Source organism: Danio rerio, chromosome 3 (assembly GCF_049306965.1).
Source record: "Danio rerio strain Tuebingen ecotype United States chromosome 3, GRCz12tu, whole genome shotgun sequence".
Taxonomy (NCBI): domain Eukaryota; kingdom Metazoa; phylum Chordata; class Actinopteri; order Cypriniformes; family Danionidae; genus Danio; species Danio rerio.
The window spans coordinates 47,720,585-47,790,742 of NC_133178.1; positions in this window are offsets into that span (position 1 = coordinate 47,720,585).

A 70,158-nucleotide genomic window follows, 5' to 3' on the forward strand; every position below is an offset into this window, starting at 1 on the left:
TGGACTTGCAGTATAGGCCCCAGGGGACCTTTTGGCCCTCCACATAGGGGTCTCTGACCTCAGCAATCTACACAGGGGTCCACTGATCTCCCTGGGCTTGCAGTTTAGGCCTCAGGGTGCCCCCTGGCCTTTCACCTAGGGGCGCCTGACTTCAGCAAGCTACCCAGGGGTCAACCTCTCTTCCTGGACTTGCAGTATAGCCCACAGGCTGCCACCTGGCCCTCCACCTAGGGGCCCCTGACCCCAGCAAGCTACCCAGGGGTCCACCTCTCTTCCTGGACTTGCAGTATAGGCCCCAGTGTGCCCCCTCTCCCTCCACCTAGGGGATCCTGACCCCAGCAAGCTACCCAGGGGTCCATTTCTTTTCCTGGACTTGCAGTATAGGCCCCAGGGTGCCCCCAGGCCCTCCACCTAAGGGCCCCTGACCCCAGCAAGCTACCCAGTGGTCCACCGATGTCCCTGGACTTGCTGTATAGGCACCAGGGTGCACCCTGGCCCTCCACCTAGGGGCCTCTGACCCCAGCAAGCTACCCAGGAGTCCACCTCACTCCCTGGACTTGCAGTGTAGGCCACAGGGTGCCCCCTGGCCCTCCACCTAGGAGCCTATGACCCCAGCAAGCTACCCAGGAGTAAACCTCTCTTCCTGGACTTGCAGTATAGCCCACAGGGTGCCCCTTGGCCCTCCACCTAGGGTACCCTGACCCCAGCAAGCTACCCAGGGGTCCACCTCTCTTCCTGGACTTGCAGTATAGGCCCAGGGTGCCCCCTGGCCCTCCACCTAGGGGCCTCTGACCCCAGCAAGCTACCCAGGAGTCCACCTCACTCCCTGGACTTGAAGTATAGGCCCCAGGGAGTCTTCTGGCCCTCCACATAGGAGTCTCTGACCTCAGCAAGCTACCCAGGGGTCCACTGATCTCCCTGGACTTGCAGTATAGGCCTCAGGGTGCCCCATGGACCTCCACCTAGGGGCCCCTGACCCCAGCAAGCTACCCAGGTGTCCAAATCTCTCCCTGGACTTGCAGTGTAGGCCCCAGGGTGCCCCCTGGCCCTCCACCTAAGAGCCTCTGACCCCAGCAAGCTACCCAGAAGTCCACCTCACTCCCTGGACTTGCAGTATAGGCCCCAGGGGAATCCCTGGCCCTCCACCTAGGGGCCTCTGACCCCAGCAAGCTACCCAGGGGTCCACCGTTGTCCCTGGACTTGCAGTATAGGCCCCACGGTACCCCTTGGCCCTCCACCTAGGGGCCTCTGACCCCAGCAAGCTACCCAGGGGTCCACCTACCTCCATGGACTTGCAGTATAGGCCCCAGGGTGTCCCTTGGCCTTCCACCTAGGGGCCTCTGACCCCAGCAAGCTACCCAGGGGTCCACCTCTCTCCCTGGACTTGCAGTGTAGGCCCCAGGGTGCCCCCTGGCCCTCCACCTAGGAGCCTATGACCCCAGCATGCTACCCAGGAGTCCACCTCTCTTCCTGGACTTCCTGGACTTGCAGTATAGCCCACAGGGTGCCCCCTGGCCTTCCACCTAGGGGACCCAGACCCCAGCAAGCTACCCAGGGGTCCACCTCCCTCCCTGGGCTTGCAGTATAGGCCTCAGGGTGCCCCCTGGCCTTTCACCTAGGGGCGCCTGACCCCAGCAAGATACCCAGGGGTCCACCTCTCTTCCTGGACTTCCTGGACTTGCAGTATAGCCCACAAGGTGCCCCCTGGCCTTCCACCTAGGGGACCCAGACCCCAGCAAGCTACCCAGCGGTCCACCTCCCTCCCTGGGCTTGCAGTATAGGCCTCAGGGTGCCCCCTGGCCTTTCACCTAGGGGCGCCTGACCCCAGCAAGATACCCAGGGGTCCACCTCTCTTCCTGGACTTGCACTATAGGCACCAGGGTGCCCCCTGGCCATCCACCTAGGGGCCCCTGACCCCACCAAGCTACCCAGGGGTCCACCTCTCTTCCTGGACTTGCAGTATAGCCCACAGGGTGACCCCTGGCCCTCCACCTAGGGGACCCTGACCCCAGCAAGCTACCCAGGGGTCAAACTCCCTCACTGGGCTTGCAGTATAGGCCCCAGGGTGCCCCCTGGCCCTCCATTTAGGGGCCTCTGACCCCCGCAAGCTATCCAGCGGTCCACCCATGTCCTTGGACTTGCAGTATAGGCCCCAGGGTGACCCCTGGCCCTTCACCTAGGGGCCTCTGACCCCAGCAAGCTACCCAGAGGTCCACCTCTCTTCCTGGACTTGCTGTATAGGCCCCTGTGTGCCCCCTGGCCCTCCACCTTGGGGCTCCAGACTTCAGCAAGCTACCCAGGGATCAACCTCTCTTCCTGGACTTGCAGTATAGGCCCCAGGGTGCCCCCTGGCCCTCCACCTAGGGGCCTCTGACCCCAGCAAGCTACCCAGGGGTCCACCGATGTCCCTGGACTTGCAGTATAGGCCCCAGGGTACCCCCTGGCCCTCCACCTAGGGGACCCTGACCCCAGCAAGCTACCCAGGGGTCCACCTCCCTCCCTGGGCTTGCAGTATAGGCCTCAGGGTGCCCCCTGGCCTTTCACCTACGGGCGCCTGACCCCAGCAAGATACCCAGGGGTCCACCTCTCTTCCAGGACTTGCAATATAGGCCCCAGGGTGCCCCCTGGCCATCCACCTAGGGGCCCCTGACCCCACCAAGCTACCCAGGGGTCCACCTCTCTTCCTGGACTTGCAGTATAGCCCACAGGGTGACCCCTGGCTCTCCACTTAGGGGACCCTGACCCCAGCAAGCTACCCAGGGGTCCAACTCCCTCCCTGGGCTTGCATTATAGGCCCCAGGGTGCCCCCTGGTCCTCCACTTAGGGGCCTCTGACCCCCGCAAGCTACCCAGCGGTCCACCGATGTCATTGGACTTGCAGTATAGGCCCCAGGGTGCCCCCTGGCCCTTCACCTAGGGGCCTCTGACTTCAGCAAGCTACCCAGGGGTCCACCTCTCTTCCTGGACTTGCAGTATAGGCCCCAGGGTGCCCCCTGGCCCTCCACCTAGGGAAGCCTGACCCCAGCAAGCTACCCAGGGGTCCACCGATGTCCCTGGACTTGCAGTATAGGCCCCAGGGTACCCCCTGGCCCTCCACCTAGGGGACCCTGACCCCAGCAAGCTACCCAGGGGTCCACCTCTCTTCCTGGACTTGCAGTATAGCCCACAGGGTGCCCCCTGGCCATCCACCTAGGGGACCCTGACCCCAGCAAGCTACCCAGGGGTCCACCTCCCTCCCTGGGCTTACAGTATAGGCCTCAGGGTGCCCCCTGGCCCTTCACCTAGGGATGCCTGACCCCAGCAAGCTACTCAGGGTTCCACCAATCTCCCTGGACTTGCAGTATAGGCCCCAGGGTGCCCTCCACCTAGGGAAGCCTGACCCCAGCAAGCTACCCAGTGGTCCACCTCTCTTCCTGGACTTGCAATATAGCCCACAGGGTGCCCCCTGGCCATCCACCTAGGGGACCCTGACCCCAGCAAGCTACCCAGGGGTCCACCTCTCTTCCTAGACTTGCAGTATAGGCCCCAGTGTGCCCCCTGGCCCTCCACCTAGTGGCTCCTGACTTCAGCAAGCTACCCAGGGGTACACCTCTCTTCCTGGACTTGCAGTATAGCCCACAGGCCCTCCACCTAGGGGCCTCTGACCCCAGCAAGCTACCCAGGGGTCCACCGATGTCCCTGAACTTGCAGTGTTGTCCCCAGGGTGCCCCCTAGCCCTCCACCTAGGAGCCTATGACCCCAGCAAGCTACCCAGGGGTCCACCGATGTCCCTGGACTTGCAGTATAGGTCCCAGGGTGCCCCCTGGCCCTCCACCTAGGGGCCTCTGACCCCAGCAAGCTACCCAGGGGTCCACCTACCTCCCTGGACTTGCAGTATAGGCCCCAGGGTGCCCCCTGGCCTTCCACCTAGGGGCCTCTGACCCCAGCAAGTTATCCAGCGGTCCACCTCTCTCCCCGGACTTGCAGTGTAGGCCCCAGGGTGCCCCCTGGCCCTCCACCTAGGAGCCTATGACCCCAGCAAGCTACCCAGGGGTCCACCGATGTCCCTGGACTTGCAGTATAGGCCCCAGGGTGCCCCCTGGCCCTCCACATAGAACCTCTGACCCCAGCAAGCTACCCAGGAGTCCATCTCACTACCTGGACTTGCAGTATAGGCCCCAGGGGACCTTCTGGCCCTCCACATAGGGGTCTCTGACCTCAGCAATCTACACAGGGGTCCACTGATCTCCCTGGGCTTGCAGTTTAGGCCTCAGGGTGCCCCCTGGCCTTTCACCTAGTAGCGCCTGACTTCAGCAAGCTACCCAGGGGTCAACCTCTCTTCCTGGACTTGCAGTATAGCCCACAGGCTGCCACCTGGCCCTCCACCTAGGGGCCCCTGACCCCAGCAAGCTACCCAGGGGTCCACCTCTCTTCCTGGACTTGCAGTATAGGCCCCAGTGTGCCCCCTCTCCCTCCACCTAGGGGATCCTGACCCCAGCAAGCTACCCAGGGGTCCATTTCTTTTCCTGGACTTGCAGTATAGGCCCCAGGGTGCCCCCAGGCCCTCCACCTAAGGGCCCCTGACCCCAGCAAGCTACCCAGTGGTCCACCGATGTCCCTGGACTTGCTGTATAGGCACCAGGGTGCACCCTGGCCCTCCACCTAGGGGCCTCTGACCCCAGCAAGCTACCCAGGAGTCCACCTCACTCCCTGGACTTGCAGTGTAGGCCACAGGGTGCCCCCTGGCCCTCCACCTAGGAGCCTATGACCCCAGCAAGCTACCCAGGAGTAAACCTCTCTTCCTGGACTTGCAGTATAGCCCACAGGGTGCCCCTTGGCCCTCCACCTAGGGTACCCTGACCCCAGCAAGCTACCCAGGGGTCCACCTCTCTTCCTGGACTTGCAGTATAGGCCCAGGGTGCCCCCTGGCCCTCCACCTAGGGGCCTCTGACCCCAGCAAGCTACCCAGGGGTCCACCGATGTCCCTGGACTTGCAGTATAGGCCCCAGGGTGCCCCCTGGCCCTCCACCTAGGGGCCTCTGACCCCAGAAAGCTACCCAGGGGTCCACCAATGTCCCTGGACTTGCAGTATAGGCCCCAGGGTGCCCCTTGGCCCTCCACCTAGGGGCCTCTGACTCCAGCAAGCTACCCAGGGGTCCACCTACCTCCCTGGAATTGCAGTATAGGCCCCAGGGTGACCCTGGCCTTCCACCTAGGGACCTCTGACCCCAGCAAGCTACCCAGGGGTCCACCTCTCTCCCTAGACTTGCAGTGTAGGCCCCAGGGTGCCCCCTGGACCTCCACCTAGGAGCCTATGACCCCAGCAAGCTACCCAGGGGTCCACCTCTCTTCCTGGACTTGCAGTATAGCCCAGAGGGTGCCCCCTGGCCCTCCACCTAGGGGACCCTGACCCCAGCAAGCTACCCAGGGGTCCACCTCCCTCCCTGTTCTTGCAGTATAGGCCCCAGGGTGCCCCCTGGCCATTCACCTATGGGGCCTCTGACCCCAGCAAGCTACGCAGGGGTCAACCTCTCTTCCTTGACTTGCAGTATAGGCCCCAGGGGAACCCCTGGCCCTCCACCTAGGGGCCTCTGACTCCAGCAAGCTACCCAGGGGTCCACCTACCTCCCTGGACTTGCAGTATAGGCCCCAGGGTGCCCCTGGCCTTCCACCTAGGGGCCTCTGACCCCAGCAAGCTACCCAGGGGTCCACCTCTCTCCCTGGACTTGCAGTGTAGCCCACAGGGTGCCCCCTGGCCCTCCGCCTAGGGGACCCTGACCCCAGCAAGCTACCCAGGGGTCCATCTCCCTCCCTGTTCTTGCAGTATAGGCCTCAGGGTGCCCCCTGGCCTTTCCCCTAGGGGCGCCTGACCCCAGCAAGCTACCCAGGGGTCCACCTCTCTTCCTGGACATGCAACATAGGCCCCAGGGTGCCCCCTGGCCATCAAACTAGGGGCCCCTGACCCCACCAAGCTACCCAGGGGTCCACCTCTCTTCCTGGACTTGCAGTATAGCCCACAGGGTGACCCCTGGCCCTCCACCTAGGGGACCCTGACCCCAGCAAGCTACCCAGGGGTCCACCTCCCTCCCTGGGCTTGCAGTATAGGCCCCAGGGTGCCCCCTGGCCCTCCACTTAGGGGCCTCTGACCCCCGCAAGCTACCCAGCGGTCCACCGATCTCCTTGGACTTGTAGTATAGGCCCCAGGGTGCCCCCTGGCACTTCACCTAGGGGCCTCTGACCCCAGCAAGCTACCCAGGGGTCCACCTCTCTTCCTGGACTTGCAGTATAGGCCCCAGTGTGCCCCCTGGCCCTCCACCTAGGGGCTCCAGACTTCAGCAAGCTACCCAGGGGTCAACCTCTCTTCCTGGTTTTGCAGTATAGACCCCAGGGTGCCCCCTGGCCCTCCACCTAAGGGCCCCTTACCCCAGCAAGCTACCCAGTGGTCCACGGATGTCCCTGGACTTGCAGTATAGGCCCCAGGGTGCCCCCTGGCCCTCCACCTAGGGGCCTCTGACCCCAGCAAGCTACCCAGGGGTCCACAGATGTCCCTGCACTTACAGTATAGGCCCCAGGGTGCGCCTTGGCCTTCCACCTAAGGGCCCCTGACCAAAGCAAGTCACCCAGGTGTCCACCGATGTCACTGGACTTGCAGTATAGGCCCCAGGGTGCCCCTTGGCCGTCCACCTAGATGCCCCTGACCCCGAAAAGCTACCCAGGGATCCACCTCCTTCCCTGAACTTGCAGTATAGTCCCCAGGGTGCCCCCTGGCCCTCCATCTAGGGGCCTCTGACCCCAGCAAGCTACCCAGGGGTCCACCGATGTCCCTGGACTTGCAGTATAGGCCCCAGGATGCCCCTTTTCCCTCCACCTAGGGGCCTCTGACCTCAGCAAGCTAACCAGGGGTCCACCTCCTTCCCTGGACATGCAGTGTTGGCCCCAGGGTGCCCCCTTTGCCCTCCACCTAGGCGCCTCTGACCCCAGCAAGCTACCCAGGGGTCAACCTCTCTCCCTGGACTTGCATTGTAGGCCCCAGGGTGTCCCCTGGCCCTCCACCCAGGAGCCTATGACCACAACAAGCTACCCAGGAGTCCACCTCACTCCCTGGACTTGCAGGATAGGCCCCAGGGTGCCCCCTGGCCCTCCACTTAGGGGCCTCTGACCCCAGCAAGCTACCCAGGAGTCCACCTCTCTTCCTGGACTTGCAGTATAGGCCCCAGGGTGCCCCCTGGCCATCCACCTGGGGGCGTCTGACCCAAGCAAGCTATCCTTGGGTCCACCTCACTCCCTTTACTTGCAGTGTAGGCCCCAGGGTGCCCCCTGGCCCTCCACCTTTGAGCCTATGACCCCAGCAAGCTACCCAGGAGTCCACATTACTCCCTGGACTTGCAGTATAGGCCCAAGGGTGCCCCCTGGCTCTCCCCCTAGGGGCCTCTGACCCAAGCAAGCTACCCAGGGGTCCACCTCTCTCCCTGGACTTGCATTAGAGAACCCAGGTTGCCCCCTGGACCTCCAACTAGGGGCCCCTGACCCCAGCAAGCTACCCAGGGGTCCACTTCTCTTCCTGGACTTGCAGTATAGCCCAAAGGGTGCCCCTGGCCCTCCACCAAGGGGCCCCAGATCCCAACAAGCTACCCAGGGATCCACCTCCCTCCCTGGACTTGCAGTATAGGCCCCAGGGTGCCCCCTGGCCCTCCATCTATGGGCCTCTGACCCCAGCAAGCTACCCAGGGGTCCAACGATGTCCCTGGACTTGCAGTGTAGGCCCCAGGGTGCCCCTTTGCCCTCCACATAGGGGCCTCTGACCCCAGCAAGCTACCCAGGGGTCCACCGATGTCCCTGGACTTGCAGTTTAGGCCCCAGGTTGCCCCCTGAACCTCCAACTAGGGGCCCCTGACCCCAGCAAGCTACCCAGGGGTCCACATCTCTTCCTGGACTTGCAATAAACGCCCCAGGGTGCCCCCTGGCCCTCCACCTAGTGGCCTGTGACCCCAGCAAGCTAACCAGGGGTCCACAGATGTCCCTGCACTTACAGTATAGGCCCCAGGGTGCCCCTTGGCCTTCCACCTAAGGGCCCCTGACCAAAGCAAGTCACCCAGGTGTCCACCGATGTCACTGGACTTGCAGTATAGGCCCCAGGGTGCCCCCTGGCCGTCCACCTAGATGCCCCTGACCCCGAAAAGCTACCCAGGGATCCACCTCCTTCCCTGAACTTGCAGTATAGGCCCCAGGGTGCCCCCTGGCCCTCCATCTAGGGGCCTCTGACCCCAGCAAGCTACCCAGCGGTCCACCGATCTCCTTGGACTTGTAGTATAGGCCCCAGGGTGCCCCCTGGCACTTCACCTAGGGGCCTCTGACCCCAGCAAGCTACCCAGGGGTCCACCTCTCTTCCTGGACTTGCAGTATAGGCCCCAGTGTGCCCCCTGGCCCTCCACCTAGGGGCTCCAGACTTCAGCAAGCTACCCAGGGGTCAACCTCTCTTCCTGGTTTTGCAGTATAGACCCCAGGGTGCCCCCTGGCCCTCCACCTAAGGGCCCCTTACCCCAGCAAGCTACCCAGTGGTCCACGGATGTCCCTGGACTTGCAGTATAGGCCCCAGGGTGCCCCCTGGCCCTCCACCTAGGGGCCTCTGACCCCAGCAAGCTACCCAGGGGTCCACAGATGTCCCTGCACTTACAGTATAGGCCCCAGGGTGCGCCTTGGCCTTCCACCTAAGGGCCCCTGACCAAAGCAAGTCACCCAGGTGTCCACCGATGTCACTGGACTTGCAGTATAGGCCCCAGGGTGCCCCTTGGCCGTCCACCTAGATGCCCCTGACCCCGAAAAGCTACCCAGGGATCCACCTCCTTCCCTGAACTTGCAGTATAGTCCCCAGGGTGCCCCCTGGCCCTCCATCTAGGGGCCTCTGACCCCAGCAAGCTACCCAGGGGTCCATCGATGTCCCTGGACTTGCAGTATAGGCCCCAGGATGCCCCTTTTCCCTCCACCTAGGGGCCTCTGACCTCAGCAAGCTAACCAGGGGTCCACCTCCTTCCCTGGACATGCAGTGTTGGCCCCAGGGTGCCCCCTTTGTCCTCCACCTAGGCGCCTCTGACCCCAGCAAGCTACCCAGGGGTCAACCTCTCTCCCTGGACTTGCATTGTAGGCCCCAGGGTGTCCCCTGGCCCTCCACCCAGGAGCCTATGACCACAACAAGCTACCCAGGAGTCCACCTCACTCCCTGGACTTGCAGGATAGGCCCCAGGGTGCCCCCTGGCCCTCCACTTAGGGGCCTCTGACCCCAGCAAGCTACCCAGGAGTCCACCTCTCTTCCTGGACTTGCAGTATAGGCCCCAGGGTGCCCCCTGGCCATCCACCTGGGGGCGTCTGACCCAAGCAAGCTATCCTTGGGTCCACCTCACTCCCTTTACTTGCAGTGTAGGCCCCAGGGTGCCCCCTGGCCCTCCACCTTTGAGCCTATGACCCCAGCAAGCTACCCAGGAGTCCACATTACTCCCTGGACTTGCAGTATAGGCCCAAGGGTGCCCCCTGGCTCTCCCCCTAGGGGCCTCTGACCCAAGCAAGCTACCCAGGAGTCCACCTCTCTCCCTGGACTTGCATTAGAGAACCCAGGTTGCCCCCTGGACCTCCAACTAGGGGCCCCTGACCCCAGCAAGCTACCCAGGGGTCCACTTCTCTTCCTGGACTTGCAGTATAGCCCAAAGGGTGCCCCTGGCCCTCCACCAAGGGGCCCCAGATCCCAACAAGCTACCCAGGGATCCACCTCCCTCCCTGGACTTGCAGTATAGGCCCCAGGGTGCCCCCTGGCCCTCCATCTATGGGCCTCTGACCCCAGCAAGCTACCCAGGGGTCCAACGATGTCCCTGGACTTGCAGTGTAGGCCCCAGGGTGCCCCTTTGCCCTCCACATAGGGGCCTCTGACCCCAGCAAGCTACCCAGGGGTCCACCGATGTCCCTGGACTTGCAGTTTAGGCCCCAGGTTGCCCCCTGAACCTCCAACTAGGGGCCCCTGACCCCAGCAAGCTACCCAGGGGTCCACATCTCTTCCTGGACTTGCAATAAACGCCCCAGGGTGCCCCCTGGCCCTCCACCTAGTGGCCTGTGACCCCAGCAAGCTAACCAGGGGTCCACAGATGTCCCTGCACTTACAGTATAGGCCCCAGGGTGCCCCTTGGCCTTCCACCTAAGGGCCCCTGACCAAAGCAAGTCACCCAGGTGTCCACCGATGTCACTGGACTTGCAGTATAGGCCCCAGGGTGCCCCCTGGCCGTCCACCTAGATGCCCCTGACCCCGAAAAGCTACCCAGGGATCCACCTCCTTCCCTGAACTTGCAGTATAGGCCCCAGGGTGCCCCCTGGCCCTCCATCTAGGGGCCTCTGACCCCAGCAAGCTACCCAGGGGTCCACCGATGTCCCTGGACTTGCAGTATAGGCCCCAGGATGCCCCTTGGCCCTCCACCTAGGGGCCTCTGACCTCAGCAAGCTAACCAGGGGTCCATCTCCCTCCCTGGACATGCAGTGTTGGCCCCAGGGTGCCCCCTTTGCCCTCCACCTAGGCGCCTCTGACCCCAGCAAGCTACCCAGGGGTCAACCTCTCTCCCTGGACTTGCATTGTAGGCCCCAGGGTGTCCCCTGGCCCTCCACCCAGGAGCCTATGACCACAACAAGCTACCCAGGAGTCCACCTCACTCCCTGGACTTGCAGGATAGGCCCCAGGGTGCCCCCTGGCCCTCCACTTAGGGGCCTCTGACCCCAGCAAGCTACCCAGGGGTCCACCTCTCTTCCTGGACTTGCAGTATAGGCCCCAGGGTGCCCCCTGGCCATCCACCTGGGGGCGTCTGACCCAAGCAAGCTATCCTTGGGTCCACCTCACTCCCTTTACTTGCAGTGTAGGCCCCAGGGTGCCCCCTGGCCCTCCACCTTTGAGCCTATGACCCCAGCAAGCTACCCAGGAGTCCACATTACTCCCTGGACTTGCAGTATAGGCCCAAGGGTGCCCCCTGGCTCTCCCCCTAGGGGCCTCTGACCCAAGCAAGCTACCCAGGGGTCCACCTCTCTCCCTGGACTTGCAGTAGAGAACCAAGGTTGCCCCCTGTACCTCCAACTAGGGGCCCCTGACCCCAGCAAGCTACCCAGGGGTCCACTTCTCTTCCTGGACTTGCAGTATAGCCCAAAGGGTGCCCCTGGCCCTCCACCAAGGGGCCCCAGATCCCAACAAGCTACCCAGGGATCCACCTCCCTCCCTGGACTTGCAGTATAGGCCCCAGGGTGCCCCCTGGCCCTCCATCTATGGGCCTCTGACCCCAGCAAGCTACCCAGGGGTCCAACGATGTCCCTGGACTTGCAGTGTAGGCCCCAGGGTGCCCCTTTGCCCTCCACATAGGGGCCTCTGACCCCAGCAAGCTACCCAGGGGTCCACCGATGTCCCTGGACTTGCAGTATAGGCCCCAGGGTGCCCCCTGGCCCTCCCCCTAGGGGCCTCTGACCCAAGCAAGCTACCCAGGGGTCCACCTCTCTCCCTGGACTTGCAGTATAGAACCCAGGTTGCCCCCTGGACCTCCAACTAGGGGCCCCTGACCCCAGCAAGCTACCCAGGGGTCCACTTCTCTTCCTGGACTTGCAGTATAGCACAAAGGGTGCCCCTGGCCCTCCACCAAGGGGCCCCAGATCCCAACAAGCTACCCAGGGGTCCACCTCCCCTCCTGGGCTTGCAGTATAGGCCTCAGGGTGCCCCCTGGCCCTTCACCTAGGGAAGCCTGACCCCAGCAAGCTACCCAGGGGTCCACCGATCTCCCTGGACTTGCAGTATAGGCCCCAGGGTGCCCCCTGGCCCTTCACCTAGGGGCCTATGACCCCAGCAAGCTACCCAGGGGTCCACCTCTCTTCCTAGACTTGCAGTGTAGGCCCCAGGGTGCCCCCTGGCCCTCCGCCTAGTGGCTCCTGACTTCAGCAAGCTACCCAGGGGTCAACCTCTCTTCCTGGACTTGCATTATAGCCCACAGGCTGCCACCTGGCCCTCCACCTAGGTGCCCCTAACCCCAGCAAGCTACCCAGGGGTCCACCTCTCTTCCTGGACTTGCAGTATAGGCCCCAGTGTGCCCCCTGGCCCTCCACCTAGGGGCTCCAGACTTCAGCAAGCTACCCAGTGGTTAACCTCTCTTCCTGGACTTGCAGTATAGGCCCCAGGGTTCCGCCTGGCCCTCCACCTAAGGGCCCCTGACCCCAGCAAGCTACCCAGTGGTCCACCGATGTTCCTGGACTTGCAGTATAGGCCCCAGGGTGCCCCCTGGCCCTTCACCTAGGGAAGCCTGACCCCAGCAAGCTACCCAGGGGTCCACCGATGTCCCTGGACATGCAGTTTAGGCCCCAGGGTGCCCCCTGGCCTTCCACCTAGGGGCCTCTGACCTCAGCAAGCTACCCAGGGTTATACCTCTCTCCCTTGACTTGTAGTGTAGGCCCCAGGGTGCCCCCTGGCCCTCCACCTAGGAGCCTGTGACCCCAGCAAGCTACCCAGGGGTCCACCTCTCTTCCTGGACTTGCAGTATAGCCCACAGGGTGCCCCCTGGCCCTCCACCTAGGGGACCCTGACCCCAGCAAGCTACCCAGGGGTAAACCTCCCTCCCTGGACTTGCAGTATAGGCCTCAGGGTGCCCCCTGGCCTTTCAACTAGGGGCGCCTGACCCCAGCAAGCTACCCAGGGGTCCATCTCTCTTCCTGGACTTGCAAAATAGGCCCCAGGGTGCCCCCTGGCCATCCACCTAGGGGCCCCTGACGCCACCAAGCTACCCAGGGGTTCACCTCTCTTCCTGGACTTGCAGTATAGACCACAGGGTGACCCCTGGCCCTCCACCTAAGGGACCCTTACCCCAGCAAGCTACCCAGGGGTCCACCTCCCTCCCTGGGCTTCCAGTATAGGCCCCAGGGTGCCCCCTGGCCCTCCACTTAGGGGCCTCTGACCCCCGCAAGCTACCCAGTGGTCCACCGATGTCCCTGGACTTGCAGTATAGGCCCCAGGGTGCCCCCTGGCCCTTCACCTAGGGGCCTCTGTCCCCAGCAAGCTACCCAGGGGTCCACCTCTCTTCCTGGACTTGCAGTATAGGCCCCAGTGTGCCCCCTGGCCCTCCACTTAGGGGCTCCAGACTTCAGCAAGCTACCCAGGGGTCAACCTCTCTTCCTGGACTTGCTGTATACGCCCCAGGGTGCCCCCTGGCCCTCCACCTAAGGCCCCCTGACCCCAGCAAGCTACCCAGTGGTCCACCGATGTTCCTGGACTTGCAGTATAGGCCCCAGGGTACCCCCTGGCCCTCCACCTAGTGTATTCTGACCCCAGCAAGCTACCCAGGGGTCCACCGATGTCCCCGGACTTGCAGTATAGGCCCCAGGGTGCCCCCTGGCCCTCAACCTAGGGGCCTATTACCCCAGCAAGCTACCCAGGAGTCCACCTCACTCCCTGGACTTGCAGTATAGGCCCAAGGGTGCCCCCTGGCCCTCCACCTAAGGGCCCCTGACCCCAGCAAGCTACCCAGGGGTCCACCGATGTCCCTGGACTTGCAGTATAGGCCCCAGGGTGCCCCCTGGCCCTCCACCTAGGAGCCTATGACCCCAGCAAGCTACCCAGAAGTCCACCTCACTCCCTGGACTTGCAGTATAGGCTCCAGGGGAACCCCTGGCCCTCCACCTAGGGGCCTCTGACCCCAGCAAGCTACCCAGGGGTCCACCGATGTCCCTGGACTTGCAGTATAGGCCCCAGGGTGCCCCTTGGCCCTCCACCAAGGGGCCTTTGACCCCAGCAAGCTACCCAGGGGTCCACCTACCTCCCTGGACTTGCAGTATAGCCCACAGGGTGCCGCCTGGCCCTCCACCTAGGGGACCCTGACCCCAGCAAGCCACCCAGGGGTCCACCTCCCTCCCTGGGCATGCAGTATAGGCCTCAGGGTGCCCCCTGGCCTTTCGCCTAGGGGCGCCTGATCCCAGCAAGCTACCCAGGGGTCCACCTCTCTCCCTGGACTTGCAGTGTAGGCCCCAGGGTTCCCCCTGGCCCTCCACCTAGGGGACCCTGACCCCAGCAAGCTACCCAGTTGTCCACCTCCCTCCATGGGCTTGCATTATAGGGTGCCCCCTGGCCCTTCACATAGGGGCCTCTGACCCCAGCAAGCTACCCAGGGGTCCACCTCTGTTCCTGGACATGCAGTACAGGCCCCAGGGTGCCCCCTGGCCCTCCACCTAATGGCCCCTGACCCCAGCAAGCTACCCAGTGGTCCACCGATGTCCCTGGACTTGCAGTATAGGCCCCAGGGTGCCCCCTGGCCCTCCTTCTAGGGGCCTCTGACCCGAGCAAGCTACCCAGAGGTCCACCGATGTCCCTGGACTTGCAGTATAGGCCCCAGGGTGCCCCCTGGCCCTCCACCTAGGTGCCTCTGACCCCAGCAAGCTACCCAGGAGTCCACCTCACTCCCTGGACTTGCAATATAGGCCCCAGGGTGCCCCCTGGCCCTCAAACTAGGGGCCCCTGACCCCAGCAAGCTACCCAGGGGTCCACATCTCTCCCTGGACTTGCAGTATTGGCCCCAGGGTGCCCCCTGGCCCTCCACTTAGGGGCCTCTGACCCCCGCAAGCCACCCAGCGTTCCACCGATGTCATTGGACTTGCAGTATAGGCTCCAGGGTGCCCCCTGGCCCTTCACCTAGGGGCCTCTGACCCCAGCAAGCTACCCAGGGGTCCACCTCTCTTCCTGGACTTGCAGTATAGGCCCCAGTGTGCCCCCTGGCCCTCCACCAAGGGGCTCCAGACTTCAGCAAGCTACCCAGGGGTCAACCTCTCTTCCTGGACTTGCAGTATAGGCCCCAGGGTGCCCCCTGGCCCTCCACCTAAGGGCCCCTGACCCCAGCAAGCTACCCATTGGTCCATCGATGTCCCTGGACTTGCAGTATAGGCCCAAGGGTGCCCCCTGGCCCTCCACCTAGGGGCCTCTGACCCCAGCAAGCTACCCAGGGGTCCACCGATGTCCCTGAACTTGCTTTATAGGCCCCAGGGTGCCCCCTGGCCCTCCACCTAGGTTCCTCTGACCCCAGCAAGCTACCCAGGGGTCCACCGATGTCCCTGGACTTGCAGTATAGGCCCCAAGGTGCCCCCTGGCCCTCCACCTAGGGGCCTCTGACCCCAGCAAGCTACCCAGGGGTCCCCTTCTCTTCCTGGACTTGCAGTATAGGCCCCAGTGTGCCCCCTGGCCCTCCACCTAGGGGACCCTGGCCCCAGCAAGCTACCCTGGGGTCCACCTCCCTCCCTGGGCTTGCAGTATAGGCCTCAGGGTGCTCCCTGGCCCTTCACCTATGGGCGCCTGACCCCAGCAAGCTACCCAGGGGTCCACCTCTCTTCCTGGACTTGCAGTATAGGCCCCAGGTTGCTCCCTGGCCCTCCACCTAAGGGCCCCTGACCCCAGCAAGCTACACAGTGGTCCACCGATGTCCCTGGACTTGTAGTATAGGCCCCAGAGTGCCCCCTGGCCCTCCACCCAGGGGCCTCTGACCCCAGCAAGCTACCCAGGGGACCACCGATGTCCCAGGACTTGCAGTATAGGCCCCAGGGTGCCCCCTGGCCCTCCACCTAGGGGCCTCTGACCCCAGCAAGCTACCCAGGAGTAAACCTCACTTCCTGGACTTGCAGTATAGGCCCCAGGGGACCTTCTGGTCCTCCACATAGGGGTCTCTGACCTCAGCAAGCTACCCAGGGGTCCACTGATCTCCCTGGACTTGCAGTTTAGGCATCAGGGTGCCCCCTGGCCCTCCACCTAAGGGCCCCTGACACCAGCAAGCTACCCAGGGGTCCACCGATGTCCCTGGACTTGCAGTATAGGCCCCAGGGTGCCCCCTGGCCATCCACCTAGGGGCCCCTGACCCCACCAAGCTACCCAGGGGTCCACCTCTATTCCTGGACTTGCAGTATAGCCCACAGGGTGACCCCTGGCCCTCCACCTAGGGGACAATGACCCCAGCAAGCTACCCAGGGGTCCACCTCCCTACCTGGGCTTGCAGTATAGGCCCCAGGGTGCCCCCTGGCCCTCCACTTAGGGACCTATGACCCCTGCAAGCTACCCAGGGGTCCATCTCTCTCCCTGGACTTGCAGTGTAGGCCCCAGGGTGCCCCTTGGAGCTCCACCTAGGAGCCTATGAGCCCAGCAAGCTACCCAGGGGACCACCGATGTCCCAGGACTTGCAGTATAGGCCCCAGGGAACCTTCTGGCCCTCCACATAGGGGTCTCTGACCCCAGCAAGCTACCCAGCGGTCCACCGATCACCTTGGACTTGCAGTATAGGCCCCAGGGTGCCCACTGGCCCTTCACCTAGGGGCCTCTGACCCCAGCAAGCTACCCAGGGGTCCACCTCTCTTCCTGGACTTGCAGTATAGGCCCCAGTGTGCCCCCTGGCCCTCCACCTAGGGGCTCCTGACTTCAGCAAGCTACCCAGGGGTCAACCTCTCTTCCTGGACTTGCAGTATAGGCCCCAGTGTGCCCCCTCTCCCTCCACCTATGGGACCCTGACCCCAGCAAGCTACCCAGGGGTCCACTTCTCTTCCTGGACTTGCAGTATAGGCCCCAGGGGACCTTCTGGCCCTCCACATAGGGGTCTCTGACCTTAGCAAGCTACCCAGGGGTCCACTGCTCTCCCTGGACTTGAAGTATAGGCCTCAGGGTGCCCCCTGGCCCTCCACCTAAGGGCCTCTGACCCCAGCAAGCTACCCAGGGGTCCACCGATGTCCCTGGACTTGCAGTATAGGCCCCAGGGTGCCCCCTGGACCTCCACCTAGGGGCGCCTGACCCCAGCAAGCTACCCAGGGGTCCACCTCTCTTACTGGACTTGCAATATAGGCCCCAGGGTGCCCCGTGGCCATCCACCTAGGGGCCCCTGACCCCACCAAGCTACCCAGGGGTCCACCTCTATTCCTGGACTTCCAGTATAGCCCACAGTGTGACCCCTGGCCCTCCACCTAGGGGACCCTGACCCCAGCAAGCTACCCAGGGGTCCACCTCCCTCCCTGGGCTTGCAGTATAGGCCCCAGGGTGCCCCCTGGCCCTCCACTTAGGGGTCTCTGACCCCCACAAGCTACCCAGGGGTCCACCTCTCTCCCTGGACTTGCAGTATAGGCCTCAGGGTGCCCCCTGGCCCTCCACCTAGGGGCTCCAGACTTCAGCAAGCTACCCAGTGGTCAACCTCTCTTCCTGGACTTGCAGTATAGGCCCCAGGGTGCCAACTGGCCCTCCACCTAAGGGCCCCTGACCCCAGCAAGCTACACAGTGGTCCACCAATGTCCCTGGACTTGTAGTATAGGCCCCAGAGTGCCCCCTGGCCCTCCACCCAGGGGCCTCTGACCCCAGCAAGCTACCCAGGGGACCACCGTTGTCCCAGGACTTGCAGTGTAGGCCCCAGGGTGCCCCCTGGCCCTCCACCTAGGGGCCTATTACCCCAGCAAGCTACCCAGGAGTCCACCTCACTCCCTGGACTTGCAGTATAGGCCCAAGGGTGCCCCCTGGCCCTCTACCTAAGGGCCCCTGACCCCAGCAAGCTACCCAGGGGTCCACCGATGTCCCTGGACTTGCAGTATAGGCCCCAGGGGAATCCCTGGCCCTCCACCTAGGGGCCTCTGACCCCAGCAAGCTACCCAGGGGTCCACCGTTGTCTCTGGACTTGCAGTATAGGCCCCAGGGTGCCCCTTGGCCCTCCACCTAGGGGCCTCTGACTCCAGCAAGCTACCCAGGGGTCCACCGATCTCCCTGGACTTGCAGTATAGGCCCCAGGGTGCCCCCTGGCCCTTCACCTAGGGGCCTCTGACCCCAGCAAGCTACCCAGGGGTCCACCTCTCTTCCTAGACTTTCAGTATAGGCCCCAGTGTGCCCCCTTGCCCTCCACCTAGTGGCTCCTGACTTCAGCAAGCTACCCAGGGGTCAACCTCTCTTCCTGGACTTGCAGTATAGCCCACAGGCTGCCACCTGGCCCTCCACCTAGGTGCCACTAACCCCAGCAAGCTACCCAGGGGTCCACGTTTCTTCCTGGACTTGCAGTATAGGCCCAAGGGTGCCCCATGGCCCTCCACCTAAGGGCCCCTGACCCCAGCAAGCTACACAGTGGTCCACCGATTTCCCTGGACTTGCAGTATAGGCCCCAGGGTGCCCCCTGGCCCTCAGCCTAGGGCCCTCTGACCCCAGCAAGCTACCCAGGGGTCCACCGATGTCCCTGGACTTGCAGTTTAGGCCCCAGGGTGCCCCCTGGCCCTACACCTAGGGGCCTCTGACCCCAGCAAGCTACCCAGGAGTCCACCTCACTCCCTGGACTTGCAGTATAGGCCCCAGGGTGCCCCCTGGCCCTCCACCTAAGGGCCCCTGACCCCAGCAAGCTACCCAGGGGTCCACCGATGTCCCTGGACTTGCAGTATAGGCCCCAGGGTGCCCCCTGGACCTCAACCTAGGGGCCCCTGACCCCAGCAAGCTACCCAGGGGTCCACATCTCTCCCTGGACTTGCATTGTAGGCCCCAGGGTTTCCCCTGGCCCTCCACCTAGGAGCCTATGACCCCATCAAGCTACCCAGAAGTCCACCTCACTCCCTGGACTTGCAGTATATACCCCAGGGGAACCCCTGGCCCTCCACCTAGGGGCCTCTGACCCCAGCAAGCTAACCAGTGGTACGCCTCTCTTCCTGGACTTGCAATATAGCCCACAGGGTGCCCCCTGGCCATCCACCTAGGGGACCCTGACCCCAGCAAGCTACCCAGGGGTCCACCTCTCTTCCTGGACTTGCAGTATAGGCCTCAGGGTGCCCCTTGGCCCTTCACCTAGGGATGCCTGACCCCAGCAAGCTGCCCAGGGGTTCACCGATCTCCCTGGACTTGCAGTATAGGCCCCAGGGTGCCCCCTGGCCCTTCACCTAGGGGCCTCTGACCCCAGCAAGCTACCCAGGGGTCCACCTCTCTTCCTAGACTTGCAGTATAGGCCCCAGTGTGCCCCCTGGCCCTCCACCTAGTGGCTCCTGACTTCAGCAAGCTACCCAGTGGTCAACCTCTCTTCCTAGACTTGCAGTATAGGCCCCAGGGTGCCCCCTGGCCCTCCACCTAGGGGCCTCTGACCCCAGCAAGCTACCCAGGGGTCCACCGATGTCCCTGGACTTGCAGTATAGGCCCCAGGGTGCCCCCTGGCCCTCCACCTAGGGGCCTATTACCCCAGCAAGCTACCCAGGAGTCCACCTCACTCCCTGGACTTGCAGTATAGGCCCAAGGGTGCCCCCTGGCCCTCCACCTAAGGGCCCCTGACCCCAGCAAGCTACCCAGGGGTCCACCGATGTCCCTGGACTTGCAATATAGGCCCCAGGGTGCCCCCTGGCCCTCCACCTAGGAGCCTATGACCCCAGCAAGCTACCCAGAAGTCCACCTCACTCCCTGGACTTGCAGTATAGGCTCCAGGGGAACCCCTGGCCCTCCACCTAGGGGCCTCTGACCCCAGCAAGCTACCCAGGGGTCCACCGATGTCCCTGGACTTGCAGTATAGGCCCCAGGGTGCCCCTTGGCCCTCCACCAAGGGGCCTTTGACTCCAGCAAGCTACCCAGGGGTCCACCTACCTCCCTGGACTTGCAGTATAGGCACCAGGGTGCCCCCTGGCCTTCCACCTAGGGGCCTCTGACCTCAGCAAGCTACCCAGGGGTCCACCGATTTCCCTGGACTTGCAGTGTAGGGCCCAGGGTGCCCCCTGGCCCTCACCTAGGAGCCTATGACCCCAGCAAGCTACCCAGGGGTCCACCTCTCTTCCTGGACTTGCAGTATAGCCCACAGGGTGCCGCCTGGCCCTCCACCTAGGGGACCCTGACCCCAGCAAGCTACCCAGGGGTCCACCTCCCTCCCTGGGCATGCAGTATAGGCCTCAGGGTGCCCCCTGGCCTTTCGCCTAGGGGCGCCTGACCCCAGCAAGCTACCCAGGGGTCCACCTCTCTCCCTGGACTTGCAGTGTAGGCCCCAGGGTGCCCCCTGGCCCTCCACCTAGGAGCCTATGACACCAGCAAGCTACCCAGGGGTCCACCTCTCTACCTCTACTTGCAGTATAGCCCATAGGGTGCCCCCTGGCCCTCCACCTAGGGGACCCTGACCCCAGCAAGCTACCCAGTTGTCCACCTCCCTCCCTGGGCTTGCAGTATAGGGTGCCCCCTGGCCCTTCACATAGGGGCCTCTGACCCCAGCAAGCTACCCAGGGGTCCACCTCTGTTCCTGGACTTGCAGTATAGGCCCCAGTGTGCCCCCTGGCCCTCCACCTAGGGGCTCCTGACTTCAGCAAGCTACCCAGGGGTCAACCTCTCTTCCTGGACTTGCAGTATAGCCCACAGGCTGCCACCTGGCCCTCCACCTAGGGGCCCCTGACCCCAGCAAGCTACCCAGGGGTCCACCTCTCTTCCTAGACTTGTAGTATAGGCCCCAGTGTGCCAACTCTCCCTCCACCTAGGGGACACTGACCCCAGTTAGCTACCCAGGGGTCCACTTCTCTTCCTGGACTTACAGTACAGGCCCCAGGGTGCCCCCTGGCCCTCCACCTAAGGGCCCCTGACCCCAGCAAGCTACCCAGTGGTCCACCGATGTGCCTGGACTTGCAGTATAGGCCCCAGGGTGCCCCCTGGCCCTCCACCTAGGGGCCTCTTACCCCAGCAAGCTACCCAGGAGTCCACCTCACTCCCTGGACTTGCAGTATAGGCCCCAGGGTGCCCCCTGGCCCTCCACCTAAGGGCCCCTGACCCCAGCAAGCTACCCAGGGGTCCACCGATGTCCCTGGACTTGCAGTAAAGGCCCCAGGGTGCCCCCTGGACCTCAAACTAGGGGCCCCAGACCCCAGCAAGCTACCCAGGGGTCCACATCTCTCCCTGGACTTGCAGTGTAGGCCCCAGGGTGCCCCCTGGCCCTCCACCTAGGAGCCTATGACCCCACCAAGCTACCCAGACGTCCACCTCACTCCCTGGACTTGCAGTATAGGCCCCAGGGGAACCCCTGGCCGTCCACCTAGGGCCCTTTGACCCCAGCAAGCTACCCAGGGGTCCACCGATGTCCCTGGACTTGCAGTATAGGCCCCAGGGTGCCCCTTGGCCCTCCACCTAGGGGCCTCTGACCCCAGCAAGCTACCCCGGGGTCCACCTCTCTTCCTGGACTTGCAGTATAGCCCACAGGGTGCCCCCTGGCCATCCACCTAGGGGACCCTGACCCCACCAAGCTACCCAGGGGTCCACCTCCCCTCCTGGGCTTGCAGTATAGGCCTCAGGGTGCCCCCTGGCCCTTCACCTAGGGAAGCCTGACCCCAGCAAGCTACCCAGGGGTCCACCGATCTCCCTGGACTTGCAGTATAGGCCCCAGTGTGCCCCCTGGCCCTCCACCTAGTGGCTCCTGACTTCAGCAAGCTACCCCGGGGTCCACCTCTCTTCCTGGACTTGCAGTATAGCCCACAGGGTGCCCCCTGGCCATCGACCTAGGGGACCCTGACCCCACCAAGCTACCCAGGGGTCCACCTCCCCTCCTGGGCTTGCAGTATAGGCCTCAGGGTGCCCCCTGGCCCTTCACCTAGGGAAGCCTGACCCCAGCAAGCTACCCAGGGGTCCACCGATCTCCCTGGACTTGCAGTATAGGCCCCAGTGTGCCCCCTGGCCCTCCACCTAGTGGCTCCTGACTTCAGCAATCTACCCAGGGGTCAACCTCTCTTCCTGGACTTGCAGTATAGCCCACAGGCTGCCCCCTGGCCCTTCACCTAGGGGCCTCACCCCAGCAAGCTACCCAGGGGTCCACCTCTCTTCCTAGACTTGCAGTATAGGCCCCAGTGTGCCCCCTGGCCCTCCACCTAGTGGCTCCTGACTTCAGCAATCTACCCAGGGGTCAACCTCTCTTCCTGGACTTGCAGTATAGCCCACAGGCTGCCATCTGGCCCTCCACCAGGGTGCCCCTAACCCCAGCAAGCTACCCAGGGGTCCACCGATGTCCCTGGACTTGCAGTATAGGCCCCAGGGTGCCCCCTGGCCCTCCACCCAGGGGCCTCTGACCCCAGCAAGCTACCCAGGAGTCCACCTCACTCCCTGGACTTGAAGTATAGGCCCCAGGGAACCTTCTGGCCCTCCACATAGGAGTCTCTGACCTCAGCAAGCTACCCAGGGGTCCACTGATCTCCCTGGACTTGCAGTATAGGCCTCAGGGTGCCCCCTGGACCTCCACCTAGGGGCCCCTGACCCCAGCAATCTACCCAGGTGTCCAAATCTCTCCCTGGACTTGCAGTGTAGGCCCCAGGGTGCCCCCTGGCCCTCCACCTAGGAGCCTCTGACCCCAGCAAGCTACCCAGAAGTCCACCTCACTCCCTGGACTTGCAGTATAGGCCCCAGGGGAATCCCTGGCCCTCCACCTAGGGGCCTCCGACCCCAGCAAGCTACCCAGGGGTCCACCGTTGTCCCTGGACTTGCAGTATAGGCCCCACGGTGCCCCCTGGCCCTCCACCTAGGGGCCTCTGACCCCAGCAAGCTACCCAGGGGTCCACCGATGTCCCTGGACTTGCAGTATAGGCCCCAGGGTACCACCTGGCCCTCCACCTAGGGGACCCTGACCCCAGCAAGCTACCCAGGGGTCCACCTCCCTCCCTGGGCTTGCAGTATAGGCCTCAGGGTGCCCCCTGGCCTTTCACCTACGGGCGCCTGACCCCAGCAAGATACCCAGGGGTCCACCTCTCTTCCTGGACTTGCAATATAGGCCCCAGGGTGCCCCCTGGCCATCCACCTAGGGGCCCTTGACCCCACCAAGCTACCCAGGGGTCCACCTCTCTTCCTGGACTTGCAGTATAGCCCACAGGGTGACCACTGGCTCTCCACTTAGGGGACCCTGACCCCAGCAAGCTACCCAGGGGTCCAACTCCCTCCCTGGGCTTGCAGTATAGGCCCCAGGGTGCCCCCTGGTCCTCCACTTAGGGGCCTCTGACCCCCGCAAGCTACCCAGCGGTCCACCGATGTCATTGGACTTGCAGTATAGGCCACAGGGTGCCCCCTGGCCCTTCACCTAGGGGCCTCTGACTTCAGCAAGCTACCCAGGGGTCCACCTCTCTTCCTGGACTTGCAGTATAGGCCCCAGGGTGCCCCCTGGCCCTCCACCTAGGGAAGCCTGACCCCAGCAAGCTACCCAGGGGTCCACCGATGTCCCTGGACTTGCAGTATAGGCCCCAGGGTACCCCCTGGCCCTCCACCTAGGGGACCCTGACCCCAGCAAGCTACCCAGGGGTCCACCTCTCTTCCTGGACTTGCAGTATAGCCCACAGGGTGCCCCCTGGCCATCCACCTAGGGGACCCTGACCCCAGCAAGCTACCCAGGGGTCCACCTCCCTCCCTGGGCTTACAGTATAGGCCTCAGGGTGCCCCCTGGCCCTTCACCTAGGGATGCCTGACCCCAGCAAGCTACTCAGGGTTCCACCAATCTCCCTGGACTTGCAGTAGAGGCCCCAGGGTGCCCTCCACCTAGGGAAGCCTGACCCCAGCAAGCTACCCAGTGGTCCACCTCTCTTCCTGGACTTGCAATATAGCCCACAGGGTGCCCCCTGGCCATCCACCTAGGGGCCCCTGACGCCACCAAGCTACCCAGGGGTTCACCTCTCTTCCTGGACTTGCAGTATAGACCACAGGGTGACCCCTGGCCCTCCACCTAAGGGACCCTTACCCCAGCAAGCTACCCAGGGGTCCACCTCCCTCCCTGGGCTTCCAGTATAGGCCCCAGGGTGCCCCCTGGCCCTCCACTTAGGGGCCTCTGACCCCCGCAAGCTACCCAGTGGTCCACCGATGTCCCTGGACTTGCAGTATAGGCCCCAGGGTGCCCCCTGGCCCTTCACCTAGGGGCCTCTGTCCCCAGCAAGCTACCCAGGGGTCCACCTCTCTTCCTGGACTTGCAGTATAGGCCCCAGTGTGCCCCCTGGCCCTCCACTTAGGGGCTCCAGACTTCAGCAAGCTACCCAGGGGTCAACCTCTCTTCCTGGACTTGCTGTATACGCCCCAGGGTGCCCCCTGGCCCTCCACCTAAGGCCCCCTGACCCCAGCAAGCTACCCAGTGGTCCACCGATGTTCCTGGACTTGCAGTATAGGCCCCAGGGTACCCCCTGGCCCTCCACCTAGTGTATTCTGACCCCAGCAAGCTACCCAGGGGTCCACCGATGTCCCCGGACTTGCAGTATAGGCCCCAGGGTGCCCCCTGGCCCTCAACCTAGGGGCCTATTACCCCAGCAAGCTACCCAGGAGTCCACCTCACTCCCTGGACTTGCAGTATAGGCCCAAGGGTGCCCCCTGGCCCTCCACCTAAGGGCCCCTGACCCCAGCAAGCTACCCAGGGGTCCACCGATGTCCCTGGACTTGCAGTATAGGCCCCAGGGTGCCCCCTGGCCCTCCACCTAGGAGCCTATGACCCCAGCAAGCTACCCAGAAGTCCACCTCACTCCCTGGACTTGCAGTATAGGCTCCAGGGGAACCCCTGGCCCTCCACCTAGGGGCCTCTGACCCCAGCAAGCTACCCAGGGGTCCACCGATGTCCCTGGACTTGCAGTATAGGCCCCAGGGTGCCCCTTGGCCCTCCACCAAGGGGCCTTTGACCCCAGCAAGCTACCCAGGGGTCCACCTACCTCCCTGGACTTGCAGTATAGCCCACAGGGTGCCGCCTGGCCCTCCACCTAGGGGACCCTGACCCCAGCAAGCCACCCAGGGGTCCACCTCCCTCCCTGGGCATGCAGTATAGGCCTCAGGGTGCCCCCTGGCCTTTCGCCTAGGGGCGCCTGATCCCAGCAAGCTACCCAGGGGTCCACCTCTCTCCCTGGACTTGCAGTGTAGGCCCCAGGGTTCCCCCTGGCCCTCCACCTAGGGGACCCTGACCCCAGCAAGCTACCCAGTTGTCCACCTCCCTCCATGGGCTTGCATTATAGGGTGCCCCCTGGCCCTTCACATAGGGGCCTCTGACCCCAGCAAGCTACCCAGGGGTCCACCTCTGTTCCTGGACTTGCAGTACAGGCCCCAGGGTGCCCCCTGGCCCTCCACCTAATGGCCCCTGACCCCAGCAAGCTACCCAGTGGTCCACCGATGTCCCTGGACTTGCCGTATAGGCCCCAGGGTGCCCCCTGGCCCTCCTTCTAGGGGCCTCTGACCCGAGCAAGCTACCCAGAGGTCCACCGATGTCCCTGGACTTGCAGTATAGGCCCCAGGGTGCCCCCTGGCCCTCCACCTAGGTGCCTCTGACCCCAGCAAGCTACCCAGGAGTCCACCTCACTCCCTGGACTTGCAATATAGGCCCCAGGGTGCCCCCTGGCCCTCAAACTAGGGGCCCCTGACCCCAGCAAGCTACCCAGGGGTCCACATCTCTCCCTGGACTTGCAGTATTGGCCCCAGGGTGCCCCCTGGCCCTCCACTTAGGGGCCTCTGACCCCCGCAAGCCACCCAGCGTTCCACCGATGTCATTGGACTTGCAGTATAGGCTCCAGGGTGCCCCCTGGCCCTTCACCTAAGGGCCTCTGACCCCAGCAAGCTACCCAGGGGTCCACCTCTCTTCCTGGACTTGCAGTATAGGCCCCAGTGTGCCCCCTGGCCCTCCACCAAGGGGCTCCAGACTTCAGCAAGCTACCCAGGGGTCAACCTCTCTTCCTGGACTTGCAGTATAGGCCCCAGGGTGCCCCCTGGCCCTCCACCTAAGGGCCCCTGACCCCAGCAAGCTACCCATTGGTCCATCGATGTCCCTGGACTTGCAGTATAGGCCCAAGGGTGCCCCCTGGCCCTCCACCTAGGGGCCTCTGACCCCAGCAAGCTACCCAGGGGTCCACCGATGTCCCTGGACTTGCATTATAGGCCCCAGGGTGCCCCCTGGCCCTCCACCTAGGTTCCTCTGACCCCAGCAAGCTACCCAGGGGTCCACCGATGTCCCTGGACTTGCAGTATAGGCCCCAAGGTGCCCCCTGGCCCTCCACCTAGGGGCCTCTGACCCCAGCAAGCTACCCAGGGGTCCCCTTCTCTTCCTGGACTTGCAGTATAGGCCCCAGTGTGCCCCCTGGCCCTCCACCTAGGGGACCCTGGCCCCAGCAAGCTACCCTGGGGTCCACCTCCCTCCCTGGGCTTGCAGTATAGGCCTCAGGGTGCTCCCTGGCCCTTCACCTATGGGCGCCTGACCCCAGCAAGCTACCCAGGGGTCCACCTCTCTTCCTGGACTTGCAGTATAGGCCCCAGGTTGCTCCCTGGCCCTCCACCTAAGGGCCCCTGACCCCAGCAAGCTACACAGTGGTCCACCGATGTCCCTGGACTTGTAGTATAGGCCCCAGAGTGCCCCCTGGCCCTCCACCCAGGGGCCTCTGACCCCAGCAAGCTACCCAGGGGACCACCGATGTCCCAGGACTTGCAGTGTAGGCCCCAGGGTGCCCCCTGGCCCTCCACCTAGGGGCCTCTGACCCCAGCAAGCTACCCAGGAGTAAACCTCACTTCCTGGACTTGCAGTATAGGCCCCAGGGGACCTTCTGGTCCTCCACATAGGGGTCTCTGACCTCAGCAAGCTACCCAGGGGTCCACTGATCTCCCTGGACTTGCAGTTTAGGCATCAGGGTGCCCCCTGGCCCTCCACCTAAGGGCCCCTGACACCAGCAAGCTACCCAGGGGTCCACCGATGTCCCTGGACTTGCAGTATAGGCCCCAGGGTGCCCCCTGGCCATCCACCTAGGGGCCCCTGACCCCACCAAGCTACCCAGGGGTCCACCTCTATTCCTGGACTTGCAGTATAGCCCACAGGGTGACCCCTGGCCCTCCACCTAGGGGACAATGACCCCAGCAAGCTACCCAGGGGTCCACCTCCCTACCTGGGCTTGCAGTATAGGCCCCAGGGTGCCCCCTGGCCCTCCACTTAGGGACCTATGACCCCTGCAAGCTACCCAGGGGTCCATCTCTCTCCCTGGACTTGCAGTGTAGGCCCCAGGGTGCCCCTTGGAGCTCCACCTAGGAGCCTATGAGCCCAGCAAGCTACCCAGGGGACCACCGATGTCCCAGGACTTGCAGTATAGGCCCCAGGGAACCTTCTGGCCCTCCACATAGGGGTCTCTGACCCCAGCAAGCTACCCAGCGGTCCACCGATCACCTTGGACTTGCAGTATAGGCCCCAGGGTGCCCACTGGCCCTTCACCTAGGGGCCTCTGACCCCAGCAAGCTACCCAGGGGTCCACCTCTCTTCCTGGACTTGCAGTATAGGCCCCAGTGTGCCCCCTGGCCCTCCACCTAGGGGCTCCTGACTTCAGCAAGCTACCCAGGGGTCAACCTCTCTTCCTGGACTTGCAGTATAGGCCCCAGTGTGCCCCCTCTCCCTCCACCTATGGGACCCTGACCCCAGCAAGCTACCCAGGGGTCCACTTCTCTTCCTGGACTTGCAGTATAGGCCCCAGGGGACCTTCTGGCCCTCCACATAGGGGTCTCTGACCTCAGCAAGCTACCCAGGGGTCCACTGCTCTCCCTGGACTTAAAGTATAGGCCTCAGGGTGCCCCCTGGCCCTCCACCTAAGGGCCTCTGACCCCAGCAAGCTACCCAGGGGTCCACCGATGTCCCTGGACTTGCAGTATAGGCCCCAGGGTGCCCCCTGGACCTCCACCTAGGGGCGCCTGACCCCAGCAAGCTACCCAGGGGTCCACCTCTCTTACTGGACTTGCAATATAGGCCCCAGGGTGCCCCGTGGCCATCCACCTAGGGGCCCCTGACCCCACCAAGCTACCCAGGGGTCCACCTCTATTCCTGGACTTGCAGTATAGCCCACAGTGTGACCCCTGGCCCTCCACCTAGGGGACCCTGACCCCAGCAAGCTACCCAGGGGTCCACCTCCCTCCCTGGGCTTGCAGTATAGGCCCCAGGGTGCCCCCTGGCCCTCCACTTAGGGGTCTCTGACCCCCACAAGCTACCCAGGGGTCCACCTCTCTCCCTGGACTTGCAGTATAGGCCTCAGGGTGCCCCCTGGCCCTCCACCTAGGGGCTCCAGACTTCAGCAAGCTACCCAGTGGTCAACCTCTCTTCCTGGACTTGCAGTATAGGCCCCAGGGTGCCAACTGGCCCTCCACCTAAGGGCCCCTGACCCCAGCAAGCTACACAGTGGTCCACCGATGTCCCTGGACTTGTAGTATAGGCCCCAGAGTGCCCCCTGGCCCTCCACCCAGGGGCCTCTGACCCCAGCAAGCTACCCAGGGGACCACCGTTGTCCCAGGACTTGCAGTGTAGGCCCCAGGGTGCCCCCTGGCCCTCCACCTAGGGGCCTATTACCCCAGCAAGCTACCCAGGAGTCCACCTCACTCCCTGGACTTGCAGTATAGGCCCAAGGGTGCCCCCTGGCCCTCTACCTAAGGGCCCCTGACCCCAGCAAGCTACCCAGGGGTCCACCGACGTCCCTGGACTTGCAGTATAGGCCCCAGGGGAATCCCTGGCCCTCCACCTAGGGGCCTCTGACCCCAGCAAGCTACCCACGGGTCCACCGTTGTCTCTGGACTTGCAGTATAGGCCCCAGGGTGCCCCTTGGCCCTCCACCTAGGGGCCTCTGACTCCAGCAAGCTACCCAGGGGTCCACCGATCTCCCTGGACTTGCAGTATAGGCCCCAGGGTGCCCCCTGGCCCTTCACATAGGGGCCTCTGACCCCAGCAAGCTACCCAGGGGTCCACCTCTCTTCCTAGACTTTCAGTATAGGCCCCAGTGTGCCCCCTTGCCCTCCACCTAGTGGCTCCTGACTTCAGCAAGCTACCCAGGGGTCAACCTCTCTTCCTGGACTTGCAGTATAGCCCACAGGCTGCCACCTGGCCCTCCACCTAGGTGCCACTAACCCCAGCAAGCTACCCAGGGGTCCACGTTTCTTCCTGGACTTGCAGTATAGGCCCAAGGGTGCCCCATGGCCCTCCACCTAAGGGCCCCTGACCCCAGCAAGCTACACAGTGGTCCACCGATTTCCCTGGACTTGCAGTATAGGCCCCAGGGTGCCCCCTGGCCCTCAGCCTAGGGCCCTCTGACCCCAGCAAGCTACCCAGGGGTCCACCGATGTCCCTGGACTTGCAGTTTAGGCCCCAGGGTGCCCCCTGGCCCTACACCTAGGGGCCTCTGACCCCAGCAAGCTACCCAGGAGTCCACCTCACTCCCTGGACTTGCAGTATAGGCCCCAGGGTGCCCCCTGGCCCTCCACCTAAGGGCCCCTGACCCCAGCAAGCTACCCAGGGGTCCACCGATGTCCCTGGACTTGCAGTATAGGCCCCAGGGTGCCCCCTGGACCTCAACCTAGGGGCCCCTGACCCCAGCAAGCTACCCAGGGGTCCACATCTCTCCCTGGACTTGCATTGTAGGCCCCAGGGTTTCCCCTGGCCCTCCACCTAGGAGCCTATGACCCCATCAAGCTACCCAGAAGTCCACCTCACTCCCTGGACTTGCAGTATATACCCCAGGGGAACCCCTGGCCCTCCACCTAGGGGCCTCTGACCCCAGCAAGCTAACCAGTGGTACGCCTCTCTTCCTGGACTTGCAATATAGCCCACAGGGTGCCCCCTGGCCATCCACCTAGGGGACCCTGACCCCAGCAAGCTACCCAGGGGTCCACCTCTCTTCCTGGACTTGCAGTATAGGCCTCAGGGTGCCCCTTGGCCCTTCACCTAGGGATGCCTGACCCCAGCAAGCTGCCCAGGGGTTCACCGATCTCCCTGGACTTGCAGTATAGGCCCCAGGGTGCCCCCTGGCCCTTCACCTAGGGGCCTCTGACCCCAGCAAGCTACCCAGGGGTCCACCTCTCTTCCTAGACTTGCAGTATAGGCCCCAGTGTGCCCCCTGGCCCTCCACCTAGTGGCTCCTGACTTCAGCAAGCTACCCAGTGGTCAACCTCTCTTCCTAGACTTGCAGTATAGGCCCCAGGGTGCCCCCTGGCCCTCCACCTAGGGGCCTCTGACCCCAGCAAGCTACCCAGGGGTCCACCGATGTCCCTGGACTTGCAGTATAGGCCCCAGGGTGCCCCCTGGCCCTCCACCTAGGGGCCTATTACCCCAGCAAGCTACCCAGGAGTCCACCTCACTCCCTGGACTTGCAGTATAGGCCCAAGGGTGCCCCCTGGCCCTCCACCTAAGGGCCCCTGACCCCAGCAAGCTACCCAGGGGTCCACCGATGTCCCTGGACTTGCAATATAGGCCCCAGGGTGCCCCCTGGCCCTCCACCTAGGAGCCTATGACCCCAGCAAGCTACCCAGAAGTCCACCTCACTCCCTGGACTTGCAGTATAGGCTCCAGGGGAACCCCTGGCCCTCCACCTAGGGGCCTCTGACCCCAGCAAGCTACCCAGGGGTCCACCGATGTCCCTGGACTTGCAGTATAGGCCCCAGGGTGCCCCTTGGCCCTCCACCAAGGGGCCTTTGACTCCAGCAAGCTACCCAGGGGTCCACCTACCTCCCTGGACTTGCAGTATAGGCACCAGGGTGCCCCCTGGCCTTCCACCTAGGGGCCTCTGACCTCAGCAAGCTACCCAGGGGTCCACCGATTTCCCTGGACTTGCAGTGTAGGGCCCAGGGTGCCCCCTGGCCCTCCACCTAGGAGCCTATGACCCCAGCAAGCTACCCAGGGGTCCACCTCTCTTCCTGGACTTGCAGTATAGCCCACAGGGTGCCGCCTGGCCCTCCACCTAGGGGACCCTGACCCCAGCAAGCTACCCAGGGGTCCACCTCCCTCCCTGGGCATGCAGTATAGGCCTCAGGGTGCCCCCTGGCCTTTCGCCTAGGGGCGCCTGACCCCAGCAAGCTACCCAGGGGTCCACCTCTCTCCCTGGACTTGCAGTGTAGGCCCCAGGGTGCCCCCTGGCCCTCCACCTAGGAGCCTATGACACCAGCAAGCTACCCAGGGGTCCACCTCTCTACCTCTACTTGCAGTATAGCCCATAGGGTGCCCCCTGGCCCTCCACCTAGGGGACCCTGACCCCAGCAAGCTACCCAGTTGTCCACCTCCCTCCCTGGGCTTGCAGTATAGGGTGCCCCCTGGCCCTTCACATAGGGGCCTCTGACCCCAGCAAGCTACCCAGGGGTCCACCTCTGTTCCTGGACTTGCAGTATAGGCCCCAGTGTGCCCCCTGGCCCTCCACCTAGGGGCTCCTGACTTCAGCAAGCTACCCAGGGGTCAACCTCTCTTCCTGGACTTGCAGTATAGCCCACAGGCTGCCACCTGGCCCTCCACCTAGGGGCCCCTGACCCCAGCAAGCTACCCAGGGGTCCACCTCTCTTCCTAGACTTGCAGTATAGGCCCCAGTGTGCCAACTCTCCCTCCACCTAGGGGACACTGACCCCAGTTAGCTACCCAGGGGTCCACTTCTCTTCCTGGACTTACAGTACAGGCCCCAGGGTGCCCCCTGGCCCTCCACCTAAGGGCCCCTGACCCCAGCAAGCTACCCAGTGGTCCACCGATGTGCCTGGACTTGCAGTATAGGCCCCAGGGTGCCCCCTGGCCCTCCACCTAGGGGCCTCTTACCCCAGCAAGCTACCCAGGAGTCCACCTCACTCCCTGGACTTGCAGTATAGGCCCCAGGGTGCCCCCTGGCCCTCCACCTAAGGGCCCCTGACCCCAGCAAGCTACCCAGGGGTCCACCGATGTCCTTGGACTTGCAGTAAAGGCCCCAGGGTGCCCCCTGGACCTCAAACTAGGGGCCCCAGACCCCAGCAAGCTACCCAGGGGTCCACATCTCTCCCTGGACTTGCAGTGTAGGCCCCAGGGTGCCCCCTGGCCCTCCACCTAGGAGCCTATGACCCCACCAAGCTACCCAGACGTCCACCTCACTCCCTGGACTTGCAGTATAGGCCCCAGGGGAACCCCTGGCCGTCCACCTAGGGCCCTTTGACCCCAGCAAGCTACCCAGGGGTCCACCGATGTCCCTGGACTTGCAGTATAGGCCCCAGGGTGCCCCTTGGCCCTCCACCTAGGGGCCTCTGACCCCAGCAAGCTACCCCGGGGTCCACCTCTCTTCCTGGACTTGCAGTATAGCCCACAGGGTGCCCCCTGGCCATCCACCTAGGGGACCCTGACCCCACCAAGCTACCCAGGGGTCCACCTCCCCTCCTGGGCTTGCAGTATAGGCCTCAGGGTGCCCCCTGGCCCTTCACCTAGGGAAGCCTGACCCCAGCAAGCTACCCAGGGGTCCACCGATCTCCCTGGACTTGCAGTATAGGCCCCAGTGTGCCCCCTGGCCCTCCACCTAGTGGCTCCTGACTTCAGCAAGCTACCCCGGGGTCCACCTCTCTTCCTGGACTTGCAGTATAGCCCACAGGGTGCCCCCTGGCCATCCACCTAGGGGACCCTGACCCCACCAAGCTACCCAGGGGTCCACCTCCCCTCCTGGGCTTGCAGTATAGGCCTCAGGGTGCCCCCTGGCCCTTCACCTAGGGAAGCCTGACCCCAGCAAGCTACCCAGGGGTCCACCGATCTCCCTGGACTTGCAGTATAGGCCCCAGTGTGCCCCCTGGCCCTCCACCTAGTGGCTCCTGACTTCAGCAATCTACCCAGGGGTCAACCTCTCTTCCTGGACTTGCAGTATAGCCCACAGGCTGCCCCCTGGCCCTTCACCTAGTGGCCTCACCCCAGCAAGCTACCCAGGGGTCCACCTCTCTTCCTAGACTTGCAGTATAGGCCCCAGTGTGCCCCCTGGCCCTCCACCTAGTGGCTCCTGACTTCAGCAATCTACCCAGGGGTCAACCTCTCTTCCTGGACTTGCAGTATAGCCCACAGGCTGCCATCTGGCCCTCCACCAGGGTGCCCCTAACCCCAGCAAGCTACCCAGGGGTCCACCGATGTCCCTGGACTTGCAGTATAGGCCCCAGGGTGCCCCCTGGCCCTCCACCCAGGGGCCTCTGACCCCAGCAAGCTACCCAGGAGTCCACCTCACTCCCTGGACTTGAAGTATAGGCCCCAGGGAACCTTCTGGCCCTCCACATAGGAGTCTCTGACCTCAGCAAGCTACCCAGGGGTCCACTGATCTCCCTGGACTTGCAGTATAGGCCTCAGGGTGCCCCCTGGACCTCCACCTAGGGGCCCCTGACCCCAGCAATCTACCCAGGTGTCCAAATCTCTCCCTGGACTTGCAGTGTAGGCCCCAGGGTGCCCCCTGGCCCTCCACCTAGGAGCCTCTGACCCCAGCAAGCTACCCAGAAGTCCACCTCACTCCCTGGACTTGCAGTATAGGCCCCAGGGGAATCCCTGGCCCTCCACCTAGGGGCCTCCGACCCCAGCAAGCTACCCAGGGGTCCACCGTTGTCCCTGGACTTGCAGTATAGGCCCCACGGTGCCCCCTGGCCCTCCACCTAGGGGCCTCTGACCCCAGCAAACTACCCAGGGGTCCACCGATGTCCCTGGACTTGCAGTATAGGCCCCAGGGTACCACCTGGCCCTCCACCTAGGGGACCCTGACCCCAGCAAGCTACCCAGGGGTCCACCTCCCTCCCTGGGCTTGCAGTATAGGCCTCAGGGTGCCCCCTGGCCTTTCACCTACGGGCGCCTGACCCCAGCAAGATACCCAGGGGTCCACCTCTCTTCCTGGACTTGCAATATAGGCCCCAGGGTGCCCCCTGGCCATCCACCTAGGGGCCCTTGACCCCACCAAGCTACCCAGGGGTCCACCTCTCTTCCTGGACTTGCAGTATAGCCCACAGGGTGCCCCCTGGCCCTTCACCTAGGGGCCTCTGTCCCCAGCAAGCTACCCAGGGGTCCACCTCTCTTCCTGGACTTGCAGTATAGGCCCCAGTGTGCCCCCTGGCCCTCCACTTAGGGGCTCCAGACTTCAGCAAGCTACCCAGGGGTCAACCTCTCTTCCTGGACTTGCTGTATACGCCCCAGGGTGCCCCCTGGCCCTCCACCTAAGGCCCCCTGACCCCAGCAAGCTACCCAGTGGTCCACCGATGTTCCTGGACTTGCAGTATAGGCCCCAGGGTACCCCCTGGCCCTCCACCTAGTGTATTCTGACCCCAGCAAGCTACCCAGGGGTCCACCGATGTCCCCGGACTTGCAGTATAGGCCCCAGGGTGCCCCCTGGCCCTCAACCTAGGGGCCTATTACCCCAGCAAGCTACCCAGGAGTCCACCTCACTCCCTGGACTTGCAGTATAGGCCCAAGGGTGCCCCCTGGCCCTCCACCTAAGGGCCCCTGACCCCAGCAAGCTACCCAGGGGTCCACCGATGTCCCTGGACTTGCAGTATAGGCCCCAGGGTGCCCCCTGGCCCTCCACCTAGGAGCCTATGACCCCAGCAAGCTACCCAGAAGTCCACCTCACTCCCTGGACTTGCAGTATAGGCTCCAGGGGAACCCCTGGCCCTCCACCTAGGGGCCTCTGACCCCAGCAAGCTACCCAGGGGTCCACCGATGTCCCTGGACTTGCAGTATAGGCCCCAGGGTGCCCCTTGGCCCTCCACCAAGGGGCCTTTGACCCCAGCAAGCTACCCAGGGGTCCACCTACCTCCCTGGACTTGCAGTATAGCCCACAGGGTGCCGCCTGGCCCTCCACCTAGGGGACCCTGACCCCAGCAAGCCACCCAGGGGTCCACCTCCCTCCCTGGGCATGCAGTATAGGCCTCAGGGTGCCCCCTGGCCTTTCGCCTAGGGGCGCCTGATCCCAGCAAGCTACCCAGGGGTCCACCTCTCTCCCTGGACTTGCAGTGTAGGCCCCAGGGTTCCCCCTGGCCCTCCACCTAGGGGACCCTGACCCCAGCAAGCTACCCAGTTGTCCACCTCCCTCCATGGGCTTGCATTATAGGGTGCCCCCTGGCCCTTCACATAGGGGCCTCTGACCCCAGCAAGCTACCCAGGGGTCCACCTCTGTTCCTGGACTTGCAGTACAGGCCCCAGGGTGCCCCCTGGCCCTCCACCTAATGGCCCCTGACCCCAGCAAGCTACCCAGTGGTCCACCGATGTCCCTGGACTTGCCGTATAGGCCCCAGGGTGCCCCCTGGCCCTCCTTCTAGGGGCCTCTGACCCGAGCAAGCTACCCAGAGGTCCACCGATGTCCCTGGACTTGCAGTATAGGCCCCAGGGTGCCCCCTGGCCCTCCACCTAGGTGCCTCTGACCCCAGCAAGCTACCCAGGAGTCCACCTCACTCCCTGGACTTGCAATATAGGCCCCAGGGTGCCCCCTGGCCCTCAAACTAGGGGCCCCTGACCCCAGCAAGCTACCCAGGGGTCCACATCTCTCCCTGGACTTGCAGTATTGGCCCCAGGGTGCCCCCTGGCCCTCCACTTAGGGGCCTCTGACCCCCGCAAGCCACCCAGCGTTCCACCGATGTCATTGGACTTGCAGTATAGGCTCCAGGGTGCCCCCTGGCCCTTCACCTAAGGGCCTCTGACCCCAGCAAGCTACCCAGGGGTCCACCTCTCTTCCTGGACTTGCAGTATAGGCCCCAGTGTGCCCCCTGGCCCTCCACCAAGGGGCTCCAGACTTCAGCAAGCTACCCAGGGGTCAACCTCTCTTCCTGGACTTGCAGTATAGGCCCCAGGGTGCCCCCTGGCCCTCCACCTAAGGGCCCCTGACCCCAGCAAGCTACCCATTGGTCCATCGATGTCCCTGGACTTGCAGTATAGGCCCAAGGGTGCCCCCTGGCCCTCCACCTAGGGGCCTCTGACCCCAGCAAGCTACCCAGGGGTCCACCGATGTCCCTGGACTTGCATTATAGGCCCCAGGGTGCCCCCTGGCCCTCCACCTAGGTTCCTCTGACCCCAGCAAGCTACCCAGGGGTCCACCGATGTCCCTGGACTTGCAGTATAGGCCCCAAGGTGCCCCCTGGCCCTCCACCTAGGGGCCTCTGACCCCAGCAAGCTACCCAGGGGTCCCCTTCTCTTCCTGGACTTGCAGTATAGGCCCCAGTGTGCCCCCTGGCCCTCCACCTAGGGGACCCTGGCCCCAGCAAGCTACCCTGGGGTCCACCTCCCTCCCTGGGCTTGCAGTATAGGCCTCAGGGTGCTCCCTGGCCCTTCACCTATGGGCGCCTGACCCCAGCAAGCTACCCAGGGGTCCACCTCTCTTCCTGGACTTGCAGTATAGGCCCCAGGTTGCTCCCTGGCCCTCCACCTAAGGGCCCCTGACCCCAGCAAGCTACACAGTGGTCCACCGATGTCCCTGGACTTGTAGTATAGGCCCCAGAGTGCCCCCTGGCCCTCCACCCAGGGGCCTCTGACCCCAGCAAGCTACCCAGGGGACCACCGATGTCCCAGGACTTGCAGTATAGGCCCCAGGGTGCCCCCTGGCCCTCCACCTAGGGGCCTCTGACCCCAGCAAGCTACCCAGGAGTAAACCTCACTTCCTGGACTTGCAGTATAGGCCCCAGGGGACCTTCTGGTCCTCCACATAGGGGTCTCTGACCTCAGCAAGCTACCCAGGGGTCCACTGATCTCCCTGGACTTGCAGTTTAGGCATCAGGGTGCCCCCTGGCCCTCCACCTAAGGGCCCCTGACACCAGCAAGCTACCCAGGGGTCCACCGATGTCCCTGGACTTGCAGTATAGGCCCCAGGGTGCCCCCTGGCCATCCACCTAGGGGCCCCTGACCCCACCAAGCTACCCAGGGGTCCACCTCTATTCCTGGACTTGCAGTATAGCCCACAGGGTGACCCCTGGCCCTCCACCTAGGGGACAATGACCCCAGCAAGCTACCCAGGGGTCCACCTCCCTACCTGGGCTTGCAGTATAGGCCCCAGGGTGCCCCCTGGCCCTCCACTTAGGGACCAATGACCCCTGCAAGCTACCCAGGGGTCCATCTCTCTCCCTGGACTTGCAGTGTAGGCCCCAGGGTGCCCCTTGGAGCTCCACCTAGGAGCCTATGAGCCCAGCAAGCTACCCAGGGGACCACCGATGTCCCAGGACTTGCAGTATAGGCCCCAGGGAACCTTCTGGCCCTCCACATAGGGGTCTCTGACCCCAGCAAGCTACCCAGCGGTCCACCGATCACCTTGGACTTGCAGTATAGGCCCCAGGGTGCCCACTGGCCCTTCACCTAGGGGCCTCTGACCCCAGCAAGCTACCCAGGGGTCCACCTCTCTTCCTGGACTTGCAGTATAGGCCCCAGTGTGCCCCCTGGCCCTCCACCTAGGGGCTCCTGACTTCAGCAAGCTACCCAGGGGTCAACCTCTCTTCCTGGACTTGCAGTATAGGCCCCAGTGTGCCCCCTCTCCCTCCACCTATGGGACCCTGACCCCAGCAAGCTACCCAGGGGTCCACTTCTCTTCCTGGACTTGCAGTATAGGCCCCAGGGGACCTTCTGGCCCTCCACATAGGGGTCTCTGACCTCAGCAAGCTACCCAGGGGTCCACTGCTCTCCCTGGACTTAAAGTATAGGCCTCAGGGTGCCCCCTGGCCCTCCACCTAAGGGCCTCTGACCCCAGCAAGCTACCCAGGGGTCCACCGATGTCCCTGGACTTGCAGTATAGGCCCCAGGGTGCCCCCTGGACCTCCACCTAGGGGCGCCTGACCCCAGCAAGCTACCCAGGGGTCCACCTCTCTTACTGGACTTGCAATATAGGCCCCAGGGTGCCCCGTGGCCATCCACCTAGGGGCCCCTGACCCCACCAAGCTACCCAGGGGTCCACCTCTATTCCTGGACTTGCAGTATAGCCCACAGTGTGACCCCTGGCCCTCCACCTAGGGGACCCTGACCCCAGCAAGCTACCCAGGGGTCCACCTCCCTCCCTGGGCTTGCAGTATAGGCCCCAGGGTGCCCCCTGGCCCTCCACTTAGGGGTCTCTGACCCCCACAAGCTACCCAGGGGTCCACCTCTCTCCCTGGACTTGCAGTATAGGCCTCAGGGTGCCCCCTGGCCCTCCACCTAGGGGCTCCAGACTTCAGCAAGCTACCCAGTGGTCAACCTCTCTTCCTGGACTTGCAGTATAGGCCCCAGGGTGCCAACTGGCCCTCCACCTAAGGGCCCCTGACCCCAGCAAGCTACACAGTGGTCCACCGATGTCCCTGGACTTGTAGTATAGGCCCCAGAGTGCCCCCTGGCCCTCCACCCAGGGGCCTCTGACCCCAGCAAGCTACCCAGGGGACCACCGTTGTCCCAGGACTTGCAGTGTAGGCCCCAGGGTGCCCCCTGGCCCTCCACCTAGGGGCCTATTACCCCAGCAAGCTACCCAGGAGTCCACCTCACTCCCTGGACTTGCAGTATAGGCCCAAGGGTGCCCCCTGGCCCTCTACCTAAGGGCCCCTGACCCCAGCAAGCTACCCAGGGGTCCACCGATGTCCCTGGACTTGCAGTATAGGCCCCAGGGGAATCCCTGGCCCTCCACCTAGGGGCCTCTGACCCCAGCAAGCTACCCAGGGGTCCACCGTTGTCTCTGGACTTGCAGTATAGGCCCCAGGGTGCCCCTTGGCCCTCCACCTAGGGGCCTCTGACTCCAGCAAGCTACCCAGGGGTCCACCGATCTCCCTGGACTTGCAGTATAGGCCCCAGGGTGCCCCCTGGCCCTTCACATAGGGGCCTCTGACCCCAGCAAGCTACCCAGGGGTCCACCTCTCTTCCTAGACTTTCAGTATAGGCCCCAGTGTGCCCCCTTGCCCTCCACCTAGTGGCTCCTGACTTCAGCAAGCTACCCAGGGGTCAACCTCTCTTCCTGGACTTGCAGTATAGCCCACAGGCTGCCACCTGGCCCTCCACCTAGGTGCCACTAACCCCAGCAAGCTACCCAGGGGTCCACGTTTCTTCCTGGACTTGCAGTATAGGCCCAAGGGTGCCCCATGGCCCTCCACCTAAGGGCCCCTGACCCCAGCAAGCTACACAGTGGTCCACCGATTTCCCTGGACTTGCAGTATAGGCCCCAGGGTGCCCCCTGGCCCTCAGCCTAGGGCCCTCTGACCCCAGCAAGCTACCCAGGGGTCCACCGATGTCCCTGGACTTGCAGTTTAGGCCCCAGGGTGCCCCCTGGCCCTACACCTAGGGGCCTCTGACCCCAGCAAGCTACCCAGGAGTCCACCTCACTCCCTGGACTTGCAGTATAGGCCCCAGGGTGCCCCCTGGCCCTCCACCTAAGGGCCCCTGACCCCAGCAAGCTACCCAGGGGTCCACCGATGTCCCTGGACTTGCAGTATAGGCCCCAGGGTGCCCCCTGGACCTCAACCTAGGGGCCCCTGACCCCAGCAAGCTACCCAGGGGTCCACATCTCTCCCTGGACTTGCATTGTAGGCCCCAGGGTTTCCCCTGGCCCTCCACCTAGGAGCCTATGACCCCATCAAGCTACCCAGAAGTCCACCTCACTCCCTGGACTTGCAGTATATACCCCAGGGGAACCCCTGGCCCTCCACCTAGGGGCCTCTGACCCCAGCAAGCTAACCAGTGGTACGCCTCTCTTCCTGGACTTGCAATATAGCCCACAGGGTGCCCCCTGGCCATCCACCTAGGGGACCCTGACCCCAGCAAGCTACCCAGGGGTCCACCTCTCTTCCTGGACTTGCAGTATAGGCCTCAGGGTGCCCCTTGGCCCTTCACCTAGGGATGCCTGACCCCAGCAAGCTGCCCAGGGGTTCACCGATCTCCCTGGACTTGCAGTATAGGCCCCAGGGTGCCCCCTGGCCCTTCACCTAGGGGCCTCTGACCCCAGCAAGCTACCCAGGGGTCCACCTCTCTTCCTAGACTTGCAGTATAGGCCCCAGTGTGCCCCCTGGCCCTCCACCTAGTGGCTCCTGACTTCAGCAAGCTACCCAGTGGTCAACCTCTCTTCCTAGACTTGCAGTATAGGCCCCAGGGTGCCCCCTGGCCCTCCATCTAGGGGCCTCTGACCCCAGCAAGCTACCCAGGGGTCCACCGATGTCCCTGGACTTGCAGTATAGGCCCCAGGGTGCCCCCTGGCCCTCCACCTAGGGGCCTATTACCCCAGCAAGCTACCCAGGAGTCCACCTCACTCCCTGGACTTGCAGTATAGGCCCAAGGGTGCCCCCTGGCCCTCCACCTAAGGGCCCCTGACCCCAGCAAGCTACCCAGGGGTCCACCGATGTCCCTGGACTTGCAATATAGGCCCCAGGGTGCCCCCTGGCCCTCCACCTAGGAGCCTATGACCCCAGCAAGCTACCCAGAAGTCCACCTCACTCCCTGGACTTGCAGTATAGGCTCCAGGGGAACCCCTGGCCCTCCACCTAGGGGCCTCTGACCCCAGCAAGCTACCCAGGGGTCCACCGATGTCCCTGGACTTGCAGTATAGGCCCCAGGGTGCCCCTTGGCCCTCCACCAAGGGGCCTTTGACTCCAGCAAGCTACCCAGGGGTCCACCTACCTCCCTGGACTTGCAGTATAGGCACCAGGGTGCCCCCTGGCCTTCCACCTAGGGGCCTCTGACCTCAGCAAGCTACCCAGGGGTCCACCGATTTCCCTGGACTTGCAGTGTAGGGCCCAGGGTGCCCCCTGGCCCTCCACCTAGGAGCCTATGACCCCAGCAAGCTACCCAGGGGTCCACCTCTCTTCCTGGACTTGCAGTATAGCCCACAGGGTGCCGCCTGGCCCTCCACCTAGGGGACCCTGACCCCAGCAAGCTACCCAGGGGTCCACCTCCCTCCCTGGGCATGCAGTATAGGCCTCAGGGTGCCCCCTGGCCTTTCGCCTAGGGGCGCCTGACCCCAGCAAGCTACCCAGGGGTCCACCTCTCTCCCTGGACTTGCAGTGTAGGCCCCAGGGTGCCCCCTGGCCCTCCACCTAGGAGCCTATGACACCAGCAAGCTACCCAGGGGTCCACCTCTCTACCTCTACTTGCAGTATAGCCCATAGGGTGCCCCCTGGCCCTCCACCTAGGGGACCCTGACCCCAGCAAGCTACCCAGTTGTCCACCTCCCTCCCTGGGCTTGCAGTATAGGGTGCCCCCTGGCCCTTCACATAGGGGCCTCTGACCCCAGCAAGCTACCCAGGGGTCCACCTCTGTTCCTGGACTTGCAGTATAGGCCCCAGTGTGCCCCCTGGCCCTCCACCTAGGGGCTCCTGACTTCAGCAAGCTACCCAGGGGTCAACCTCTCTTCCTGGACTTGCAGTATAGCCCACAGGCTGCCACCTGGCCCTCCACCTAGGGGCCCCTGACCCCAGCAAGCTACCCAGGGGTCCACCTCTCTTCCTAGACTTGCAGTATAGGCCCCAGTGTGCCAACTCTCCCTCCACCTAGGGGACACTGACCCCAGTTAGCTACCCAGGGGTCCACTTCTCTTCCTGGACTTACAGTACAGGCCCCAGGGTGCCCCCTGGCCCTCCACCTAAGGGCCCCTGACCCCAGCAAGCTACCCAGGGGTCCACCGATGTCCTTGGACTTGCAGTAAAGGCCCCAGGGTGCCCCCTGGACCTCAAACTAGGGGCCCCAGACCCCAGCAAGCTACCCAGGGGTCCACATCTCTCCCTGGACTTGCAGTGTAGGCCCCAGGGTGCCCCCTGGCCCTCCACCTAGGAGCCTATGACCCCACCAAGCTACCCAGACGTCCACCTCACTCCCTGGACTTGCAGTATAGGCCCCAGGGGAACCCCTGGCCGTCCACCTAGGGCCCTTTGACCCCAGCAAGCTACCCAGGGGTCCACCGATGTCCCTGGACTTGCAGTATAGGCCCCAGGGTGCCCCTTGGCCCTCCACCTAGGGGCCTCTGACCCCAGCAAGCTACCCCGGGGTCCACCTCTCTTCCTGGACTTGCAGTATAGCCCACAGGGTGCCCCCTGGCCATCCACCTAGGGGACCCTGACCCCACCAAGCTACCCAGGGGTCCACCTCCCCTCCTGGGCTTGCAGTATAGGCCTCAGGGTGCCCCCTGGCCCTTCACCTAGGGAAGCCTGACCCCAGCAAGCTACCCAGGGGTCCACCGATCTCCCTGGACTTGCAGTATAGGCCCCAGTGTGCCCCCTGGCCCTCCACCTAGTGGCTCCTGACTTCAGCAAGCTACCCCGGGGTCCACCTCTCTTCCTGGACTTGCAGTATAGCCCACAGGGTGCCCCCTGGCCATCCACCTAGGGGACCCTGACCCCACCAAGCTACCCAGGGGTCCACCTCCCCTCCTGGGCTTGCAGTATAGGCCTCAGGGTGCCCCCTGGCCCTTCACCTAGGGAAGCCTGACCCCAGCAAGCTACCCAGGGGTCCACCGATCTCCCTGGACTTGCAGTATAGGCCCCAGTGTGCCCCCTGGCCCTCCACCTAGTGGCTCCTGACTTCAGCAATCTACCCAGGGGTCAACCTCTCTTCCTGGACTTGCAGTATAGCCCACAGGCTGCCCCCTGGCCCTTCACCTAGTGGCCTCACCCCAGCAAGCTACCCAGGGGTCCACCTCTCTTCCTAGACTTGCAGTATAGGCCCCAGTGTGCCCCCTGGCCCTCCACCTAGTGGCTCCTGACTTCAGCAATCTACCCAGGGGTCAACCTCTCTTCCTGGACTTGCAGTATAGCCCACAGGCTGCCATCTGGCCCTCCACCAGGGTGCCCCTAACCCCAGCAAGCTACCCAGGGGTCCACCGATGTCCCTGGACTTGCAGTATAGGCCCCAGGGTGCCCCCTGGCCCTCCACCCAGGGGCCTCTGACCCCAGCAAGCTACCCAGGAGTCCACCTCACTCCCTGGACTTGAAGTATAGGCCCCAGGGAACCTTCTGGCCCTCCACATAGGAGTCTCTGACCTCAGCAAGCTACCCAGGGGTCCACTGATCTCCCTGGACTTGCAGTATAGGCCTCAGGGTGCCCCCTGGACCTCCACCTAGGGGCCCCTGACCCCAGCAATCTACCCAGGTGTCCAAATCTCTCCCTGGACTTGCAGTGTAGGCCCCAGGGTGCCCCCTGGCCCTCCACCTAGGAGCCTCTGACCCCAGCAAGCTACCCAGAAGTCCACCTCACTCCCTGGACTTGCAGTATAGGCCCCAGGGGAATCCCTGGCCCTCCACCTAGGGGCCTCCGACCCCAGCAAGCTACCCAGGGGTCCACCGTTGTCCCTGGACTTGCAGTATAGGCCCCACGGTGCCCCCTGGCCCTCCACCTAGGGGCCTCTGACCCCAGCAAACTACCCAGGGGTCCACCGATGTCCCTGGACTTGCAGTATAGGCCCCAGGGTACCACCTGGCCCTCCACCTAGGGGACCCTGACCCCAGCAAGCTACCCAGGGGTCCACCTCCCTCCCTGGGCTTGCAGTATAGGCCTCAGGGTGCCCCCTGGCCTTTCACCTACGGGCGCCTGACCCCAGCAAGATACCCAGGGGTCCACCTCTCTTCCTGGACTTGCAATATAGGCCCCAGGGTGCCCCCTGGCCATCCACCTAGGGGCCCTTGACCCCACCAAGCTACCCAGGGGTCCACCTCTCTTCCTGGACTTGCAGTATAGCCCACAGGGTGCCCCCTGGCCCTTCACCTAGGGGCCTCTGTCCCCAGCAAGCTACCCAGGGGTCCACCTCTCTTCCTGGACTTGCAGTATAGGCCCCAGTGTGCCCCCTGGCCCTCCACTTAGGGGCTCCAGACTTCAGCAAGCTACCCAGGGGTCAACCTCTCTTCCTGGACTTGCTGTATACGCCCCAGGGTGCCCCCTGGCCCTCCACCTAAGGCCCCCTGACCCCAGCAAGCTACCCAGTGGTCCACCGATGTTCCTGGACTTGCAGTATAGGCCCCAGGGTACCCCCTGGCCCTCCACCTAGTGTATTCTGACCCCAGCAAGCTACCCAGGGGTCCACCGATGTCCCCGGACTTGCAGTATAGGCCCCAGGGTGCCCCCTGGCCCTCAACCTAGGGGCCTATTACCCCAGCAAGCTACCCAGGAGTCCACCTCACTCCCTGGACTTGCAGTATAGGCCCAAGGGTGCCCCCTGGCCCTCCACCTAAGGGCCCCTGACCCCAGCAAGCTACCCAGGGGTCCACCGATGTCCCTGGACTTGCAGTATAGGCCCCAGGGTGCCCCCTGGCCCTCCACCTAGGAGCCTATGACCCCAGCAAGCTACCCAGAAGTCCACCTCACTCCCTGGACTTGCAGTATAGGCTCCAGGGGAACCCCTGGCCCTCCACCTAGGGGCCTCTGACCCCAGCAAGCTACCCAGGGGTCCACCGATGTCCCTGGACTTGCAGTATAGGCCCCAGGGTGCCCCTTGGCCCTCCACCAAGGGGCCTTTGACCCCAGCAAGCTACCCAGGGGTCCACCTACCTCCCTGGACTTGCAGTATAGCCCACAGGGTGCCGCCTGGCCCTCCACCTAGGGGACCCTGACCCCAGCAAGCCACCCAGGGGTCCACCTCCCTCCCTGGGCATGCAGTATAGGCCTCAGGGTGCCCCCTGGCCTTTCGCCTAGGGGCGCCTGATCCCAGCAAGCTACCCAGGGGTCCACCTCTCTCCCTGGACTTGCAGTGTAGGCCCCAGGGTTCCCCCTGGCCCTCCACCTAGGGGACCCTGACCCCAGCAAGCTACCCAGTTGTCCACCTCCCTCCATGGGCTTGCATTATAGGGTGCCCCCTGGCCCTTCACATAGGGGCCTCTGACCCCAGCAAGCTACCCAGGGGTCCACCTCTGTTCCTGGACTTGCAGTACAGGCCCCAGGGTGCCCCCTGGCCCTCCACCTAATGGCCCCTGACCCCAGCAAGCTACCCAGTGGTCCACCGATGTCCCTGGACTTGCCGTATAGGCCCCAGGGTGCCCCCTGGCCCTCCTTCTAGGGGCCTCTGACCCGAGCAAGCTACCCAGAGGTCCACCGATGTCCCTGGACTTGCAGTATAGGCCCCAGGGTGCCCCCTGGCCCTCCACCTAGGTGCCTCTGACCCCAGCAAGCTACCCAGGAGTCCACCTCACTCCCTGGACTTGCAATATAGGCCCCAGGGTGCCCCCTGGCCCTCAAACTAGGGGCCCCTGACCCCAGCAAGCTACCCAGGGGTCCACATCTCTCCCTGGACTTGCAGTATTGGCCCCAGGGTGCCCCCTGGCCCTCCACTTAGGGGCCTCTGACCCCCGCAAGCCACCCAGCGTTCCACCGATGTCATTGGACTTGCAGTATAGGCTCCAGGGTGCCCCCTGGCCCTTCACCTAAGGGCCTCTGACCCCAGCAAGCTACCCAGGGGTCCACCTCTCTTCCTGGACTTGCAGTATAGGCCCCAGTGTGCCCCCTGGCCCTCCACCAAGGGGCTCCAGACTTCAGCAAGCTACCCAGGGGTCAACCTCTCTTCCTGGACTTGCAGTATAGGCCCCAGGGTGCCCCCTGGCCCTCCACCTAAGGGCCCCTGACCCCAGCAAGCTACCCATTGGTCCATCGATGTCCCTGGACTTGCAGTATAGGCCCAAGGGTGCCCCCTGGCCCTCCACCTAGGGGCCTCTGACCCCAGCAAGCTACCCAGGGGTCCACCGATGTCCCTGGACTTGCATTATAGGCCCCAGGGTGCCCCCTGGCCCTCCACCTAGGTTCCTCTGACCCCAGCAAGCTACCCAGGGGTCCACCGATGTCCCTGGACTTGCAGTATAGGCCCCAAGGTGCCCCCTGGCCCTCCACCTAGGGGCCTCTGACCCCAGCAAGCTACCCAGGGGTCCCCTTCTCTTCCTGGACTTGCAGTATAGGCCCCAGTGTGCCCCCTGGCCCTCCACCTAGGGGACCCTGGCCCCAGCAAGCTACCCTGGGGTCCACCTCCCTCCCTGGGCTTGCAGTATAGGCCTCAGGGTGCTCCCTGGCCCTTCACCTATGGGCGCCTGACCCCAGCAAGCTACCCAGGGGTCCACCTCTCTTCCTGGACTTGCAGTATAGGCCCCAGGTTGCTCCCTGGCCCTCCACCTAAGGGCCCCTGACCCCAGCAAGCTACACAGTGGTCCACCGATGTCCCTGGACTTGTAGTATAGGCCCCAGAGTGCCCCCTGGCCCTCCACCCAGGGGCCTCTGACCCCAGCAAGCTACCCAGGGGACCACCGATGTCCCAGGACTTGCAGTATAGGCCCCAGGGTGCCCCCTGGCCCTCCACCTAGGGGCCTCTGACCCCAGCAAGCTACCCAGGAGTAAACCTCACTTCCTGGACTTGCAGTATAGGCCCCAGGGGACCTTCTGGTCCTCCACATAGGGGTCTCTGACCTCAGCAAGCTACCCAGGGGTCCACTGATCTCCCTGGACTTGCAGTTTAGGCATCAGGGTGCCCCCTGGCCCTCCACCTAAGGGCCCCTGACACCAGCAAGCTACCCAGGGGTCCACCGATGTCCCTGGACTTGCAGTATAGGCCCCAGGGTGCCCCCTGGCCATCCACCTAGGGGCCCCTGACCCCACCAAGCTACCCAGGGGTCCACCTCTATTCCTGGACTTGCAGTATAGCCCACAGGGTGACCCCTGGCCCTCCACCTAGGGGACAATGACCCCAGCAAGCTACCCAGGGGTCCACCTCCCTACCTGGGCTTGCAGTATAGGCCCCAGGGTGCCCCCTGGCCCTCCACTTAGGGACCAATGACCCCTGCAAGCTACCCAGGGGTCCATCTCTCTCCCTGGACTTGCAGTGTAGGCCCCAGGGTGCCCCTTGGAGCTCCACCTAGGAGCCTATGAGCCCAGCAAGCTACCCAGGGGACCACCGATGTCCCAGGACTTGCAGTATAGGCCCCAGGGAACCTTCTGGCCCTCCACATAGGGGTCTCTGACCCCAGCAAGCTACCCAGCGGTCCACCGATCACCTTGGACTTGCAGTATAGGCCCCAGGGTGCCCACTGGCCCTTCACCTAGGGGCCTCTGACCCCAGCAAGCTACCCAGGGGTCCACCTCTCTTCCTGGACTTGCAGTATAGGCCCCAGTGTGCCCCCTGGCCCTCCACCTAGGGGCTCCTGACTTCAGCAAGCTACCCAGGGGTCAACCTCTCTTCCTGGACTTGCAGTATAGGCCCCAGTGTGCCCCCTCTCCCTCCACCTATGGGACCCTGACCCCAGCAAGCTACCCAGGGGTCCACTTCTCTTCCTGGACTTGCAGTATAGGCCCCAGGGGACCTTCTGGCCCTCCACATAGGGGTCTCTGACCTCAGCAAGCTACCCAGGGGTCCACTGCTCTCCCTGGACTTAAAGTATAGGCCTCAGGGTGCCCCCTGGCCCTCCACCTAAGGGCCTCTGACCCCAGCAAGCTACCCAGGGGTCCACCGATGTCCCTGGACTTGCAGTATAGGCCCCAGGGTGCCCCCTGGACCTCCACCTAGGGGCGCCTGACCCCAGCAAGCTACCCAGGGGTCCACCTCTCTTACTGGACTTGCAATATAGGCCCCAGGGTGCCCCGTGGCCATCCACCTAGGGGCCCCTGACCCCACCAAGCTACCCAGGGGTCCACCTCTATTCCTGGACTTGCAGTATAGCCCACAGTGTGACCCCTGGCCCTCCACCTAGGGGACCCTGACCCCAGCAAGCTACCCAGGGGTCCACCTCCCTCCCTGGGCTTGCAGTATAGGCCCCAGGGTGCCCCCTGGCCCTCCACTTAGGGGTCTCTGACCCCCACAAGCTACCCAGGGGTCCACCTCTCTCCCTGGACTTGCAGTATAGGCCTCAGGGTGCCCCCTGGCCCTCCACCTAGGGGCTCCAGACTTCAGCAAGCTACCCAGTGGTCAACCTCTCTTCCTGGACTTGCAGTATAGGCCCCAGGGTGCCAACTGGCCCTCCACCTAAGGGCCCCTGACCCCAGCAAGCTACACAGTGGTCCACCGATGTCCCTGGACTTGTAGTATAGGCCCCAGAGTGCCCCCTGGCCCTCCACCCAGGGGCCTCTGACCCCAGCAAGCTACCCAGGGGACCACCGTTGTCCCAGGACTTGCAGTGTAGGCCCCAGGGTGCCCCCTGGCCCTCCACCTAGGGGCCTATTACCCCAGCAAGCTACCCAGGAGTCCACCTCACTCCCTGGACTTGCAGTATAGGCCCAAGGGTGCCCCCTGGCCCTCTACCTAAGGGCCCCTGACCCCAGCAAGCTACCCAGGGGTCCACCGATGTCCCTGGACTTGCAGTATAGGCCCCAGGGGAATCCCTGGCCCTCCACCTAGGGGCCTCTGACCCCAGCAAGCTACCCAGGGGTCCACCGTTGTCTCTGGACTTGCAGTATAGGCCCCAGGGTGCCCCTTGGCCCTCCACCTAGGGGCCTCTGACTCCAGCAAGCTACCCAGGGGTCCACCGATCTCCCTGGACTTGCAGTATAGGCCCCAGGGTGCCCCCTGGCCCTTCACATAGGGGCCTCTGACCCCAGCAAGCTACCCAGGGGTCCACCTCTCTTCCTAGACTTTCAGTATAGGCCCCAGTGTGCCCCCTTGCCCTCCACCTAGTGGCTCCTGACTTCAGCAAGCTACCCAGGGGTCAACCTCTCTTCCTGGACTTGCAGTATAGCCCACAGGCTGCCACCTGGCCCTCCACCTAGGTGCCACTAACCCCAGCAAGCTACCCAGGGGTCCACGTTTCTTCCTGGACTTGCAGTATAGGCCCAAGGGTGCCCCATGGCCCTCCACCTAAGGGCCCCTGACCCCAGCAAGCTACACAGTGGTCCACCGATTTCCCTGGACTTGCAGTATAGGCCCCAGGGTGCCCCCTGGCCCTCAGCCTAGGGCCCTCTGACCCCAGCAAGCTACCCAGGGGTCCACCGATGTCCCTGGACTTGCAGTTTAGGCCCCAGGGTGCCCCCTGGCCCTACACCTAGGGGCCTCTGACCCCAGCAAGCTACCCAGGAGTCCACCTCACTCCCTGGACTTGCAGTATAGGCCCCAGGGTGCCCCCTGGCCCTCCACCTAAGGGCCCCTGACCCCAGCAAGCTACCCAGGGGTCCACCGATGTCCCTGGACTTGCAGTATAGGCCCCAGGGTGCCCCCTGGACCTCAACCTAGGGGCCCCTGACCCCAGCAAGCTACCCAGGGGTCCACATCTCTCCCTGGACTTGCATTGTAGGCCCCAGGGTTTCCCCTGGCCCTCCACCTAGGAGCCTATGACCCCATCAAGCTACCCAGAAGTCCACCTCACTCCCTGGACTTGCAGTATATACCCCAGGGGAACCCCTGGCCCTCCACCTAGGGGCCTCTGACCCCAGCAAGCTAACCAGTGGTACGCCTCTCTTCCTGGACTTGCAATATAGCCCACAGGGTGCCCCCTGGCCATCCACCTAGGGGACCCTGACCCCAGCAAGCTACCCAGGGGTCCACCTCTCTTCCTGGACTTGCAGTATAGGCCTCAGGGTGCCCCTTGGCCCTTCACCTAGGGATGCCTGACCCCAGCAAGCTGCCCAGGGGTTCACCGATCTCCCTGGACTTGCAGTATAGGCCCCAGGGTGCCCCCTGGCCCTTCACCTAGGGGCCTCTGACCCCAGCAAGCTACCCAGGGGTCCACCTCTCTTCCTAGACTTGCAGTATAGGCCCCAGTGTGCCCCCTGGCCCTCCACCTAGTGGCTCCTGACTTCAGCAAGCTACCCAGTGGTCAACCTCTCTTCCTAGACTTGCAGTATAGGCCCCAGGGTGCCCCCTGGCCCTCCATCTAGGGGCCTCTGACCCCAGCAAGCTACCCAGGGGTCCACCGATGTCCCTGGACTTGCAGTATAGGCCCCAGGGTGCCCCCTGGCCCTCCACCTAGGGGCCTATTACCCCAGCAAGCTACCCAGGAGTCCACCTCACTCCCTGGACTTGCAGTATAGGCCCAAGGGTGCCCCCTGGCCCTCCACCTAAGGGCCCCTGACCCCAGCAAGCTACCCAGGGGTCCACCGATGTCCCTGGACTTGCAATATAGGCCCCAGGGTGCCCCCTGGCCCTCCACCTAGGAGCCTATGACCCCAGCAAGCTACCCAGAAGTCCACCTCACTCCCTGGACTTGCAGTATAGGCTCCAGGGGAACCCCTGGCCCTCCACCTAGGGGCCTCTGACCCCAGCAAGCTACCCAGGGGTCCACCGATGTCCCTGGACTTGCAGTATAGGCCCCAGGGTGCCCCTTGGCCCTCCACCAAGGGGCCTTTGACTCCAGCAAGCTACCCAGGGGTCCACCTACCTCCCTGGACTTGCAGTATAGGCACCAGGGTGCCCCCTGGCCTTCCACCTAGGGGCCTCTGACCTCAGCAAGCTACCCAGGGGTCCACCGATTTCCCTGGACTTGCAGTGTAGGGCCCAGGGTGCCCCCTGGCCCTCCACCTAGGAGCCTATGACCCCAGCAAGCTACCCAGGGGTCCACCTCTCTTCCTGGACTTGCAGTATAGCCCACAGGGTGCCGCCTGGCCCTCCACCTAGGGGACCCTGACCCCAGCAAGCTACCCAGGGGTCCACCTCCCTCCCTGGGCATGCAGTATAGGCCTCAGGGTGCCCCCTGGCCTTTCGCCTAGGGGCGCCTGACCCCAGCAAGCTACCCAGGGGTCCACCTCTCTCCCTGGACTTGCAGTGTAGGCCCCAGGGTGCCCCCTGGCCCTCCACCTAGGAGCCTATGACACCAGCAAGCTACCCAGGGGTCCACCTCTCTACCTCTACTTGCAGTATAGCCCATAGGGTGCCCCCTGGCCCTCCACCTAGGGGACCCTGACCCCAGCAAGCTACCCAGTTGTCCACCTCCCTCCCTGGGCTTGCAGTATAGGGTGCCCCCTGGCCCTTCACATAGGGGCCTCTGACCCCAGCAAGCTACCCAGGGGTCCACCTCTGTTCCTGGACTTGCAGTATAGGCCCCAGTGTGCCCCCTGGCCCTCCACCTAGGGGCTCCTGACTTCAGCAAGCTACCCAGGGGTCAACCTCTCTTCCTGGACTTGCAGTATAGCCCACAGGCTGCCACCTGGCCCTCCACCTAGGGGCCCCTGACCCCAGCAAGCTACCCAGGGGTCCACCTCTCTTCCTAGACTTGCAGTATAGGCCCCAGTGTGCCAACTCTCCCTCCACCTAGGGGACACTGACCCCAGTTAGCTACCCAGGGGTCCACTTCTCTTCCTGGACTTACAGTACAGGCCCCAGGGTGCCCCCTGGCCCTCCACCTAAGGGCCCCTGACCCCAGCAAGCTACCCAGTGGTCCACCGATGTGCCTGGACTTGCAGTATAGGCCCCAGGGTGCCCCCTGGCCCTCCACCTAGGGGCCTCTTACCCCAGCAAGCTACCCAGGAGTCCACCTCACTCCCTGGACTTGCAGTATAGGCCCCAGGGTGCCCCCTGGCCCTCCACCTAAGGGCCCCTGACCCCAGCAAGCTACCCAGGGGTCCACCGATGTCCCTGGACTTGCAGTAAAGGCCCCAGGGTGCCCCCTGGACCTCAAACTAGGGGCCCCAGACCCCAGCAAGCTACCCAGGGGTCCACATCTCTCCCTGGACTTGCAGTGTAGGCCCCAGGGTGCCCCCTGGCCCTCCACCTAGGAGCCTATGACCCCACCAAGCTACCCAGACGTCCACCTCACTCCCTGGACTTGCAGTATAGGCCCCAGGGGAACCCCTGGCCGTCCACCTAGGGCCCTTTGACCCCAGCAAGCTACCCAGGGGTCCACCGATGTCCCTGGACTTGCAGTATAGGCCCCAGGGTGCCCCTTGGCCCTCCACCTAGGGGCCTCTGACCCCAGCAAGCTACCCCGGGGTCCACCTCTCTTCCTGGACTTGCAGTATAGCCCACAGGGTGCCCCCTGGCCATCCACCTAGGGGACCCTGACCCCACCAAGCTACCCAGGGGTCCACCTCCCCTCCTGGGCTTGCAGTATAGGCCTCAGGGTGCCCCCTGGCCCTTCACCTAGGGAAGCCTGACCCCAGCAAGCTACCCAGGGGTCCACCGATCTCCCTGGACTTGCAGTATAGGCCCCAGTGTGCCCCCTGGCCCTCCACCTAGTGGCTCCTGACTTCAGCAAGCTACCCCGGGGTCCACCTCTCTTCCTGGACTTGCAGTATAGCCCACAGGGTGCCCCCTGGCCATCCACCTAGGGGACCCTGACCCCACCAAGCTACCCAGGGGTCCACCTCCCCTCCTGGGCTTGCAGTATAGGCCTCAGGGTGCCCCCTGGCCCTTCACCTAGGGAAGCCTGACCCCAGCAAGCTACCCAGGGGTCCACCGATCTCCCTGGACTTGCAGTATAGGCCCCAGTGTGCCCCCTGGCCCTCCACCTAGTGGCTCCTGACTTCAGCAATCTACCCAGGGGTCAACCTCTCTTCCTGGACTTGCAGTATAGCCCACAGGCTGCCCCCTGGCCCTTCACCTAGTGGCCTCACCCCAGCAAGCTACCCAGGGGTCCACCTCTCTTCCTAGACTTGCAGTATAGGCCCCAGTGTGCCCCCTGGCCCTCCACCTAGTGGCTCCTGACTTCAGCAATCTACCCAGGGGTCAACCTCTCTTCCTGGACTTGCAGTATAGCCCACAGGCTGCCATCTGGCCCTCCACCAGGGTGCCCCTAACCCCAGCAAGCTACCCAGGGGTCCACCGATGTCCCTGGACTTGCAGTATAGGCCCCAGGGTGCCCCCTGGCCCTCCACCCAGGGGCCTCTGACCCCAGCAAGCTACCCAGGAGTCCACCTCACTCCCTGGACTTGAAGTATAGGCCCCAGGGAACCTTCTGGCCCTCCACATAGGAGTCTCTGACCTCAGCAAGCTACCCAGGGGTCCACTGATCTCCCTGGACTTGCAGTATAGGCCTCAGGGTGCCCCCTGGACCTCCACCTAGGGGCCCCTGACCCCAGCAATCTACCCAGGTGTCCAAATCTCTCCCTGGACTTGCAGTGTAGGCCCCAGGGTGCCCCCTGGCCCTCCACCTAGGAGCCTCTGACCCCAGCAAGCTACCCAGGGGTCCACCTCACTCCCTGGACTTGCAGTATAGGCCCCAGGGGAATCCCTGGCCCTCCACCTAGGGGCCTCCGACCCCAGCAAGCTACCCAGGGGTCCACCGTTGTCCCTGGACTTGCAGTATAGGCCCCACGGTGCCCCCTGGCCCTCCACCTAGGGGCCTCTGACCCCAGCAAACTACCCAGGGGTCCACCGATGTCCCTGGACTTGCAGTATAGGCCCCAGGGTACCACCTGGCCCTCCACCTAGGGGACCCTGACCCCAGCAAGCTACCCAGGGGTCCACCTCCCTCCCTGGGCTTGCAGTATAGGCCTCAGGGTGCCCCCTGGCCTTTCACCTACGGGCGCCTGACCCCAGCAAGATACCCAGGGGTCCACCTCTCTTCCTGGACTTGCAATATAGGCCCCAGGGTGCCCCCTGGCCATCCACCTAGGGGCCCTTGACCCCACCAAGCTACCCAGGGGTCCACCTCTCTTCCTGGACTTGCAGTATAGCCCACAGGGTGACCACTGGCTCTCCACTTAGGGGACCCTGACCCCAGCAAGCTACCCAGGGGTCCAACTCCCTCCCTGGGCTTGCAGTATAGGCCCCAGGGTGCCCCCTGGTCCTCCACTTAGGGGCCTCTGACCCCCGCAAGCTACCCAGCGGTCCACCGATGTCATTGGACTTGCAGTATAGGCCCCAGGGTGCCCCCTGGCCCTTCACCTAGGGGCCTCTGACTTCAGCAAGCTACCCAGGGGTCCACCTCTCTTCCTGGACTTGCAGTATAGGCCCCAGGGTGCCCCCTGGCCCTCCACCTAGGGAAGCCTGACCCCAGCAAGCTACCCAGGGGTCCACCGATGTCCCTGGACTTGCAGTATAGGCCCCAGGGTACCCCCTGGCCCTCCACCTAGGGGACCCTGACCCCAGCAAGCTACCCAGGGGTCCACCTCTCTTCCTGGACTTGCAGTATAGCCCACAGGGTGCCCCCTGGCCATCCACCTAGGGGACCCTGACCCCAGCAAGCTACCCAGGGGTCCACCTCCCTCCCTGGGCTTACAGTATAGGCCTCAGGGTGCCCCCTGGCCCTTCACCTAGGGATGCCTGACCCCAGCAAGCTACTCAGGGTTCCACCAATCTCCCTGGACTTGCAGTAGAGGCCCCAGGGTGCCCTCCACCTAGGGAAGCCTGACCCCAGCAAGCTACCCAGTGGTCCACCTCTCTTCCTGGACTTGCAATATAGCCCACAGGGTGCCCCCTGGCCATCCACCTAGGGGACCCTGACCCCAGCAAGCTACCCAGGGGTCCACCTCTCTTCCTAGACTTGCAGTATAGGCCCCAGTGTGCCCCCTGGCCCTCCACCTAGTGGCTCCTGACTTCAGCAAGCTACCCAGGGGTACACCTCTCTTCCTGGACTTGCAGTATAGCCCACAGGCCCTCCACCTAGGGGCCTCTGACCCCAGCAAGCTACCCAGGGGTCCACCGATGTCCCTGGACTTGCAGTGTAGGCCCCAGGGTGCCCCCTAGCCCTCCACCTAGGAGCCTATGACCCCAGCAAGCTACCCAGGGGTCCACCGATGTCCCTGGACTTGCAGTATAGGCCCCAGGGTGCCCCCTGGCCCTCCACCTAGGGGCCTCTGACCCCAGCAAGCTACCCAGGGGTCCACCTACCTCCCTGGACTTGCAGTATAGGCCCCAGGGTGCCCCCTGGCCTTCCACCTAGGGGCCTCTGACCCCAGCAAGTTATCCAGCGGTCCACCTCTCTCCCCGGACTTGCAGTGTAGGCCCCAGGGTGCCCCCTGGCCCTCCACCTAGGAGCCTATGACCCCAGCAAGCTACCCAGGGGTCCACCGATGTCCCTGGACTTGCAGTATAGGCCCCATGGTGCCCCCTGGCCCTCCACATAGAACCTCTGACCCCAGCAAGCTACCCAGGAGTCCATCTCACTACCTGGACTTGCAGTATAGGCCCCAGGGGACCTTCTGCCCCTCCACATAGGGGTCTCTGACCTCAGCAATCTACACAGGGGTCCACTGTTCTCCCTGGGCTTGCAGTATAGGCCTCAGGGTGCCCCCTGGCCTTTCACCTAGGGGCGCCTGACTTCAGCAAGCTACCCAGGGGTCAACCTCTCTTCCTGGACTTGCAGTATAGCCCACAGGCTGCCACCTGGCCCTCCACCTAGGGGCCCCTGACCCCAGCAAGCTACCCAGGGGTCCACCTCTCTTCCTGGACTTGCAGTATAGGCCCCAGTGTGTCCCCTGGCCCTCCACCTAGGGGCTCCAGACTTCAGCAAGCTACCCAGGGGTCAACCTCTCTTCCTGGACTTGCAGTAAAGGCCCCAGGGTGCCCCCTGGCCCTCCACCTAAGGGCCCCTGACCCCAGCAAGCTACCCATTGGTCCACCGATGTCCCTGGACTTGCAATATAGGCCCCAGGGTGCCCCCTGGCCCTCCACCTAGGGGCCTCTGACCCCAGCAAGCTACCCAGGGGTCCACCGATGTCCCTAGACTTGCAGTATAGGCCCCAGAGTGCCCCCTGGCCCTCCACCTAGGTTCCTCTGACCCCAGCAAGCTACCCAGGGGTCCACCGATGTCCCTGGACTTGCAGTATAGGCCCCAGGGTGCCCCCTGGCCCTACACCTAGGGGCCTCTGACCCCAGCAAGCTACCCAGGAGTCCACATCACTCCATGGACTTGCAGTATAGGCCCCAGGGTGCCCCCTGGCACTCCACCTAAGGGCCCCTGACCCCAGCAAGCTACCCAGGGGTCCACCTCTTTCCCTGGACTTGCAGTATAGGCCCCAGGGTGCCCCCTGGACCTCAACCTAGGGGCCCCTGACCCCAGCAAGCTACCCAGGGGTCCACATCTCTCCCTGGACTTGCATTGTAGGCCCCAGGGTGCCCCTGGCCCTCCACCTAGGAGCCTATGACCCCATCAAGCTACCCAGAAGTCCACCTCACTCCCTGGACTTGCAGTATATACCCCAGGAGAACCCCTGGCCCTCCACCTAGGGGCCTCTGACCCCAGCAAGCTAACCAGTGGTCCACCTCTCATTCCTGGACTTGCAATATAGCCCACAGGGTGCCCCCTGGCCATCCACCTAGGGGACCCTGACCCCAGCAAGCTACCCAGGGGTCCACCTCTCTTCCTGGACTTGCAGTATAGCCCACAGGGTGCCCCCTGGCCATCCACCTAGGGGACCCTGACCCCAGCAAGCTACCCAGGGGTCCACCTCCCTCCCTGGGCTTACAGTATAGGCCTCAGGGTGCCCCCTGGCCCTTCACCTAGGGATGCCTGACCCCAGCAAGCTACCCAGGGGTCCACCGATCTCCCTGGACTTGCAGTATAGGCCCCAGGGTGCCCCCTGGCCCTTCACCTAGGGGCCTCTGACCCCAGCAAGCTACCCAGGTGTCCACCTCTCTTCCTAGACTTGCAGTATAGGCCCCAGTGTGCCCCCTGGCCCTCCACCTAGTGGCTCCTGACTTCAGCAAGCTACCCAGGGGTCAACCTCCCTTCCTGGGCTTGCAGTATAGGCCTCAGGGTGCCCCCTGGCCCTTCACCTAGGGAAGCCTGACCCCAGCAAGCTACCCAGGGGTCCACCGATCTCCCTGGACTTGCAGTATAGGCCCCAGGGTGCCCCCTGGCCCTTCACCTAGGGGCCTCTGACCCCAGCAAGCTACCCAGGGGTCCACCTCTCTTCTTAGACTTGCAGTATAGGCCCCAGTGTGCCCCCTGGCCCTCCACCTAGTGGCTCCTGACTTCAACAAGCTACCCAGGGGTCAACCTCTCTTCCTGGACTTGCAGTATAGCCCACAGGCTGCCACCTGGCCCTCCACCTAGGGGCCCCTAACCCCAGCAAGCTACCCAGGGGTCCACCTCTATTCCTGGACTTGAAGTATAGTCCCCAGGGTGCCCCATGGCCCTCCACCTAAGGGCCCCTGACCTCGGCAAACTACCCAGGGGTCCACTGATCTCCCTGGACTTGCAGTATAGGCCTCAGGGTGCCCCCTGGCCCTCCACCTAAGACCCCTGACCCAAGCAAGCTACCCAGTTTTCCACCGATGTCCCTGGACTTGCAGTATAGGCCCCAGGGTGCCCCCTGGTCCTCCACCTAGGGGCCCCTGACCCCAGCAAGCTACCCAGAAGTCCACCTCACTCCCTGGACTTGCAGTATAGGCCCCAGGGGAACCCCTGGCCTTCCACCTAGGGGCCTCTGACTCCAGCAAGCTACCCAGGGGTCCACCTACCTCCCTGGACTTGCAGTATAGGCCCCAGGGTGACCCTGGCCTTCCACCTAGGGGCCTCTGACCCCAGCAAGCTACCCAGGGGTCCACCTCTCTCCCTAGACTTGCAGTGTAGGCCCCAGGGTGCCCCCTGGCCCTCCACCTAGGAGCCTATGACCCCAGCAAGCTACCCAGGGGTCCACCTCTCTTCCTGGACTTGCAGTATAGCCCAGAGGGTGCCCCCTGGCCCTCCACCTAGGGGACCCTGACCCCAGCAAGCTACCCAGGGGTCCACCTCCCTCCCTGTTCTTGCAGTATAGGCCCCAGGGTGCCCCCTGGCCATTCACCTAGGGGCCTCTGACCCCAGCAAGCTACCCAGGGGTCAACCTCTCTTCCTTGACTTGCAGTATAGGCCCCAGGGGAACCCCTGGCCCTCCACCTAGGAGCCTCTGACTCCAGCAAGCTACCCAGGGGTCCACCTACCTCCCTGGACTTGCAGTATAGGCGCCAGGGTGCCACTGGCCTTCCACCTAGGGGCCTCTGACCCCAGCAAGCTACCCAGGGGTCCACCTCTCTCCCTGGACTTGCAGTGTAGCCCACAGGGTGCCCCCTGGCCCTCCATCTAGGGGACCCTGACCCCAGCAAGCTACCCAGGGGTCCACCTCCCTCCCTGTTCTTGCAGTATAGGCCTCAGGGTGCCCCCTGGCCTTTCCCCTAGGGGCGCCTGACCCCAGCAAGCTACCCAGGGGTCCACTTCTCTTCCTGGACATGCAACATAGGCCCCAGGGTGCCCCCTGGCCATCAAACTAGGGGCCCCTGACCCCACCAAGCTACCCAGGGGTCCACCTCTCTTCCTGGACTTGCAGTATAGCCCACAGGGTGACCCCTGGCCCTCCACCTAGGGGACCCTGACCCCAGCAAGCTACCCAGGGGTCCACCTCCCTCCCTGAGCTTGCAGTATAGGCCCCAGGGTGCCCCCTGGCCCTCAACTTAGGGGCCTCTGACCCCTGCAAGCTACCCAGCGGTCCACCGATCTCTTTGGACTTGTAGTATAGGCCCCAGGGTGCCCCCTGGCACTTCACCTAGGGGCCTCTGACCCCAGCAAGCTACCCAGGGGTCCACCTCTCTTCCTGGACTTGCAGTATAGGCCCCAGTGTGCCCCCTGGCCCTCCACCTAGGGGCCCCAGACTTCAGCAAGCTACCCAGGGGTCAACCTCTCTTCCTGGTTTTGCAGTATAGACCCCAGGGTGCCCCCTGGCCCTCCACCTAAGGGCCCCTGACCCAAGCAAGCTACCCAGTGGTCCACAGATGTCCCTGGACTTGCAGTATAGGCCCCAGGCTGCCCCCTGGCCCTCCACCTAGGGGCCTCTGACCCCAGCAAGCTACCCAGGGGTCCACCGATGTCCCTGGACTTGCAGTATAGGCCCCAGGGTGCCCCCTGGCCCTCCACCTAGGGGCCTCTGACCCCAGCAAGCAACCCAGGAGTCCACCTCTCTCCCTGGACTTGCAGTTTAGGCCCCAGGGTGCCCCCTGGCCCTCCACCTAAGGGTCCCTGACCCCAGCAAGCTACCCAGGGGTCCACCGATGTCCCTGGACTTGCAGTATAGGCCCCAGGGTGCCCCCTCGACCTCAACCTAGGGGCCTCTGACCCCAGCAAGTTATCCAGCGGTCCACCTCTCTCCCTGGACTTGCAGTGTAGGCCCCAGGGTGCCCCCTGGCCCTCCACCTAGGAGCCTATGACCCCAGCAAGCTACCCAGGGGTCCACCGAAGTCCCTGGACTTGCAGTATAGGCCCCAGGGTGCCCCCTGGCCCTCCACCTAGGGGCCTCTGACCCCAGCAAGCTACCCAGGAGTTCGTCTCACTCCCTGGACTTGCAGTATAGGCCCCAGGGGACCTTCTGGCCCTCCACATAGGGGTCTCTGACCTCAGCAATCTACACAGGGGTCCACTGATCTCCCTGGGCTTGCAGTATAGGCCTCAGGGTGCCCCCTGGCCTTTCACCTAGGGGCTCCTGACTTCAGCAAGCTACCCAGGGGACAACCTCTCTTCCTGGACTTGCAGTATAGCCCACAGGCTGCCACCTGGCCCTCCACCTAGGGGCCCCTGACCCCAGCAAGATACCCAGGGGTCCACCTCTCTTCCTGGACTTGCAATATAGGCCCCAGGGTGCTCCCTGGCCATCCACCTAGGGGCCCCTGACCCCACCAAGCTACCCAGGGGTCCACCGCTTTTCCTGGACTTGCAGTATAGCCCACAGGGTGACCCCTGGCCCTCCACCTAGGGGACCCTGACCCCAGCAAGCTACCCAGGGGTCCACCTCCCTCCCTGGGCTTGCAGTATAGGCCCAAGGGTTCCCCTTGGCCCTCCACTTAGGGGCCTCTGACCCCCGCAAGCTACCTAGCGGTCCACCGATGTCATTGGACTTGCACTATAGGCCCCAGGGTGCCCCCTGGCCCTTCACCTAGGGGCCTCTCACCCCAGCAAGCTACCCAGGGGTCCACTTCTCTTCCTGGACTTGCAGTATAGGCCCCAGTGTGCCCCCTGGCCCTCCACCTAGGGGCTCCAGACTTTAGCAAGCTACCCAGGGGTCAACCTCTCTTCCTGGATTTGCAGTATAGGCCCCAAGGTGCCCCCTGGCCCTCCACCTATGGGCTCCTGACCCCAGCAAGCTACCCATTGGTCCACCGATGTCCCTGGACTTGCAGTATAGGCCCCAGGGTGCCCCCTGGCACTCGACCTAGGGGCCTCTGACCCCAGCAAGCTACCCAGGGGTCCACCGATGTCCCTGGACTTGCAGTATAGGCCCCAGGGTGCCCCCTGGCCCTCCACCTAGAGCCTCTGACCAAAGCAAGCTACCCAGGAGTCCACCTCACTCTCTGGACTTGCAGTATAGGCCCCAGTGTGCCCCCTGGCCCTCCACCTAGGGGCTCCAGACTTCAGCAAGCTACCCAGGGGTCAACCTCTCTTCCTGGATTTGCAGTATAGGCCCCAGCTTGCCCCCTGGCCCTCCACCTAAGGGCCACTGACCCCAGCTAGCTACCCATTGGTCCACCGATGTCCCTGGACTTGCAGTATAGGCCCCAGGGTGCCCCCTGGCCCTCCACCTAGGGGCATCTGACCCCAGCAAGCTACCCAGGGGTCAACTGATGTCCCTGGACTTGCAGTATAGGCCCCAGGGTGCCCCCTGGCCCTCCACCTAGGGGCCTCTGACCCCAGCAAGCTACCCAGGAGTCCAACTCACTCCCTGGACTTGCAGTATAGGCCCCAGGGTGCCCCCTGGCCCTCCACCTAAGGGCCCCGGACCCCAGCAAGCTACCCAGGGGTCCACCGATGTCCCTGGACTTGCAGTATAGGCCCCAGGGTGCCCCCTGGACCTCAACCTAGGGGCCCCTGACCCCAGCAAGCTACCCAGGGGTCCATATCTCTCCCTGGACTTGCAGTGTAGGCCCCAGGGTGCCCCCTGGCCCTCCACCTAGGAGCCTATGACCCCATCAAGCTACCCAGAAGTCCACCTCACTCCCTGGACTTACAGTATATACCCCAGGGGAACCCCTGGCCCTCCACCTAGGGGCCTCTGACTCCATCAAGCTACCCAGGGGTCCACCTACCTCCCTGGACTTGCAGTATAGGCCCCAGGGTGCCCCCTGGCCTTCCACCTAGGGGCCTCTGACCCCTGCAAGCTACCCAGGGGTCCACCTCTCTCCCTGGATTTGCAGTGTAGGCCCCAGGGTGCCCCCTGGCCCTCCACCTAGGAGCCTATGACCCCAGCAAGCTACCCAGGGGTTCACCTCTCTTCCTGGACTTGCAGTATAGCCCACAGGGTGACCCCTGGCCCTCCACCTAGGGGACCCTGACCCCAGCAAGCTACCCAGGGGTCCACCTCCCTCCCTGGGCTTCCAGTATAGGCCCCAGGGTGCCCCCTGACCCTCCACTTAGGGGCCTCTGACCCCCGCAAGCTACCCAGCGGTCCACCGATGTCCTTGGACTTGCATTATAGGCCCCAGGGTGCACCCTGGCCCTTCACCTAGGGGCCTCTGACCCCAGCAAGCTACCCAGGGGTCCACCTCTCTTCCTGGACTTGCAGTATAGGCCCCAGTGTGCCCCCTGGCCCTCCACCTAGGGGCTCCAGACTTCAGCAAGCTACCCAGGTGTCAACCTCTCTTCATGGACTTGCAGTATAGGCCCCAGGGTGCCCCCTGGCACTCCACCTAAGTGCCCAAGACACCAGCAAGCTACCCAGGAGTCCACCTCACTCCCTGGACTTGCAGGATAGGCCCCAGGGTGCCCCCTGGCCCTCCACTTAGGGGCCTCTGACCCCAGCAAGCTACCCAGGGGTCCACCTCTCTTCCTGGACTTGCAGTATAGGCCCCAGGGTGCCCCCTGGCCATCCACCTGGGGGCGTCTGACCCAAGCAAGCTATCCTTGGGTCCACCTCACTCCCTTTACTTTCAGTGTAGGCCCCAGGGTGCCCCCTGGCCCTCCACCTTTGAGCCTATGACCCCAGCAAGCTACCCAGGAGTCCACATTACTCCCTGGACTTGCAGTATAGGCCCACGGGTGCCCCCTGGCCCTCCCCCTAGGGGCCTCTGACCCAAGCAAGCTACCCAGGGGTCCACCTCTCTCCCTGTACTTGCAGTAGAGAACCCAGGTTGCCCCCTGGACCTCCAACTAGGGGCCCCTGACCCCAGCAAGCTACCCAGGGGTCCACTTCTCTTCCTGGACTTGCAGTATAGCCCAAACGGTGCCCCTGGCCCTCCACCAAGGGGCCCCAGATCCCAACAAGCTACCCAGGGATCCACCTCCCTCCCTGGACTTGCAGTATAGGCCCCAGGGTGCCCCCTGGCCCTCCATCTATGGGCCTCTGACCCCAGCAAGCTACCCAGGGGTCCACCGATGTCCCTGGACTTGCAGTGTAGGCCCCAGGGTGCCCCTTTGCCCTCCACATAGGGGCCTCTGACCCCAGCAAGCTACCCAGGGGTCCACCGATGTCCCTGGACTTGCAGTATAGGCCCCAGGGTGCCCCCTGGCCCTCCCCCTAGGGGCCTCTGACCCAAGCAAGCTACCCAGGGGTCCACCTCTCTCCCTGGACTTGCAGTATACAACCCAGGTTGCCCCCTGGACCTCCAACTAGGGGCCCCTGACCCCAGCAAGCTACCCAGGGGTCCACTTCTCTTCCTGGACTTGCAGTATAGCACAAAGGGTGCCCCTGGCCCTCCACCAAGGGGCCCCAGATCCCAACAAGCTACCCAGGGATCCACCTCCCTCCCTGGACTTGCAGTATAGGCCCCAGGGTGCCCCCTGGCCCTCCATCTATGGGCCTCTGACCCCAGCAAGCTACCCAGGGGTCCACCGATGTCCCTGGACTTGCAGTATAGGCCCAGGGTGCCCCCTGGCCCTCCACCTAGGAGTCTCTGACCCCAGCAAGCTACCCAGGGGTCCACCTCTCTCCCTGGACTTGCAGTGTAGGCCCCTGGGTGCCCCCTGGTCCTCCACCTATGAGCCTATGACCCCAGCAAGCTACCCAGGAGTCCACCTCTCTTCCTGGACTTGCAGTATAGGCCCCAAGGTGCCCCCTGGCCCTCCACCTAAGGGCCTCTGACCCAAGCAAGCCACCCAGGGGTCCACCTATGTCCCTGGACTTGCAGTGCAGGCCCCAGGGTGCCCCTGGCCATCCACCTAGATGCCCCTGACCCCAACAAGCTACCCAGGGGTCCAACTCTCTCCCTGGACTTGCAGTGTAGGCCCCAGGGTGCCCCCTGGGCCTCCATCTAGGGGCCTCTGACCCCAGCAAGCTACCTAGGGGTCCACCTCTCTCCCTGGACTTGGAGTGTAGGCCCCAGGTTGCCCCCTAGACCTCCAACTACGGGCCCCTGACCCCAGCAAGCTACCCAGGGGTCCACTTCTCTTCCTGGACTTGCAGTTTAGCCCAAAGGGTGCCCCTGGCCCTCCACCAAGGGGCCCCAGATCCCAACAAGCTACCCAGGGATCCACCTCCATCCCTGGACTTGCAGTATAGGCCCCAGGGTGCCCCCTGGCCCTCCATCTAAGGGCCTCTGACCCCAGCAAGCTACCCAGGGGTCCACCGATGTCCCTGGACTTGCAGTTTAGGCCCCAGGGTGCCCCTTTGCCCTCCACATAGGGGCCTCTGACCCCAGCAAGCTACCCAGGGGTCCACCGATGTCCCTGGACTTATAGTGTAGGCCCCAGGTTGCACTCTGGCCCTCCACCTAGGAGCCTATGACCCCAGCAAGCTACCCAGGAGTCCACCTCTCTCCCTAGACTTGCATTATAGGCCACAGGGTGCCCCCTGGCCCTCCACCTAGGGGCTTCTGACCCCAGCAAGCTACCCAGTGGTCCACCTCTCTCACTGGACTTGCAGTATAGGCCCCAGGGGATCCCCTGGCACTCCACCTAGATGCCTCTGACTCCAGCAAGCTACCCAGGGGTCCACCGATCTCCCTAAACTTGCAGTATAGGACCCAAGGTGCCCCCTGTTCTTCACCTAGGGGCCACTGAACCAAGCAAGCTACCAAGGGGTCCATCTCCCTCCTTGGACTTGCAGTTTAGGCCCCAGGGTGCCCCCTTGCCCTCCTCCTAGGGGTCTCTGACCCCAACAAGCTACCAAGGGGTCCAGCTCTCTCCCTGGACTTGCAGTGTAGGCCCCAGGGTGCCCCCTGGCCCTCCACCTAGGGGTCTCTGACCCCAGCAAGCTACCCAGGGGTCCACCTCTCTCCCTGGACTTGCAGTGTAGGCCCCTGGGTGCCCCCTGGTCCTCCACCTATGAGCCTATGACCCCAGCAAGCTACCCAGGAGTCCACCTCTCTTCCTGGATTTGCAGTATAGGCCCCAAGGTGCCCCCTGGACCTCCACCTAAGGGCCTCTGACCCAAGCAAGCCACCCAAGGGTCCACCTATGTCCCTGGACTTGCAGTATAGGCCCCAGGGTGCCCCTTGACCATCCACCTAGATGCCCCTGACCCCAACAAGCTACCCAGGGGTCCACCTCTCTCCCTGGACTTGCAGTGTAGGCCCCAGGGTGCCCCCTGGGCCTCCATCTAGGGGCCTCTGACCCTAGCAAGCTACCTAGGGGTCCACCTCTCTCCCTGGACTTGCATTGTAGGCCCCAGGGTGCCCCCTGGCCCTCCACCTAGGTGTCCCTGACCCCAGCAAGCTACCCAGGGGTCCACCTCTCTCCCTGGACTTGCAGTGTAGGCCCCAGGGTGCCCCCTGGTCCTCAACCTATGAGCCTGTGACCCCAGCAAGCTACCCAGGAGTCCACCTCTTTTCCTGGACGTGCAGTATAGGCCCCAGGGTGCCCCCTGGCCCTCCACCTAGGGGCCTCTGACCCCAGCAAGCTACCCAGGGGTGTACCTCCGTCCCTGGACTTGCAGTATAGGACCCAGGGTGCCCCCTGGCCCTCCATCTATGGGCCTCTGACCCCAGCAAGCTACCCAGGGGTCCACCGATGTCCCTGGACTTGCAGTGTAGGCCCCAGGGTGCCCCTTTGCCCTCCACATAGGGGCCTCTGACCCCAGCAAGCTACCCAGGGGTCCACCGATGTCCCTGGACTTGCAGTATAGGCCCCAGGGTGCCCCCTGGCCCTCCCCCTAGGGGCCTCTGACCCAAGCAAGCTACCCAGGGGTCCACCTCTCTCCCTGGACTTGCAGTATACAACCCAGGTTGCCCCCTGGACCTCCAACTAGGGGCCCCTGACCCCAGCAAGCTACCCAGGGGTCCACTTCTCTTCCTGGACTTGCAGTATAGCACAAAGGGTGCCCTTGGCCCTCCACCAAGGGGCCCCAGATCCCAACAAGCTACCCAGGGATCCACCTCCCTCCCTGGACTTGCAGTATAGGCCCCAGGGTGCCCCCTGGCCCTCCATCTATGGGCCTCTGACCCCAGCAAGCTACCCAGGGGTCCACCGATGTCCCTGGACTTGCAGTATAGGCCCAGGGTGCCCCCTGGCCCTCCACCTAGGAGTCTCTGACCCCAGCAAGCTACCCAGGGGTCCACCTCTCTCCCTGGACTTGCAGTGTAGGCCCCTGGGTGCCCCCTGGTCCTCCACCTATGAGCCTATGACCCCAGCAAGCTACCCAGGAGTCCACCTCTCTTCCTGGACTTGCAGTATAGGCCCCAAGGTGCCCCCTGGCCCTCCACCTAAGGGCCTCTGACCCAAGCAAGCCACCCAGGGGTCCACCTATGTCCCTGGACTTGCAGTGCAGGCCCCAGGGTGCCCCTGGCCATCCACCTAGATGCCCCTGACCCCAACAAGCTACCCAGGGGTCCAACTCTCTCCCTGGACTTGCAGTGTAGGCCCCAGGGTGCCCCCTGGGCCTCCATCTAGGGGCCTCTGACCCCAGCAAGCTACCTAGGGGTCCACCTCTCTCCCTGGACTTGGAGTGTAGGCCCCAGGTTGCCCCCTAGACCTCCAACTACGGGCCCCTGACCCCAGCAAGCTACCCAGGGGTCCACTTCTCTTCCTGGACTTGCAGTTTAGCCCAAAGGGTGCCCCTGGCCCTCCACCAAGGGGCCCCAGATCCCAACAAGCTACCCAGGGATCCACCTCCATCCCTGGACTTGCAGTATAGGCCCCAGGGTGCCCCCTGGCCCTCCATCTAAGGGCCTCTGACCCCAGCAAGCTACCCAGGGGTCCACCGATGTCCCTGGACTTGCAGTTTAGGCCCCAGGGTGCCCCTTTGCCCTCCACATAGGGGCCTCTGACCCCAGCAAGCTACCCAGGGGTCCACCGATGTCCCTGGACTTGCAGTATAGGCCCCAGGGTGCCCCTTGACCCTCCATCTATGGGCCTCTGACCCCAGCAAGCTACCCAGGGGTCCACCGATGTCCCTGGACTTGCAGTTTAGGCCCCAGGGTCCCCCTTTGCCCTCCACATAGGGGCCTCTGACCCCAGCAAGCTACCCAGGGGTCCACCTCTCTCCCTGGACTTATAGTGTAGGCCCCAGGTTGCACTCTGGCCCTCCACCTAGGAGCCTATGACCCCAGCAAGCTACCCAGGAGTCCACCTCTCTCCCTAGACTTGCATTATAGGCCACAGGGTGCCCCCTGGCCCTCCACCTAGGGGCTTCTGACCCCAGCAAGCTACCCAGTGGTCCACCTCTCTCACTGGACTTGCAGTATAGGCCCCAGGGGATCCCCTGGCACTCCACCTAGATGCCTCTGACTCCAGCAAGCTACCCAGGGGTCCACCGATCTCCCTAAACTTGCAGTATAGGACCCAAGGTGCCCCCTGTTCTTCACCTAGGGGCCACTGAACCAAGCAAGCTACCAAGGGGTCCATCTCCCTCCTTGGACTTGCAGTTTAGGCCCCAGGGTGCCCCCTTGCCCTCCTCCTAGGGGTCTCTGACCCCAACAAGCTACCAAGGGGTCCAGCTCTCTCCCTGGACTTGCAGTGTAGGCCCCAGGGTGCCCCCTGGCCCTCCACCTAGGGGTCTCTGACCCCAGCAAGCTACCCAGGGGTCCACCTCTCTCCCTGGACTTGCAGTGTAGGCCCCTGGGTGCCCCCTGGTCCTCCACCTATGAGCCTATGACCCCAGCAAGCTACCCAGGAGTCCACCTCTCTTCCTGGATTTGCAGTATAGGCCCCAAGGTGCCCCCTGGACCTCCACCTAAGGGCCTCTGACCCAAGCAAGCCACCCAAGGGTCCACCTATGTCCCTGGACTTGCAGTATAGGCCCCAGGGTGCCCCTTGACCATCCACCTAGATGCCCCTGACCCCAACAAGCTACCCAGGGGTCCACCTCTCTCCCTGGACTTGCAGTGTAGGCCCCAGGGTGCCCCCTGGGCCTCCATCTAGGGGCCTCTGACCCTAGCAAGCTACCTAGGGGTCCACCTCTCTCCCTGGACTTGCATTGTAGGCCCCAGGGTGCCCCCTGGCCCTCCACCTAGGTGTCCCTGACCCCAGCAAGCTACCCAGGGGTCCACCTCTCTCCCTGGACTTGCAGTGTAGGCCCCAGGGTGCCCCCTGGTCCTCAACCTATGAGCCTGTGACCCCAGCAAGCTACCCAGGAGTCCACCTCTTTTCCTGGACGTGCAGTATAGGCCCCAGGGTGCCCCCTGGCCCTCCACCTAGGGGCCTCTGACCCCAGCAAGCTACCCAGGGGTGTACCTCCGTCCCTGGACTTGCAGTATAGGACCCAGGGTGCCCCCTGACCCTCAATTGTGGAGCCCCTGACCCCAGCAAGCTACCCAGGGGTCCACATCTCTTCCTGGACTTGCAGTATAGGCCCCAGGGTGCCCCTAGGCCCTCCACCTAGGGGCCTCTGACCCCAGCAAGCTACCCAGGGGTCCACCTCTCTCCTTGGACTTGCAGTATAGGCCCCAGGGTGCCCCCTGGCCCTCCACCTAAGGGCCTCTGACCCAAGCAAGCTACCCAGGGGTCCACCTAATTCCCTGGACTTGCAGTATAGGCCCCAGGGTGCCCCTGGCCATCCACCTAGATGCCCCTGACCCCAACAAGCTACCCAGGGGTCCACCTCTCTCCCTGGACTTGCAGTGTAGGCCCCAGGGTGCCCCCTGGACCTCCATCTAGGGGCCTCTGACCCCAGCAAGCTAACTAGGGGTCCACCTCTCTCCCTGGACTTGCAATGTAGGCCCCACGGTGCCCCCTGGCCCTACATGTAGTGGTCCCTGACCCCAGCAAGCTACCCAGGGGTCCACCTCTCTCCCTGGACTTGCAGTGTAGGCCCCAGGGTGCCCCCTGGTCCTCAACCTATAAGCCTGTGACCCCAGCAAGCTACCCAGGAGTCCACCTCTCTTCCTGGACTTGCAGTATAGGCCCCAAGGTGCCCCCTGGCCCTCCACCTAAGGGCCCCTGACCCCAGCAAGCTACCCGGGGGTCCACCTCTCTCCCTGGACTTGCAGTATAGGCCCCAGGGTGCCCCCTGGCCATCCACCTAGATGCCCCTGACCACAACAAGCTACCCAGGGGTCCACCTCTCTCCCTGGACTTGCAGTGTAGGCCCCAGGGTGCCCCCTGGTCCTCCATCTAGGGGCCTCTGACCCCAGCAAGCTACCCAGGGGTCCACCTCTCTCCCTGGACTTGCAGTGTAGGCCCCACGGTGCCCTCTGGTCCTCCACCTATGAGCCTGTGACCCCAGCAAGCTACCCGGATATCCACCTCCCTCCCTGGACTTGCAGTATAGGCCCCAGGGTGCCCCCTGGCCGTCCACCTAGGGGCTCCTGACGCCAGCAAGCCTCCCAGGGGTCAACCGCTCTCCTTGGACTTGCAGTATAGCCCAAAGGGTGCCACTTGGCCCTCCACCTAGGGGCCCCCGACCCCAGCAAGCTACCCAGGGGTCCATCTCTCTTCCTGGACTTGCAGTATAGGCCCCAGGGTGCCCCCAGGCAATCCACCTAGGGGCCCCTGACCCCAGCAAGCTACCCAGGGGTCAACCTCTCTTCCTGGACTTGCAGTATAGCCCACAGGGTTCCACCTGGCCCTCCACCTAGAGGCCCCAGACCCCAGCAAAGCTACCCAGGGCCCCCCCTCTTTTCCTAGACTTGCAGTGTAGCCCAAAGGGTGTCCCCTGGCCCTCCACCTAAGGGCCCCTGACCCCAACAAGCTACCCAGGGGTCCACATCTCTCTCTAGACTTGCAGTATAGGCCCCAGGGTGCCCCCTGGCCCTCCACCTAGGGACCTCTGACCCTAGCACCTCTCTCCTTGGATTTGCAGTATTGGCCCCAGGTTGCCCCCTGGACCTCCAACTAGGGGCCCCTTACCCCAGCAAGCTACCCAGGGATCCACCTCCCTCCTTGGTCTTGCAGTATAGGCCCCAGGGAGCCCCCTGGCCCCCTTGCACTCCACGTAGGGGTCTCCGATCCCAGCAAGCTACCCAGGGGTGTACCTCCCTCCCTGGACTTGCAGTATTGGACACAGGTTGGCCCTTGGACCTGCAACTAGGGGCCCCTGACCCCAGCAAGCTACCCAGGGGTCCACAGATGTCCCTGGACTTGCAGTGTAGGCCCCAGGGTGCCCCTTGGCCCTCCACTTAGGGGCCTCTGACCCCAGCAAGCTACCCAGGGGTCCACCTCTCTCCCTGGACTTGCAGTGTAGGCCCCAGGGTGCCCCTTTGCCCTCCACCTAGGGCTCTCTGACCCCAGCAAGCTACCCAGGGGTCTACCTCTCTCCCTGGACTTGCAGTGTAGGCCCCAAATTGCACCCTGGCCCTCCACCTAGGGGCCTCTGACGCCAGCAAGCTACCCAGGGGTCCACTTCTCTTCCTGAACTTGCAGTATAGGCCCCAGGGTGCCCCCCTGGCCCTCCACTTAGGGGCCTCTGACCCCAGCAAGCTACCCAGGGGTTCACCTCTCTTCCTGGAATTGCAATAAATGCCCCAGGGTGCCACCTGGCCCTCCAGCTAGGGGCATCTGACCCCAGCAAGCTACCCAGGGATCCACCTCCCTCCCTAAACTTGCAGTATAGGCCCCAGGGTGACCCCTGGCCCTTCAGCCAGGGGCCTCTGACCCCAGCAAGCTACCCAGGGGTCCACAGATGTCCCTGGACTTGCAGTATAGGCCCCAGGGTGCCCCTTGGCCTTCCACCTAAGGGCCCCTGACCCAAGCAAGTCACCCAGGTGTCCACTGATGCCGCTGGACTTGCAGTATAGGCCCCAGGATGCCTCCTGGCCGTCCACCTAGATGCCCCTGACCCCAACAAACTACCCAGGGATCCACCTCCTTCCCTGAACTTGCAGTATAGGCCCCAGGGTGCCCCCAGGCCATCCACCTAGGGGCCCCTGACCCCAGCAAGCTACCCAGGGGTCAACCTCTCTTCCTAGACTTGCAGTATAGCCCACAGGGTTCCACCTGGCCCTCCACCTAGAGGCCCCAGACCCCAGCAAAGCTACCCAGGGTTCCCCCTCTCTTCCTAGACTTGCAGTGTAGCCCAAAGGGTGTCCCCTGGCCCTCCACCTAAGGGCCCCTGACCCCAACAAGCTACCCAGGGGTCCATATCTCTCTCTAGACTTGCAGTATAGGCCCCAGGGTGCCCCCTGGCCCTCCACCTAGGGACCTCTGACCCTAGCAACCAACCCAGGGGTCCACCTCTCTCCCTGGATTTGCAGTATTGGCCCCAGGTTGCCCCCTGGACCTCCAACTAGGGGCCCCTTACCCCAGCAAGTTACCCAGGGATCCACCTCCCTCCCTGGTCTTGCAGTATAGGCCCCAGGTAGCCCCCTGGCCCCCTTGCACTCCACGTAGGGGTCTCCGATCCCAGCAAGCTACCCAGGGGTGTACCTCACTCCCTGGACTTGCAGTATTGGACCCAGGCTGCCCCCTGGACCTCCAACTAGGGGCCCCTGACCCCAGCAAGCTACCCAG